The sequence below is a fragment of the Myripristis murdjan genome, chromosome 12 (assembly GCF_902150065.1).
Source record: "Myripristis murdjan chromosome 12, fMyrMur1.1, whole genome shotgun sequence".
NCBI lineage: Eukaryota > Metazoa > Chordata > Actinopteri > Holocentriformes > Holocentridae > Myripristis > Myripristis murdjan.
Window position 1 is genome coordinate 25968815 of NC_043991.1, and position 71871 is coordinate 26040685.

A 71871-nucleotide genomic window follows, 5' to 3' on the forward strand; every position below is an offset into this window, starting at 1 on the left:
AAACAATGAATTTAAAATGTTATAGTAAACAGAGAAGTGGCTTTGAAAGTTGCTAGTTTTTCAAGCGACAACGTCGTTATTTTGAGTCTCATAATCCCTGCGGTCCTCCCCGACGTGTTTGTTTTGACCAATCGTTTTGTCACAATAACCGCCCAGCTCCATGGTGCCTTCCTGTGCTCCTCGGACTCCACCTTTTTCAAACCCAAAAGTCGCCAGTAAGGCAACCGCATATTAAAACACGTTTGCTTGTAAATAGTATCACGCTGAAACTTGAAACAACTGTGTTTTCTAAGTGGATGTTGTTATATATGATGATGCTTACTTCTTTATGTGATGAGTCAATACATATGTGCAATGTCCAACGAGTACCTGAAGGCAGCGGCAGTTTCCAACGTGCACAGTGGTGACGTTTACCATACCACAATGGCGGTAGCCTGGATTATTTTGAATTGCGTCCCGCTTTTTGAAGTTCACAGTAAGATTAGCTCGTAAAATGGGATATTAACTTCTTTGGGTTGAACGAAAAAATAAATAACTCGCATCATGGATTCCGTCGTCGGGGCCGACCAGACGCTCCCCGTTGACATCAATGGAAGGTAAAATTACCCAACGTTAGCTAGCATGCTAAGGTTAGCTAGCATGGAACTGCATATAATAAGTCAAGAAACCCAAATGCTAAACCGAGCTCAGACTGGCACAGCGCAGCGTTAAGATGTATTTTACTTTCAGTATAATAGTTGAATTCGGTGTAAAGTTGTTGGGTTGGGTTAGGTTTAAATACATCCATATGTTTAAACAACACTGAACATGAACTTGCTTTCTCTTTTCTTTTTTGTTGAGGAATGACTGTGCGAGTGATTGTCTTAACTAACGTTTATCTAATCTAATAGCTATCATATTGGGTGTATTTTCAGATTTTTAAACGCTCTTTGTGTTTATTCTCGCATGTATAATTGTAAGAGGCAAATTAGTAAATATCCAGACGTTAAATAACATTAGTTCGTGAAGTTCGTGTCAAATTCATCCCTGCTCGGTGTTTTATTTTTTGTGTGCTGATGATATGTGATGCTCTGGCGGAGCTATTTTTGAACAGCGCGGACAGCCTGTCACACATAGGCGACCTCTCTTTATTGCTATTGTAAATTATACTCAGCTCATTGGCTGCTAATGTTACTGCTATAACCGGGACTGGTAGGTCGACCTGCGGAACACTGTCATACTCGTCAGAGAGATATCTCAGCCAAAGCAAGAGAGCGGAAATCATCGGAGGCAGTCTTGCAGTGTGGTTCACGTTGCAACAGCAGCGTCTCCCTTAGGTTGGCACAAAATGTGGAGTTAACATGAATGTTTGCCTTTCTTCCTATGTGCTCGCCGCGACAAGGGTGTGATTTTGGTAAGGTGATGGTCCATTTGCCGCTGTGCATTTTATATTGCGTTAGCTGAATGTAGTCTGTAGTTTGTGCTCCGCTTAGAAGCCTGATTACAGCATCTCAGTGTGTATGCGTTTGTGTGGCATCCGCTGCTTCACTCTGCTTTTAGTTTATAGTCGTAAAATTAATGAGTAGTCCCATAGCTTGGCTGTGTTCCGCATATGGCGAGAAAGGGTCACCCAGGTGCTAAGCGTGCTACAGTAATCCAAGATGTAAGTGATACGTGTGGTGTGAATTACTTATTCGGTAATTCTGAAACCTGATTCACTTTGCTCTACCAAATTCACAATATGGCTTTACATCCTTTTCAGTGAATGTTCTTCCTCATTATGTAATAACATTGGGCTCTGCAGCTGCACAGGCTATGAAAAGAGGAAGTCAGTGTTTACCATCTCACAGTTTTTTCCACCAAGTGCTCAAGGAGTTTGAGGTCTTACAACTTTGGCGCAGTCTTACTTTATGCTCTGTGTCTTCTTTGGGTTTTGTTTTTGTTTCAGTTTCGCCTGCTGCGGATGTTCATGTAGAGGTTTGGTGTTTCATGTCGGTGCTCAGTGGCTTTACCCCTGTTATCACAGCCAGACTAATTATGCCTTCTCTGTTTGCACAGGAAGGGGTTGAGTCCTGTATCAAACCCCAGTGTTGCAGTGATTGCCAAAGCACATTTGTACTGACCATCAGGTTTTCTGGGGCAGTGCTGTGTTTCTGCTTTTCATGTTATTGGTCAGTAGGACCATGTGATTTATTCAGTAGGTAATTTCTGTTTGCCACTGTGATGTATTATGACTTTGCTGCTTCACTGGACACTGTACAACATCGATATCGGCAGATATTGGCTTCAAAATGAAATATTGTATTGGTCCAAAATGAACATTTCTGCCGATATGACATGCCAATATGTGAAATAAGTCAAATTTGCCCTGATTGTGGCTATCGTCAGGGAGAACATCATCCAAGCCTATTTGGAAAAATAGATAAATATATATATATATATATATATATATATATATATATATATATATATATATATATATATATTTTTTTTTTTTTTTTTTTTTTTTTAAAGAAAATGTTAAATAAAAATACATATGGCCTCTTTTACGTGACCTAAGTTGAAGTCGTTGTCTTATTTAGCATAGTTAATGTTTACATTTTGAAAAGCATTATATTTCATGTCTGCATCTGCCAGTGGGCCATCACAATAAGAGTAGGCATAATAATATGTTCATTCCACTAGACGAGAGACTTGATATTCTGTGCAATGAGGTGGAAAAGATGTGTGCTTATATTGTTAGTGGCAATCGGCCGAAAGAGTTGAGAAAAAATTAGCATACTGGCAAAAAATTCCATTCATAGCGATGCTTGGTTTACCTGACCCTCCACAGGTCTTTAAGCAAAATAAAGATGGTGCATACCAGTGTCAATGTAGTTATTGTTGCTATATGGTATCAGCCAATATTCTAAGATGTTGTTGTTTTTCAGCCAGGCATTTATTTGTCATGCCTTTGTGCTGGTTCATGTAGTTTTCATATAACACATGCACAACACTTCAAACAGTTATGTTTCAATAAGTCCTAAGCCATAATTACAACTAGACAAAAACAAGACATGGGACCTGTTTTACAAAAAATGTCAAATTTTAATATACACCAACATTATTTTATTGTATGACGACAGAATCTTTATTTTTATGGCAGTTACCTGATACAGAAATTATAAAGTGTTTTACAAAAAGGCATACAATATTGCAATATTTATGTGAATTGAACAAATCGCTAGCCTATAACCTAGGACACTGGCAGCGAAATACACCAGAGAAGCAGCACAGCAGCTTTTCTCCCAGTGTCACTGGATGTTTTGGCGGAAGTTCTTCAGAGCTGGACATTATATTATTGGAACCAAGGGTCAGGGGTTCAAGGTCATAAGCATGGACACAAATGGTTTATTTTCACATTCAAGTCAACAGAGATTTGTCCTGGCTCAGTGGTTCCTCATGCACTACTTACACGACAACAAAACAAAGTTGTTGCAGCTGCAAGTTGTTTCCTCTTACAAAAAACAGGTACATTAGTCAGGCGGATCAAACCACATTGCTAGCTTTGATAGTGTTAGCTGTTATGCCCGCTTTTTTGCAGCCAAGCAGCCTTGTTTTCCCACCCCTGGTCTCACTGAGGTCCAGATGTGTGTTGCTGATGTTTGGTGCATTGTAGCGGCTCTGTGAGTGACGCCACTGTTCCCAACATTGTGTGATGCTTGGCTGATCAGAACCACAGTAGTCTACTTGTATATCAGTGAAAGCCTTCTCCATCCACTGATTGCACTGTTCACCCCATGCCCCCACCCCCCATCTGTCTGAACATGGGAGCTAGGCTGCCACTGACACATGGTCGTACACACACACACACATGCACACACAAACAGGCAGCGTCAGAGTGAATGTAAATGAAGCAGAGAGTCATTCTTTAGCTATTTATGGAGCGTCCTTAGGGCTAAGAGGAACTGGCCAATGCGAGCAATGGATAAACATCAGACATTTGTGTTTTTGTTTTTGTTTGTTTTTACCCAACAAAACAGCATAACCAATGTATGTGAGTCCAGTGACTCGTGGCTCAGCCGGGTTAGAGGGCAGATCATGCTTTGGGTTTTGTGATTTTTAAACCTGAATCTAACAGTGTTGAATGTGGTTCACATGGTTGACTTGGCTGTCCTCTAACGGAATAATTTTGTCCCTAGCTGCAGACTGCCAGACTCCATAGATGCTGGAGATTATTCCACCGACAGCATGACAGGTACAGTACAGGCTCTCCTTTGTTCTCTCTCTCTCTTTTTTTTTTTGTTCAAGGTCTTTCTCCCCTGTGTGTTAATTAATACTGCTGTTGGATCGTTGCTGTGATCCCCTTCACTTGTTTCTCCCAAGCTGTGATGAGAGACTACCTGAATGACATGAATTAGCTAAGCTTATTACTCCTTCATTCACTGTTAAGGGCTTAGTGTGTGCCATCATCATACATAGGCCTAGATCAACACAATAAGTAATCTAAATGACTAACATGTTGACAGTAGGTGAGCATCTGGGTCTTGGTCAAACAAACACGGAGACACCCAGGCCACATGTTGGTAATGCCCATTATAAATGTGATGACGAATCAGTCACATTAACCTTTTTCATAGGAGATAGACAATAATGCACAGTTTTCTGTAGCTTCTTACCTGAGTACTAGAGACACCAAAAAAAAACAAGTCAGCCATGATAGGTGCCTGTCGCCCTGGGTGTAATTTTTTGTTTGTTTGTTTGTGTTATGTGTGATGTCTGAGACATTGCCGGTTGAAGCTTGGGAACTGTGCGGATACTTGATATACATGTACTGCGTCAATGCAATTACACCCAGTGCGACTTACACCAATCATGAGGGATGCTTGGTCACTGCTGGCATATTTTCTCCTGCTACATTTTCTCCAGAGTTGCACAATCAGTGGTAAATCATTTTGCTAAAGCCATAACACACTCAAGGATGTTCTTAATGGGACTGTGTGTAGGTTGCCTCTGCTAATGGCTGCTGAGCCACTGTTGTGGCCACAACCACCCTTTCATAATAAAATAGCCACGAGCATGAAAGTGAAGTGAAGTGCACAGACAAGAGAGAGTGTACAGTTTTGTATTGTATAACTGCCATACTGCATGGTTGAGGAAGTTCAGAAGTAGTGGTTGCTTTATCAAAAATAAATTCTTTTATATTGGTATTTGTCTTCCCCTAATTGCTTCTAAATGTAACCATAAAAAATCTAAATGCTGACATGAATCTAACATTTGAGAGGCTAGTAGACTTTGGCTGAGGGACAATAAGGTGCCCATTGATGTCAAGCTGTTTCACTGCCAATTCTCCAAAATATGTATTTTCAAAACAAAGTAGCTCCTGAGCAGCTTTAATAGTCAGCAAAACAGTGCAGCCACAAGGCATCATACATGTTGAATAAGAGACACGACCCAGGTTTTTTTCTTGACTGAAAAAACTCACTCACTTTTTGTTCCCTCTGCTATCATTACTGCTTTTTCCACCTACATGTAAAACCAACAGGGGGATATAACAAATTAGGGTGAGTTCACTGAGTTATGACCAAAGGCATTATGGGAAATGTAGGAAATCACTAAGTGAAGCAGAAGTAGAGGAGGCAGGTTGTGTCAAAGTGTCAAAAACGTAAAGTACAACATAAAATACTATAATACTATACTGAGGTCCAAACGGCTGAGTCTACAAACAAGAACCCCTTTGATTTCATCATTTATCATCTTTTTTTCACTAATATAAGTCCAAAAAGCTTTAGTATGAACTCAGTCAAAATTTTTCAATATTGGGCATGTCTACTCTTAACCTTTGCAAAATTTGAAAATCCACATAATTCCAGCTCTGTTTTAGAGCAGAGTTTGTCTTGTGTTGTTGCAGTATGTTCCACATTTTCAAGTGTCTTATTTAGGGACAAAATTATTCCAGATTTCAAGGAAAATCTGGAGTATAATGCTACTGTTCTGCAAATTATTTGTTTTTTAAGATCTCATCTAGCACACATATGTTAAAGATTGCTGTCCAAGGTACAAATCAGAATAAAGACTCATTTTCAGGGACTTAAGCTAAGACTCTTGAGGTGAAAAGGCTGCTCAAATACCCTCCCATTACACTTAAAAAAAAAAAAATATATATATATATATATATAACCCTTTAAATATGCATGCAAAATAACATCAAAATTGTCTGTTGCCTGTAGGTTTTGATTACCTAACCTTGCTATGTGTTTTCTGTTGTGAAATCCTCCGCGGATGTCCCATCAGTAGCATCTGGATTTGACATTTGTGGTTCTTTGTATTGTTGTTTCTCAGCATCTTTTAAGTGGCTCTCAGTCACCTAGTTGAAACCCCAAAGTGGGCTGTTAGATAATCATAATGATAGTGATAAAAAAAAAAAAAAAAAAAAAAAAAACTGTATGGACCAAAAAAACAAAAACATCAAAAAATAGTCATAGCTGATCTCCTTTATAATTTTAGTGTCCTATCAAATGATAACATAAACTGTTGCCAAACTGATAAACTGTTACCTTAAAGTCCCAATGAAATGTCTGATTCTTATACCATTTTTTTTTTCAGGTATGTTTATATCAAAATCTCTTTTTGATATACACTTTTAGTTCCTGGAAAACAATATGCTTTTAGTGCTTAACCTTATTGTTTACCTTTATGCATACATATATGGATCCAAGCAATTAATTAGCAACTAGCAATTAATAAGCAGTCCCACCAAAAATGGTTGCTGACATCATAACCTGACTTTGTTGCTACTCATGCCCAACATGTTCCTCATGACATGGTAGTTTCAGAGAGCCATGATGAGTCTGTTTCGGAAAATAGACTTTACAAAATAACAAATAAAACAGAATGAAAGCAGTAAGTTCTCAAGCAGCATTTGCAGTGATTTTGCAGTGAACTGTAACATGAATCTACAAAGAATGACCAAGGGAAATTCATATTTACAAGCAACTCTTGCTGTAAGAGGCTGATGGGGCTCCTCCTGTTTGGCAGCTGAGCTATGAATGACGAGGTAGTGTTGTGAAATATGCTGTTGACTAATTTAGCGTGTTACTTGAGCAACGGTGGGTTGGTTTACTGAACTCAGCTGGTCTAAACAGGGCAACTCTCACCTCTGGTCTCTGCAGAGACAAACATGCTTGCTTTCTCTCTGTCTCACTAACATAAAGAGATTGAGAGTAATTCCTGAAAGCAGTGAAAGTGAATTTTTGCTGTTAGCAGGGACGATTCTACACAATATGATAATAACCACCCATGTGTTTCCCTTTCCTTTTTTCTTTTACAGCTCCATCCTTTCCAGATAAGATGTCCCCCATCAAAGCTCTCACAATGAAGGACTATGAGAATGTGAGTGATTCATATCAACTGACATGAAATGGCCAGAGGTCTTTAAATACATGAATAGAAATGGGGACATTATTTATCCAAAAGGGAAACACATGTACACTCAGTGCATTTTTTTCTCTGTATATTGAGAAGTCATTGGCTTGACAGTGGCTATGAATATTGTTTTTTTTAATGTCAGAATACAGTGTCTTTCAGGCTCCATTGCAAAGATCAATAAATTAATATTGTAATTTAAGGCTGGCCTGAACGATACTGTCCAGGCCTTGAACGCTTGCCATGACATTTGAACAAACACTCGAGAACTTTTTGGTAGTAGGCCCAATTATACAAAATAGTAGGCTAATATATGAAAAATGTTGAACTAGCCCTTGCAATTGAATCCCCCAAGCCTGACATGCAGGTTAATACAGTTCAGAGCACATCTTGAGTGTCAGGACTTAGCATTAATAATGTAAGTGGATTTTTCTTCATCAGTACTTTCAGATTATTAATGAAACTTGTTCTGTCCTCATGGCATGCCATTATCTCTCAGCTGTATACTTGGCACTGGTCCTCCTTCTTCATCCATTATTTTTTAATTTTTTCCACATGACACAACAGATTTGTTTGGCATTGGTATCTTTAGCTGTGCTGCTGCGTGTTAAACAAACCACCGTAGTCGACCAGTTATCCAGCATAGGATGCCTGAAGCACAATTAGTGTAAACGGAATTGGAATGAAGTTAAACAAAAGATGTAGAGTGGTGAATCTAAGGTCAGCCTGTGTTTTTTAGGTATTTTGTGGGGGTGCAGTGCATTTATGATGGACATTTGATCTACTTCTGCATTTTAACAACTGGCTGCTACATCCTTCAAAATTGCACATGCTGTGCTGATAAAGAGTATTGTTTATGTTCAAATTAAGTGAATGTCTATTATTTGTGGCCAGTCCTATTGTTTAACATTGCTATGCGTGACTAATAAATTAAGTCAAGTCACGTTAAGCATGCCAGTGTGAGTTCATGCAGTCAAGTGTACCCTAACATGAGTGAAAGGATATGATTTTATTGAACCCTTTCCTTGGTCTGGCCAAAACCAAGCTGCAATAACCATGTATGGAGATTTAGTGTAAAAGTGTGGGGGAAGAGAAAGGTGGCCTGAAGCCTGCATTTCAGCATTTCAGTGGAATGCATGCTCAGATTTCTTCCTAGCACTGCTTGGCTGGCTGCATGATTAGAGGTTTATAGAGTGGTCCAGACTCATACCTCCTCCCTTTGACAAGCTACCCAACCCCCCATTACCAGATGTGTGCTGTTAGGAGCCTGCAGCACAATGATGCACAGTCTGCTTCACACACAGGCACATGCACATAGACACACTTGAACACACATTCATGCACACATACAAGCATGCCTGCCTCCCCTCTTCTAACCATAGCAGTACTGCAACCATGGTCCTTTTACACTGTCATGTAAATACTCAGTCCTGCTTTTTCTCCAGGGATGAAATGCTCAACTGTTTCTTGTCTTTTTTTTTTTTTTTTTTTTTTTTTTTTTTTTAACCTCAGTTACTTGTCTTGGCCTTGCTTTGTTATCAGTTAACATAAGGACAGGACAGGAAACATGGATCAATAATCTGGTGCTTCACAACAATAAAATACTTTCATTGTAATTGTAATTTCTTGTTCAATGATTTTTTTCTGCATATTAAAAGATATATGTATTTTTTTATGTTGACACAGCAAATCACAGCTCTGAAGAAAGAGAACTTTAACCTGAAGTTGCGCATTTACTTCATGGAGGAGCGCATGCAGGAGAAATGTGATGACTCCACTGAGGACATATTCAAAACGGTGTGTATACACTTTAGTATGCAAAAATTTGAATAGAGCTCTATCTACGGCTTTGTCATGCATTCATGTGGCATCTCATTGCCATGCAGTCCAAAAAAACGTATATGACTCAGTATTTCCAGAAGTAATGAAATGAGATCACAGCTCCAGCCGTGACTACAACTGGGCTTTGTTCAGCCCACGGCCTACAGCATTGATCTTCAGACAGTCTGCTTGCCTCACTGGTGCTGGGCACTGATGCTCCCAGTAGCCAGTTTCATTGCCTTCATTGTGCATTTGTCTCTTTTGGGGTGACTTATATTTATAAGAGCCTTGGAATCTCCTTTTTAATCCGATTCGTTTGGGTCGAGATTTGTGTCCTATCTTCTGTTTTGGTTTGGTTTGCCCTCCCCCCACTGAATGCAAGATGTGCAAGAATTTTATCTTCAAGATAAATATGAGTAATTCCTGAAAAAAAAAAATGCATGATCATATAAAAACAGCCCTCAGACTTCCTCGGATCAAAATCACTAGGATATTTTTTGTACCTTCCACCAGTGTTTTTGCTGTAGATCTATCTGTGTTTGTCCTATAATGGGTTCAAACTTGTCACTCCCCAGAATATTGAGCTGAAGGTAGAACTGGAGTCCATGAAGAGAGATCTAGCAGAAAAACAGGAACTACTGGTGTCTGCATCGTAAGTATCAGTCGCAGTTTACAGTCTCACCATACAGATGAAACTAATACAGTCAGCATCACAGTGGTCAGTACTCAACAAATAATGTGTTTAACAGTAAGCATTGTTTCTTGTATATTCCTGACTGTGTATCCTACACTGACAAGTACTTAAAATGTATTGGAGGGACCTAACCTTGGCTTTGATTTAAAAAAAAAAAAAAAAAAAAAAAAGAAGAAAGAAAAGAAAGCAAATTAAAATAATTAAATTAAATTTGGAAAGAAAATAGAAATATTTTCTTATAGCATGGGGGATGTAAAGTTAAATACATTTTTATAGTTGTTATTATTAGAGTAGTTTTGCATTAATATAAAACTAGACAAGAAAACGTTTCGAATAATTCAGACCAAAAAATCTAGTTCATGTCTTCAGAAACATGATGTCATGGAAAATATGTATGAACCCTAACTTAATGTTTCCTGTGTATGTTGTCAGGAAAGCACTGGAGAGTCTGGCTGGTCGAGAGTCAGGAGAACCGCGGCGTTTAAGAGAGCAAGCTCAGAGAGAGATGGATGCACTTCGAGATACATTCAACAAGAAGATAGCTGACCTAGAACAGGTAAATACTCACAGCTCAATGAAACTAATTAGCCTTTCAAGCCCTGGTCCTCAAAATAAAGATGTTGAGTTAAATTCAGCAGAATCCTGCTTTGCATTAAAAAAGAGCTAATCCAGCAGTATGGTGTAGACTACTGTGCTAACATTTTGCTTGAATTAATGCCACTCCCTGTCCTGTCTTGCTTCCAAATTATGGGCAGACACAAATGTACTTTGTTTATCTGCAGAGGCACCAGATATCCAAGTTGTTCCCAAAGCAGTCCCTGGTCAGCCAGGCTGCTGTAAGACTAAGAGTTCATCCAAGATTGGCCAACCACAATTGATACTGTAGATCAGTATATTATTGCTGTAGTATGTGTGTCACTCAGTCTTTGGGCCTCTCTGTCAGAGTCTGCAAGCAGCAGAAGAGGAGGTTGAAAAGATTGCAGCTATAGCTGAGCAGGAGAAGCTGAAGAATATTGACATGGAGAAGCAGATCCAAGCTCTGGGTCTGTCCAGCAACCCTGCCCTTGCCCCCAATGTAGCCAATGACCTGCAGCAGGCTCTGCAGGAGAAAGACCGGTAGGTACACAGCAAATATGGAAAGATATTATTTGGATACTCTTCATTCAGTCTGTTTTTTCTGCTTGTGAATATTCTTTTGGGCCACTTTTTGGCAATACATTAAAACATATCAACAATACACTTCCTTTGTCCCTCTGCTCACTCCAGTATCATTGAGCAGCTCAAGATCTCTCTAATGAACCAGGAAGTGGTGATCCAACAGAGGAGAAGCACAGACCAGGAGACAGACGCACCGTCAGCTGACCATGTTAGACAGCTCTCGTCTATTATTGCCAAGAAAGATCAAGCACTTGAGGTATAACTGCAATTTATTATTTAGAGTTGAACAGTTTTTTCCTCTGTGTAATGCTGCGTAGCAATCTCTGGATTTTGGATTCCAGTCAAATTATGTCAAGACTGCAGAATGATAAAAATGTTGTCACTTAGTGCTAGGTTTTAACAGTAGATGTCATCAGAGAAATCTAATGTATTACCACTCTTTTCACTTCTTGCTGCTGCATAACTAATGTTTGTGCCTTTTCAGCTGTATTTTGTAATGCACAAAGCAGCATTTGCCATGATATTATTTAAGACTGTTCTACATACAGTTGTATGTTGGAATTTTATTATTTAATCTTGACATGTTGGTTTACACAGTGTGCCTATGTTAGTTGAAATTAGCATCGTTTCAGTTGCCTTGGATCAGTGGTTCTCCCATCACAGTTAAAAAAAAAAAATAGTTGCCCAAAAAGAAAATTTAGTTTTGTGCTTTATAGAACCTGGTAAAACAAAGTGCAACTGCTGTGATGCTGCTGTGTCCTTAATTTTTAAGTGTGATAACCTTTACAAATGGCAGATACTTTTTACATGACAAAAACACCTTTGACCTAGTTGTATGTAATGTAAATGTATCAACACTTTGGTACATCTAATGGGTTATGTGTGTATCAACAATCAACAGACTGGGGAGTTTATCCTCAGACTTTATTGGTGTCTTGTCTTGTTTATGGCAGAGATTAAGGGTCACATCCTCCAAGAATTTCATTTTTTTTTTTTAAGTAGCCTCCCTTTTCTTTTTGAAGTCAGGTGAGATACCTTATGATGAACTTTTTCTTTTTTCTTTTCTTTTTTCTTTTCTCTTTTTTTTTTCTTTTTTTCTTTTTTTTTTTTTTTTACCGTGATGGAGGCATCAGCAAAACAGACCACACTTAGATTCTTTGATAAAAGCCCAGACTGAGGAGTGATGAACTCTTGATTCTATATTCTTATATGATAATGTCTGTTTTTCCTCCAGGCACTGAAAGATGAGCTTGGCAGAGAGAAGGAGAAGGACAAGACACAAAGGGAACATCAGGTTAGTTTTGTCTTGATGTTTTCTTACTTCATTTCTGTGTGTTATAAGATGATTAATGCATATTGTTTTTTTTGTCTTGCTCATTGGGAGACTATTTGCTGTCATTCCTGCATTGATGTGTCAGGTCATTCAGGCATAAACACACGACAGACACACGCAGGCTATGTTCTTTGTTGTGTCACACAAAGCAGGCGCTGTTTGTCTCTCTGAGGATGGTGTATGTCTGTCTGTTGACCCTCAGGACATGTGCTTTGACATGTTTTATGACTTGCCCTGGTGCAACTCCTGGTGCAATTTTCTTTTTTTCACTCTGCTTCAAGTCTCAGTGTGGGTGGTCTTTGAAGTTTGTGTGATGTTTCTTTCACTGTTTGTTTCACTCATTATTTTTGAGTGGAGTTCAGATAGTTAAAAATGTCTCAGTCTTGACTGGCTACCGTGACTAATTGTAATAACTGAGGTTGTACTTGATCATCTCATCGCTGGATTGATGTTTCCAGCTGTGTGTTTTCTTATTCTGTTTTTGACTTTAAAAATGTCACAAAAGTGATGACTGTTAACAGTGAAGGAAAAGAGTAGTGATTGGATTGATATATTTAGGGTTTTTGATGTGTAGTTGGTGGTAGTAAAATAATGTGCTTTAATTGGGAATATATTTAGTGGTTTGTCATTATAGCTGTAAAACTGTTCTGCTGAGGCCCTGTTCAACAGAGAGAATTTGTTTCAAAGTGGTCATTGAGGCAGTGTCCAAGTCTAGTTAACTTATGTATAGACAAAAGCTGTTAGCTGGGCACTGTCCATGGTTCCTCATCAGGTCCTGGCATCTGAGGTCAGGTCACAGTCTTAAGACTGGATTATCAAGCTGTCTGGACTGGAGGCCGTTCCTCCGAGGGTTATTTATGGACCTCATTCTATATTGAGGAGAACAAAAAACATATTTTCTTAACCTTTGGTACAGATTGTTGTCTTAAATGTTATCTTAATAATAAGAAATATACAGAAGTATGAATATGTGTTGTGTTTATGTCATATGAGTGAGACTGAAAGAAAAAGTAAAGTGCTTCCAGCAGAGACGTCTTAGGGCCCAGACAGGACTTTCCAGCGGCCTCTCCAAGACAAAGTTGTAATGGAATGGGCACTTATGACCAGAAAGTACCTACTCTAATCAGAAAGCTGCCTGCCAGACAGGATAGACTCTACTGCACAAGACTGACTGGCTGCTGCCATCACAACCAGCAGCATCCAAGCAGAGGCACCTGCAAGGGGCCTACCTGGCATCCTTATTGGGGCATCCAGGCGAATACTAGAGAAGGGAGGGACTGCAGAGATTGGGGACTGGCATCAGCCATAACACAGATCACTTTAGCAGTCACAGGGGATTTGATCTGATTGAATGCGTGGGGGAGAGTAGAATAGAGGCGGGAGCAGGGATTATTAAAGGCTTAGGGCTTACAGCGCTCTGCCCTTACCAGGAAGAGCTCTGTTAGTCTCCTCTGTATTCCCTCTCTGACGCAGTGAGAGAAAATGATAGATGGCTATGCTATGGCTGGCTCACGGACGAACATGGAGCACTGGACAGTTTGTGTGTGTGTTGAGGGGGGTGCATGATTGAGGGAAGCTTTTTGGAATCTTTTTAAGTGGGTGAATCTGCCATTTCAAGATCTAAGGTGCCATGAAGGACCCATGTCGTGTGTGTGGCGCTCGTCTGTTTGGAAGCCAATGCCGCTGGATCTTCAGCCCATCAGCAAACAGGAAGCTACAAGTCATCCTGTCCCATGTGCTTGGCTGGGAGGTGACTCGTGATGGTCGTGGGGAGTTCCTCTGTGGGAAATGTGTGTTCCAGCTGGAGAAGGTGGTGCACTGTGATGTTGCCATCAGTCGGCTGTTGGATGAACACAATGTTCAGCTCCAGAAGCTCCAGGCAGAGAAAGAACACCTGATCCAGTGCCTTGTCCACATCTATGACAAAAACAACCGAACCCTGGAAAAGGGTGATGGGGAGAGCCACACTTTGAAGACTCTGTCTTGGTGCTCTGGAGTGGGCAGTCCTGACGAGGGGGCTCTGGGTCCGCTGGCTTTAGAGGGAGGGCAGCTGAGGGAGTATGGTGGTGGTCATGAGGAAAATCGTATGAAAAGGTGGGTGAGTCTGGATAGACTTGGAGGTAAAGGGGCACTTCCTGGGCGTTCAGGCCTCAGATGGCCCAGGCTCGGATCAGGAGTAGGCTTTGAAGGACCTGTGAAGTATGCTGGACTCCGGGGCACACGCCACCGCTCCCAGAGCATGTACCTTGACCTTGTCCACCGTAAGGGCACATTGCCCAGCCCTGGGTTCAAAGGTCGTTCCACATCTCTGCAGTCCCTCAATCGAGACTTTACCTCTGATGCTCCTCCAGACACTAAAGCCAAAAGAGCATTCAGGCAGTCGAAAGTGTTTGCTGTCAGAGACAGTATCACTTATGGACCAGCAGGAAACCTTCAGGCTAGAGCACTGCTTCACCGATCCCCAGGCCAGCCCTCTGTGATCTCTGATCTGATCCAGCTTCTGCGCTCCATCTCCAAACGTCATGTCCCTGCCCATCCAGAGAGTCGCATCCCTGTCCTGAGGATATCTATTGGTGGCCACTTCAACCTGCAGGCCAAGCACAGGCACAGAGAGACAGAGTCAAAGTCTCTGCATGACCTCACTGAGGATTTTGACGATCACTACATTCCTGTCAGATTGGAGGTAGTCCTATTCAGTGTCCCCAGCTGGACAGACCTCTGTAACTCTAATGAGCTATGGCAGATGACGGCTGTGTCACTAAACATACATTTACTGATAAGTATTGATAAGATGCTAATATATAATTTTGTCTGTGTGTGTTTGTGTATTCTGTTGATTCCTGAGAAGCAGAGTGAGGTGAGTCGACTGGAGTCCAGCAATAAGCTGCTGAATGAAGAGCTCAACCAGGCAAAATGCACAAATGAGGACCTAAAAAAAACACTGGAGGATTCCCAGAACCAGAACAAGGTAAATGGAGACACAAATTTTCACTGTTTTAATATAACGTTTATAAACTATGTTTGGTTGGATCCGGGACATACTACTGTAGGTTTGATTTCACTAATTTATTGAAACAGACCCTGTCTGGGACGTTGGAGGAGAAGGAGAAGGAGATCGACTCTGAGAGGAAAAATGCACTGAAGCGAGACAAAACCATCCAGGGGCTCACTCAGGTCCTCAGAGAAAAGGAAAAAGAGGTGAGTTTAACACAGCATCCATTTACTTCCTGATTGCATTAAATGTTTTCATTAGAATAAATTAAACTACAATAACTTAACTGTCATTTAATTTGCCACTGCAGTCAATTGTGACTGCAACAAATAATGTTTATTGTGGTAAGACCTCACCCTACTGGGCACTCACTGTTCTGTGTTACATAATACTCTCACACTAACCCCTCTGTCTGTCTCGGTGTGTTACACAGATTTCAGAGCTGTGTCGCGAGATTGAGGACAGAGATGAGGCTTTGGCCAAGGCTAGAGAGGCAGCACACAAAGCTCAACTGCAGAAATACCAGGCAAGACACCTATACATTCTGTATACTAATGTAACTATGTGCTAATGCTAAGCCTAACTCTTTGCTTTGTGTATGCCCACACATCCAAATATTGTTTTACTTGCAGAGGGTTAGAATCATCCATTAAAGAAAATAAAGTCATCTAATTTCCATATGGTCAAAAAATATGCATTGCTGTCACTTGTATAGATACAGATATGTTGACATATCTCTCCCAGGGGGCAGAGGAGCACCAGACTCTGTTGATGGACAAGCAAGCAGAGCTGGCCCAGCTCCAGGGGGAACACCACACCAAGGTACTGGAAGCCCAGAAGCTACATCGTTCCCTGGCCAGGAAGGAACAAGAGCTGGCCGACATGCAGCAGGCAAAGGACCAGCTGGAGGTGGAACTTGAGGATTTACACCAGCAAAAGAAGAAAGGAGACAAAGCCCTTAATGTGAGGGATCTGCAAGCTATCAGTAATAGTAGTCAATAATGGTTGTCTACATACTTGATGCTTGACAAAATAAATATATGCAGTAAAATTTTCCATTCAGAACAAGTCATACCACTTGTTTTGCTATTGTCTAAAGCCATTAAAATACAAACTTCTACAAACTGCTCAAGGATATTATCATTTTTCCTTCAGGATTTGCAAAATCAGCTGAAGAAGCTGACTGGGGAGATTGGGGACAGAGAGAGTGCTCTAGAGGAGCAGTACCAGGAGCAGCTGGACCAAGCCAAAAGAAAACTGCAGGTCCATGAGATCACTATCCAGCGCCTCATGTCCAGCCTGGCTGACAAAGAGCAGCAGCTGCAGGTAACATAGTTACATTTGTAAATTATTATTATTTTTTATTTATCCATTTGGTTATAAAGCTGAGACAAAGACACATCAGAGAAAATTTGGCTGAATACAATCAAAGCTAGCTGGGGGACACCTAGCCCTACAAATATTTATTTCAAATAATTTTTCTCTCTCTTCCTTAGGAGTACATGAATATGGTCAGAGACATTGAGCAAAGCAGAAGCCCAGGAGGAAGTGATAGCGTGCTTTCCAAGTTGCGGGAACGACTTAAGGAGAAAGAGAAGGCTCTGGAGGTGGGCTTTTTTCCAGCTGCTGTGCCACTTTCTCTCATGCTTGTAATTTAGTCCTACTGTGACAGTCTCTTGATAGTGACGTTCCTCTTTTTTTCTAACACAGCAAGCTTTGGATGAGAAGTTTGCTGCCATTGAGGAGAAGGACAATGAAATACACCAACTGCAGCTATCTTTAAGGGAAAGGGAGAGGGATCTGGAGAGACTGAATAACCTGCTCTCTCACAATGAGGAAACCATTAATGTGAGAAGCTATCACCATGTTTGATCAGTAAAAATACGACTATGATTACATGAAACCCAATCTGAGTAAAGCATAGACACTAAGACTATACATTTGTCTTTTCTAGTAATACACTTGTTCTCAGGAGGATAAATTTCTGTCATATTTGTATGCATATTACATGGCTATTTATCTTGCTTTCTCTTTTTCTCTCATTTCAGAGTTTTGACAGTTTGATCAAGGAGAAGAATGTGGAGCTGCAACATCTTGCCAACACTTTAAAGAATCTGCAGAGAGCTAAGCAGGATGTGGAGGATAACCTGAACAGATCCTTGAGGGAGAAGGACTCCATCATTAGCCAGCTGCAGCTCTCTCTGCAGGGCAAGACAAAGGATATGGAGGTTAGATGAGAAGATTTGGCCTACACACACAGACTTTATTATTAGATATATTTATTTTAGCACTGAAGTAGCCGGACTGAATTATTCCTTGGTCCCTGCATTTGTAGGAAATGGCTGCAGCAATGCTGAGTCAGTCACAAACCCAGGCCCGTGACCTGGCTGAGCAAATGGGCCAGAGGTTAAAGGTTACTGAAGCTATGTTGGCTGAGGCTGTGAAGGCCAGGGAGAGGCTGGTCTCTGACAACGAGAGTGCAGTGGAGGGACTGCTGGCCACCATTAACAGCAAGGACCAGCTGCTCAAGGTTAGTGCTTTGTTATAAAATCACTTCTCAGCCATTCCACATTCATCATTCAGTCACTTATTGGCTCACTTGGTGCAGTTAATTGTAGCAGGAAAAAAAATCATAAGATATAAACTGGGAATTAGAACTGACAATTACAACCTTGTATTCACTAGGGTTGAGTTGAGGCCGTGAGCAAATATATTCACTTTACAGATATAGAAAACAGAACTGCCACTCAATTCACTTTACCTGATTTGTTTCTCACTAATTGCTAAATGGAATCATGCAGCCTCATTACATTTATCTCTCTAGGAGTCGGCCGAGCACTACAACCGCTTGCTGTCTGAGCGTGCCCAGGAGATCCAGGAACTGAGGAAACAGCTGTGTGACAGACAGCAGCAGCTTAACAGTGCCGAGAAACACAGCTCCGCGGCAGCCCAGGAGGGTTATCTAGAGACTGCTGAACTCAGAGCACTGCTGGCAGAAAAGGATAGTCTAATCAGCGTAAGTTCCTTTGGGATACAATGCAGTCGCTCAGATGAGGAAAACCTAAAGTTTAACTGACAAGCATAACAAGATGAGGGGACCAAATCTCAAAAGGGTTGTATCAAAAGTCTGTTCCTCCATGCAAAGGGACATTAAAAAGTCAGACTTAAATGACTTTGATGCCTATCTGAAATATATTTTGACTTTTGCAGTGTAGTTTACAAAGTTTATGGTGTCAACTGAATATGCTGGTTATGCTCCAACTTGTTTCCTTCATTGTCATTTTGCAGAAGCTTCTGGAGCGTGGTCAGGAGAGAGACCAGTTCCTGGCTGAGATGAGACAAAAGGACGGGCCAGATCGTGTGCTGGAGCTCAGACAGACCATCCAGATCATGCAGGAGAAGCTGGATGAAAAAGAAGGTGAGGCAACTAGGCCTTAAGCCCTCTAAGTTGGATATTTATAAGTGAAAGTCGAGTACCTGTTGGACTTACATTTGATTGTGTTTTGGGGAAACTGAAGCTGAACTGTCCAGGAGGAACAGTGAAGATAGCACAGAGAATGCCCCACTTAGCAAGAAAACAGTCGTCATTCTGAAGAAGGAACTAGCACAGAAAACCGAGGCACTGAACAAAGCACTTAAAAGGGAGAATGAACTGAAGGTTAGCAAACAGTGAACATTTTCTTCTCATCTTCATAATTTTGACACTGTTGTTGGCATGCTGTGGATATTTTTGTGTAATCCATCTTCTTTATTTTCTTAATATCTAGATTTCACTGGCAGAGGTACAGTCACTGTTATCTGAGCTGGAGGGATGCTATAAAGGTCAGGCTGCTAATATAGAGTCCCTGACCTCCACTCTGGAGACCAAAGATGAGATAATTAATGTAAGGACTGACACATTCACATAGTTACACTCTGGTCACATGTTGAAACACACGAGCTTTCCCTTCCATCACATTTGACCTTGATGATTTGTAAGGACTCCTTTTATGTGTGTCTGTGAGCAGGTCCTCCACCTCCGTCTCGGTCAGAGAGGGGAAAGTCAGACTGGTCATACCCAGGATCAGGCCTCTGGGGCTGGTGTGGAGAGATCACTTCCTGCCCTGCCTCAGAGAGAGAGGACCATCATTGGTGGAGACAGCCAACAAGAAGTACACAAAAAACTCTTCTAACTTTTCTGTTCAACGCAATAACAGGAAACAAAATTTATTACTTTATTAATACTGTGATATTCGGGTCAATGCGCTGTTCTTTCTTGTTTTTCCCCAGGGTTTGCCCAACCTTACAGCCTTGCATGAGGAGCATGAGGCCCTGAACAGAGCCCTGAGGGCTGAGCAGCAGCTCTACTCCAGCCTGGTCAGGACTGTCAAGGAGCAGGACAGGTAGGAAGGTGATAGAATTGAGTATCGTAATGGATTATTATAAATGCAAATATTATTTTGCTAGGTACATGAAAAATATAACCCAGGAAAACTTCAATAAATGGACTAGCTCTTTGGGAACTGAGTTGTTAACGTCACAGGATGTGTTTCTCAGAATTACCTGAACCATAGCAAAGAGCCTCTTACTTATAGAGTGTATCCTAACAGCCAGTTAACGCAAAACAAAGGCAGACAGAATGCTACATATAGCCATAACAGCAACAATACAACAATGAGAAAAGCAACAATCAAAAATTACAAAATTGTAAGAATAACAATAAAAAGTTAGAAAACTTGTGACCTTAAGGCTCTTGTGACAGAGCACCTTTTTGAGTGATATCACAGCAATGTTAGCTGTTGAGCACTCCTCCTACACCATTGTTTGCTGTTGCACAAAGGCACACTTGAACTATTAATTTGATTAATCTAATTTATTTGTTGTCACCGATAAGAAATTTTTCTGGTTGTAAAGAATTGTAAACATGAGTGCGTGTGTGTGTTTCAGTGCCCAGCGTCTCCATGCCCTGCAGCTTGAGCTAACAGCGGTGCAGCTCCTTAGGGAGCAACTAGAGGAGGGCATCAAAACCAATGAGGAGTTAAGGGACGACTTGGAGAGAGAGATACACAGAGCCCAACTCAAAGAAGGTGCAGTGAATACACACTGGGATATAGAGGAGGATGGGGCGTGAAGGGGGTATTTATCACCTTAAACTGGTAGACGAGCCAGTAAACTATAGTTCAGGAGGAAGTGTGTTCATAGAGCATAGGACCAGGACCAAAAGGAAACATGCAGACACACTCCCTTTCTCTCTCTCTCTCTCTCTCTCTCTCTCTCTCTCTCTCTCTCTCTCTCTCTCTCTCTCACAAACACACACACAAAACTGTCTTCTTTGTCCAGTGTGTCTGCTCCAATAATAGTCCCTGCTGACAAACCCATGCCTTGTCTCTAACAGTCCCTTTGTTGAGCATGCACACTTGCCCTTCCCTCTTTGTTTCTGCTCTTTTCTGTTCCCTGCTCTTTACATCATCACCTCTTCATCTGCATGTATTAGTCCATACTGCTTTCATTGCCATTCTGTAAATAGCATTCAGTTTCACATCCACCCCTTCCTAATTTATCTGTCCCTCATATAAACCGAATAAAAGCTGCTGTTTGCCTGTCTTTCTGTCTGTCACTTTTAACATGCTGTCTGCTTGTTCTGACTGTCCATTAAAAGATTTGGTTGTCTGTCAATTTCATCACCTCTCTAACACCCTTGCCGTTTTTAATGCACCCCATCCAACCATCTGTCACATGAATTAGTTTTAATCTCATAAATATATCAGTATATAACAACCATAGAAAAGTATTAAAGCCTCTTATCCTCAGAAGAAAGTACATACAGAAATGATAGATGCAGAGAAACCCCATTGAAATAGATCAACATGCATACAATTTAGATTCACACATACGTCTTGACTTAAAATAGAAAATAGTCCTATTTCCTCCGCCCTTTCAATTTCAACAAGGGTTAGGGTTCATAATCATGATTTCATTGAGTTTCATATAGTTCATATATATGCTCATATAGAGTGCATACCAGTGGTCCGATATCAGAGCATAGCACCATCAAGACTGAGTGTCAGGGTGTGCACACCAAAAACTTTTAAGTTTATGTGCTATGAAAATAAAGTAAAACTAAATAAAACTATCACTATATAACAAAATATGTGTAATAACAAATGAGGGGGGAAAATGAGGCCGTGAGGAAGTATATTCACTTTGCAGATATAGAAAACAGAACTGCCACTCAGTTCACTTTACCTGATTTATTTCTCACTAACTACAAAATGGAATCAATCTGGCTCAGTACTTTTATCTCTCTAGGACTTGGCAGAGCACTACAGCTGCTTGCTGTCTGAGTAAGCGGTTATAAACATGGATCACTGTTGTGTTTGTGCAGAAACCCCAACATCATTTATCAGTTTACACTATTTTACTCCATTCTATTGCCCTCCGCACTTGGCAGCCACATTTGTGTTGGGTTACTTCATGTCCTAAGCACCACTGGCATGTTCACCAACATGTTGTTGTTAAATGTAATGGAAACCATGTCCACTCTTGGGCGAGAGGCTTTTTTTATGTACCGATAGTGTGCATCCAAAGCGTGTGTGTGTGTGTGTGTGTGTGTGTGTGTGTGTGTGTGTGTGTGTGTCTAAGCCTACACCTGGCTATCCGCCGTCATGCGTGTGTGTGTGCACGCCTCTCTATACTGTATGTGACATGCATCATCATCTCCTGCCCTAGTCTAAAGTGAGCCAGGTGTGTAAATAGGTCATCTGTAAGTAAGACGCACTCACTAGCCTTCACAGTTGCTCAGATGACAGGATGGATATAGCTAATTACAAAGACAGAGAGTTATTTTTCTCCCCGGCCTTCACAGCCTCATACAGATGAGAGCATCGTGTCCTAGAAAACTGATGGTTGGAAAGAAAACCGACATACTCTTAGTCCATTGCACATGTTTTGAGACCCTTGTCCCTAAAGGGGCCTTACCCACCAGGAAGCAGCAAACTATTGCTTCCATTACAGCAGGCTCTAATGGCAACTTAACCTCCCATCCAAGCACCAGTGGCACTGAATGGGGTTGAAGCTTGACCATGTCAGATGTTTGTGACTGGCCCCTGGTCATTGGCCAGTCAGATAGAAGACAGCAGAGATCAGTGTTACAGCTATGATATAGGCCAGTAGCTCCCAACCCAGTCCTCAAGGAACTGCCTGTCCTGCATTTTTTTTATTCAAGCTCTACTCTTGCTCACCTCATCCAATTAAGAGCTTAATGCTGATTGGTTGATCAGTGGAGACGGATCTACCTGAACAGGGCATCCGTGAAAGTGTGTAATTGGATCAGGTATGAAAGGCTAGAGCTGAAAAAAACACTTGTAGGACAGTCAGAGGTCCTTAAGCACTGATTTGGAAACAACTATTATTGGCTGTCTATTGAACATCAGATGTAATATTTGATATCTTTGTTCTCTGTATTACTTTCATTGGTGAACATGCTATATGCATTGAAAATAAGCAGCTGGTTTTAGTAAATGGATAGAATACTTATTTAATTACTCAGTAATTTACAGTTCTAATTGGATTTTGCTGATATTTACACAGACTGCAAATGTAAGATGCATATCCTTCTTCCTGTTGTCATTCTGTGCCTGGCCCTATTAGATATAACATTCACAAAAACTGTACCAAGTGAATCACAGTTTGACCAACATGCTGAGAGTGGGCCTGTGTACCCATACACATTTCCATCTAGGTTGTTCTGTCTGTGTGTGTGATCCATATGAAACATTAAGAAATATTTTAGTTATAAGTTATATATGACATCAGGCTTAATATTACTGTGAAGCTTCAATGAGATGAACATAATATTTCATATTTAACATGTGATTTTACATACATAAGATATCAATATCAAGGAAAATTCTTATTATTGTGATGTTGACTTCAGATGTATTGCTCATGCCCAGCCCAGGGTGTAAGTGTTTGCATATCTGTTCAGGTATGGATTTGGTTGATCCTAAAGAGTTAGAGAGCATGAGGCATCAACTTGAAGATGCTCAGCGCTGGAATGCCTCTCTGCAAGCCCGCCTGGGAGCCATCCAGAACCGCGGAGGAGGGGTTGGAGGAGCCAACGACAGTGGTAAGACAGTTCACTGGATCTTAACATTGTAGTACAGTCCTGCAGGGTCTCTCAAATGATGCATTTTTATTTTTCAAATACTAAGAGGTTTGCCAAATGATAATGTTTTTTTAAGGCTTGCTACTAGGTGTTGCTCTAACTCTGTTTCTGTGCTTCAGGTGACACTTTGAGTTTCATTGGCGATCAGACTTCCTACATGAGTATCTGTGTGGGAGAGGGACTCGAGGAAGGCTTGTCTCAACTCTCTGCACAAGAGCTCAGACAGAAGGTGAGTTCCTTTCCGCACTAGTGAATCTTATGGAAATCAGATGATAAGTTAAGTAATGTATCTTACTGTATCTTAGGATGCAGTATTAGTTGTAGCACCAAGGAACCAATTCCAGTTCTCACTGTTTATTAGTCTTGGTCAAGAGCATTTGCTAAAATGTATGTTTTTGATGGTGGGGGAATCTGGAGCACCTGCAGAAACCCCATGCAAACACAGGGAAAATTCCACACAGAAAACACACAAATGCCCCGGCGGGGATTTGAACCTCAGATCTGCTGCTGTGACGCAACAGTGCAAACCATTGTGCTGTTTCTGATCATTATTGTCTGATCAATATACTGTAGATACAACCTGTAGCCTGAACAGTAGGTTGAATGTTTATTAGTTGGTAGAAGGTATCATCAATTTTCTGTGCTCTAGGTGATGGAGCTACAGGCTCTGAATGGGGAGCTGCAGAGAAGGCTGTTGACGTTGGAGGGGTCTGATCATGACCCTTCCAGCAAGGATGATCAAAGCCTGGCCAGCACTAACTCTTGGAAACAGGTAGAGATTACAGAAGACCTATGTAGATGGAAGGGATTGTACTCACAGTTGCACCATCAAACTTTCCTTTCTAAATCTTACAAGAAAAGTTACCTGTCTTTGAGTTACCTTTGGTATTTTTGTATTGCCATATGTAGTAAATACATCATTTTCAGTCATTGTCCAACATTCCTTCTTTATTTCGTCCTTTCTAACCTCTGAACCTATAAACCCAAGCCTTTACCTCTACTCTGGTTAGCTTCTGTCTCCTACTAATATCTTTACTCTGTGGTACTATATGTGTTATTTCTCTAACCAGCGCATTTTTGTCTGTAGCAGAAAATATCCTCTCTTCTTTCCTTCACTTTTCCTAACCAGTCCTTGTTCTCTTATCTCTTTGTCCCATGAAATGGTCTTTCTTTCTCATGCCACATTAGACACGTCATGCCATTCTGCTGTTGCTGTGCAGTGCCTTTTATGGATTCTGTTCCCTCATTAAATTTTCTTTTACAAAGCCATGTGTGTCACACTCGCCTCCCATCCCATTACTCTAGCAGCTAGAGAAGAAGGAGGTGGAGCAGGTCTCTGCACACAGTAACAGGATGCACCGCCTTGGTCAGGATAAAGAGACCCAGACAGACATCAAACTGGGACAGGTATGAAATAGATGAAATGGGATGACTGCTACTTAAAAGACTAACAAGTTTTCTAAATCTTTTTAAGTCAGGTCCCCCTCTCTGAAAATGAATTAGTGGATTCCCATGCTACCTGATACTATAGCCATTTGATTCCTTTCTTTTAACATTCCCATCTCAGGTGGTATCTGGAAATGAGTTGGGTGATGTCAGTTTACACAGTGGTCATGGCCACACTGGAGAACATGCTCAGTCTGACAGTGACACCTTTGACAATGGAAAGAGAGATTTTGGGGAGAGGAGCACAGATCAGATGGTGCTGAAGTCCCTTCTAGCTGACTGTGGGGTCCCATCGGCCCCCCACCTCAGGTGAGTCAGTTTCATTCAACAGCATTCAGTCTGTACCACTATTTTCAGTATAATCCAAAAGTCAGCTGCATGAGCAGTGAACAAAATCTGTCTTGCTGCAGAGAGGAGCTGCTCAGACTTAGGTCAGAGAATGGAGAGCTGCGGGGTCTCCTGAAGGAAGAAAAATCTGCTGAGTCTAAAGAGAAAGAGAGTGCAGACACTTCTGGGGACAGTAGTGACGGACAGATTGAATTGAGAAGGACTGAGGAGAGACTGAGGGCAGAAGCAAAAGGTCACTTCAAGGTCACCATGCTGTCGAAGGAACAGGTGAGGACAAACTCTGGGGAGCTGTCAGACGGAGAAAACCATGTCACCTCAGAGCTAATTGTCAGCATGGACAAGGAGATGGAGAGTCAAGAAACTAAAGGCCAGTCACACAGCAAGAATACAAAGCAGCAGATCACAGGACATGGGGTAAGCTTTGCATCATGATTTGAATATACTCTGCATTGCTCTTTGTATGAATTGCAATAGTCAGTGTTAAATATCTGTCCCTCTCTTTCTTTCTATTGTAGACTGTACTCAAATCTCGGCTTCCTGTTCCCGTGAGGCTGAGAACAATGTCTAGCAGTAGCAGACAGTCTGTGAGCCAGCAGTTTGGGCAGGGCTCTGACCACCTGAGCACTGATTTGCTTCAGCACCCACATTCAGACCATGTTTATGGGCCTGGCCTGCACTCACCTGCTGACTCTGAATCCCCCAGGTCATCCCAACACAGCACCTCCCCTTATTCTACCCTCAAATATGCCCACCACAGTGACAGTCCACCAGGAACTGACAAAGGCTTCGAAGCCAGGCGAACGCTGGACCAAACCCAGGTGGACTCTCCTCTTTTTACCCAGCTGGAGCTTCTACACCAGGAGTGCCAGGAGAAGGAGGCACTGATCAACAAGCTAGAGGGGCAACTTGCTGATTGGGAGGAGCTTCATGAACAGCTCCAGGAGAAGGACAGACTTAATCACAAATACATAGAGGCCTTACAGGCAGCAGAATCCACCATTGCTTACCTGACTGCCTGCAACCTGGACAGACAGGGTGAACTTGGGTTATACTCTAGTTTGTGTACAGGTTCTAGCTCTGTGGGTTCCGATGCTGCCCTCCAGAGTAGATGCATGGAACTTGAGAAGGCTCTACAGGAGAAGGAGATGCTCAACAGCCATCTTATTGAGTTTTTGAACATGGCTGAGAAAGCTGTTTCTTCCCTCAGTGCCTCTTCATCTTCCTCAGGCACCCCAGAGAAGAATGCAGATATCAGTGAGTTGTGTTTGAAGTTGGAGACTGCCATACAGAAGATGAAAGTATTTTCAGATAGAGAGAACCCAGGTTTAGTTTTAGGAGCTCCTATACCCGAACTGCAGCAGCATGCAGACTCCTTGCAGGAAGCACTGTGGGAGCAGAATAGGCTCAATGCAGAGCTACAGGAAAAACTAAGGGCTTCAGAGGCCGCTGCTGCCCAACTTGGCCACAAGAATGCAAGCACTAGCCAGGATGGTAACTGCAATCAGCCGACAGCAGAAGAGTCACTGAAAAAAGACGAGTCGCATGACCATGGGAAAAAGGGAAGCTCTGGTAATAGCAGCTTAAGTCAGAAGGAGATGACCATGTGTCTGAATGACTGTCTTAGTGCAGCAGAGTCTGCTGTTGCCTGTCTGACAACACACTTTACCAGCACTAGGTCTTCTACCTCGGGTAGATCAACTCATGCCAGCCTGGACCTGCAGCAGCATTTAGACAGACTTCAGAGAGCTTTACAAGACAGGGCAGAACTGGAAGGCCAGACAGAGCCAACCAGCAGAGTCACCAGCAATCAGTCCACTGCTCGGACTAAGGGACAACTTCACAGAGGACTCCATCACAACCTCTGTCTCCTCCAAAAGGCCTTAACTGATCACTGCCAAAGGATTTCTGAACTTCAGGCTTCCCTACAAGAAGACAGGAGCCACAGAGTGGAGAGCGAGGCCGAAAGGAGAGAGCAAGATGCCAAGGGAGTACCACAGAGTGTTCATGTCCAGCTGGAGACTCTCCAGAAGGCTTTGAGGGAGAAGAACAGAGCCTGTAAAAGCCTAGAGGAGAAACTAGCTCATGCTCAATCCATCATTAGCCTGAAGAACCCATCCAAGAAATCCTCCCATGAATCTGCATTGAAAGGTAAGGTAGCACTCACTTGGGTGTGCATCTATGCATTAGCATGTATGAATGTGTTTTGCATGTTATCTAGTCATTGTTGATTTAATCATTTTGTATTTAAAGTTGAAGTAATTAGGCTTCGTGCAGTTGATGGCTTGAGAGTAAATCCCTAACGCCTTTGTGTGTAATGTGAAATCCCTGTGTCATAATTTATCCATTTGGGGCACAAGTCAAAATGACCAACAACATCATGAAAGAGAGAAAGGGAGAACATACTTTGTGTTACAAGTATCTCTTTTTAACCTGACATATTGCCTCCAGTGCCTTTGGAGCAGGATGACAAGTGCGTGCAGGTGGATTTTCAGGACCTGGGTTACGAAACCAGTGGCAAGAGTGAAAACGATAGGGAAGAGAGCAGTAGCACAGGTAGTGGCTTCTGGACAGACTTTGCATGTCTGCTGAGTGGACACTAATCTTGACTATGGATGGATTTTCTCTGTGTCTGCATGAGGAATGAACAAAGGCCACTCTGCCACTGTCTCTTATATTGAGCATTGTTTGGGTCTCATAACCACACAGTCTCTCTTCTAGTTATAACCTACACTGCAGTTCTGCAGACACGTTTGAACCGAATGTCTATACCTTGCATTAACAGTTTCTTGCATGTTTCTACTCTGATGTTTGGGAATGGCTTTCCAACACTCCTTAACTTTTCAGTCATATTTCTTGTCCTATTCCACACCTGAACTATATTTGAATTTATTTTATCCCCATATATGGCACTATTGCCAGTAGTTTGTCACAAGATGTCATTTCTGTTTCCAGATCTGGAGGTTGGTGTGCGGCCTGGTGGTAGTGCATGTAGCCTGCCTTCGCTCTTAAAACATGAGCAGGCCACTTTCTCCTCTACTGAGAACTTGGACTCAACTTCGACCACTTCCTACCCCAGCTCTCCTGCTCTCAGCTCGCCGAAGGTGAACACAACTATCCAACCTAATTTTCAACCAAATGACGACTTAGTATGCGTTCAGTTCAGTTCCATCCAACATGGATTTGCTGTGGAAATTGTGCATTCCAAAATAGTAGTGGACCCTGATATTAGCATTTTGCTAACCTTCTCCTGTTTATTGTTAGGTGAGTCTGAAAAGCCTCCAGGCGTATGAGGACTACGGTGTGTCTGAGGATCCACTTCAGCTACAGGCCCAAGTCAGAGAGCTGAAGGTCCAGCTGGAGAGCCAGGCTAGACTCATCCTTCAGATGCAAAGCCTCCTTCGTAGGAACTCCCTTTCCAGTGACCTAGTTACCACTACTTCTGACCCCTCAATGGTCAGGGACAAACAAGGACTACAGAGGGACGGAAGCACCCAAGACAGGAGCAACACAAGTGTGGAGCTAAGAGAGAAGAAGGAGGGGAAAAACCAGGCCACGAAGGATAAGACCAGCCAGGTGGAGCTGGACAGAGAGAGGACTTTGAACAGGAGCCTGACTGAACAGCTGCAGCAAAGCCACCAGCGCAGCCGGTCTGCGTCTCCTGCAAGGTCAGCACTCAATTTTATTTCATTGTCAATATTACACTACGAGCAAAATCAGCTCTATCAATTCATTTTTAGGGGTTTGCCCCAGTGGCTCATCTTGTAGAGTGCATGCCACATTACCAAGGCTAAGTCCTTAAGTGCAATGGCCCAAGCTCAATGCAGAGCTGAGCCCTTGGCTACATGTCATCCTTCCTCTAATACCTGCAGTTCTTTCCTCTCTCTCTCTACTGTCGCTATCAAATAAAGCAGGAATGCCAAAAACTCTTTCCTCTTTACATGATTGACCTTCTTGTTTTTTGTTTTTTTGTTTTGTTTTGTTTTCCTGATCCTCACTCTGTCTTCTCCCTAGACTTGACTCCTTGGTACAATCCCAGGCCAGGGAGCTGTCACAGCTGAGGCAGCAGATCAAGGAGAGCCGCGGGCTGGGAGCCCTGCAGCGCCGGCAGCTGGAGGAGCTAAGCAGGGCCTTCAAGGAGCTGCTGCAGGCCAGTGATGTGGACTTCTACATGGGGGAGGTCCTCAAAGAGCAGCTGGACAAGAGCCTGAGCATCCTCGACAGACTGGAGGGACGGCTTGACAAAAGTAGCTGTCTTGGTGGTACTTTTGTCTCTTTGTCTTTTGAGAAATGCTACTCGTTAGAACCGCATTACATACAGTAGACATGCAAATGATCATTTGATTGATATCACTTATATCAAATCTCAGATAATGTAAAGTCAGCAATTAGCTGATACACAGTACTCTGTAGAGTTCTCATCACTCAACACATTGTCCATAGTGAAGCTTAAGGCATGTAATGGCTTTTAAAAATCAGCTTTGTTTGAGTAATTAAAACAAAGCTACAATGATTCATCTCATGTAGAGATTCAGTACTTCCTTGTGCTTTAAGGCATACACAGTAAAAGAGCAACTAGTAGAGAGAGATGCACACAAAAGAGCACTGAGTTGAAACTGATGGTGAGAGACATTTCCTTCACATCTATTTTCTTCTGTCTGCCAGGAGAAGTTCATCTAGATAATGACGATGCTGCAGCTTTGGAACTGGCTCAAAGGTAAATCTCAACTTCTTATACTATAGTGTTGCTTATTGTTGATGGCTTCATTCATTTTACAGTGCTTCCACTATGTTTATTACAGATGTAGCAGTAGTGTCTGTAGCACTGGGACTGAGAACCAATCCTGAATCAAATTCTCTAATCTGGATTGTCAAATAAGATGTTTTGGTATTAGTTATGTAATGATTGCTGATGTGTTTTGGTGTGATTTTAAACTCTTTATGGGACAGAAGTGGTGGAAGGGCCTGATATAGGTGTGTGTGTGTGTGTGTCTGTGTCTGTGTGCAAATGTCACTACAAGTTGTTTTTACCCTTTTTTGCCTTAATACCCTGGGCTACACATGTATTGTTTGTTTTGTGTAGTGCCTTGCTCTTGACCCACTTACTCAGTCCTGGCTTAGATGAACTGACCTGTTTTTTATTTTTTTTATTTTTGTCATGTCAACCAACCCAAACATTCAGGCTTCATTGACTTTAAGTAGGTCACTGTTGTCATACTCACTCAGTCCTGTGAGTGGCTGTTGTGTCTGGATGAACGCAGTGTCAGTGGAGGAGAATTCACACAGATTTGCATAAAATAATCTAAACTACTATATGTGGTTTTATGCTGTGAGTTTTTTTTTTTTTTTTTTTTTTTTTCAGGAATGGAACTCCTGGAAAAAAAACAATTGGCTATGGTAGCCTTTGTTTAGTTCTGGCATTGCCAGGAAATGGGTTTTCAAAGAGCTGCCATTGTAATTTTCTGACATGCCTGATAAAATGAGTGTTTATGGTCCTTGTAAAATAGCTATTTCACTGTATGATTTGATATACATGTGACCTGTGAACGGTTTATATTGCTATCATAGTACTATACATCTCGACCTTAAAAATATACAGTAGATGTACTTGATAATTGCGGAAAACATCAAAACAACCAAATCACACGATTTTTTTCATCCAAAGATGAAAAATATATATTTTTATTACTATAATAAAATCCCAAAACTCATTTTTTCAATCACATTGGGCAACTTTTTTGTACTGATCACACTGAAGAGCCAGAGTTTTTTTATAGTGACATGTTATTGCATATTGTTACCGCTGCGGACAGTGTTGTGGAGCTCCACCAGGGATTGCAGCAGCTTCAGTCCTGTAAGGAAAACCTCAGTGACCCTCCAGACAGTTCAGCTAGAATCCAGCAGGAATTAGATAACCTGCGTCTGGAGCTAGAGGGCGACAGAGAGCTGCTGCAGCAGCACCTCAGCTTCCTGGTCCAACAAAACTTGAACCTGGCTGAATGCACCAGGGAGCATCTGGACCTGTGAGTGGCGTCCTGGTTTGATACACAAGACCGGCGTGATGTTTGCTGTGAACTCTCCTCATAGTTTTCAAATCAGGTGTTTCTGCTTTGAAGTTGCAGATCTATGGGACATATTCTTCTTTAACCCCTTAATGTTTCGTTTTTCTTTTTCTCTTTTCATGAACTGTGCTTTTCTTCCCTTTTCGATGTTGGCTTTTGCTCTTAAAGACTCTTAGAGGGCTTCGTCTCCTACATCACCCAGCAAGTAGATTTTTTCATGTGAAATTCACCCTCTTTGCTAGGTTGTCTAAGGAGCTTCAGGAGAAGAACCGTCTCATCCAAAGCCTGCAGAGCCAGTTGAGAGGCCAGAGTCCCAGCAGCCACCACAGCTCCCACTCTGATTTGTACCACTTGGACAGGGCCACCCCTTCCTGCCGTAGCAGCCCAACCACACATGGTAATGCAGCTGTGCATGGTGAGCACCTAGATGGGGCTAGTGTTAATAATTTCTCTAATTAATCTAGTCCTCCAAATAAAACAAAAATAGTTCAGCATGTCTTAGTAATGATATTTACCAAAATTATTTGTGAACAGGTTTGATAGCAAGTTCTAATTATAGTCTTAGGTGTCACAGAACATAGGCTCAGACAGGTATACAGTGTACTTAACTGAAATTAACTCAGTTCGCTCCATTTTAAAAAAAAAAAAAAAATGTTGTTTTTTCTTTTCTTTTCTTTTTTTTTTTTCATTTTCCTGATGTTCCTGATGTTCAAGATTGCCTGACTTTCTGTCCTCCAGCCTAGCTAGTCTAGTACTAGCTAGTAATGGCACTTATTTTCCACTCAGGTCTATTCTGTTGCACTCAGGCGTCCCACAGACAAAACGAGCTGCCGAAGGGCAGAACAGGTGTCCAGTTTCAGTCCACCTCCACTTAAAGTTGCATTATTCAGTGGCACCTATCCGGTTTAATCTTCAAATTGTGTTTCCCTCAGAGAGGAGACTATTACATGAGCGGATTATGCGCATTGTCATGTGGGAGCTTCTGCAGAAAGGGTTTCAGACCTAAACTCTCATTTTCTTTAGTGCTATGAGAGTGTATAGAGGTTAACATGTTTCTCTTCTTTGTGAAACTCCTTAACAAAGGTTAAGTTGGTTCTGCAACTAGTTGTGTTAGCATGGAGGCTAGGCTGTAACAATGAATAGGACCTCTAAAGATAACATGTGGGTATGTTGACTACTGCTGACTCGTTATGGCATTTTGTCTGTTAGTTTCTTACAACTGCTGTTGTCTTCCTATATATCTGTAGGCCAGAGACACACCGCTGATGGGACAGGAATAGGTCCTGAGGCTGAGGTCCAGCAGCAAGTGCCTCCTGTAGGAGGAGCCGAGGCTCAAAGTGTTTCTGGTTATAAGGACAATGCCAGAAGACTGCAGGGTCTGAAGAGGGAGAATGGGCGACTTCAGGAGCAGCTGAGGAGTAGTGAGGAGCTCAACGCTTCCCTGCGTAGTGAGCTGGACCTGCATCGTTCTATTATGGCCCAGACCAGCTCCCACCAACACGGACAGGATGAAGGCCAGGACTGGGATGGGTTAGGGCCTCAGAAAGATGGCCATAATGGAGAGGGACACCCAGCGTCACATCAGGATACTACTGGACAGCCTAGCACCATGAATCCAGGTAAATATGGGGCTTATGTATTTGATTTCCAAGTTAATTTTTACAGTGGGTTCCAAAACTCTTGAGTCCACTACCAAGAACTCAATAATTTTGTTTCATCATTTATCAAAGGAGTTTTAACAAAATATTTGATATTCACTGTTTGCATTCACTGTTTGTCACAGCTTTCACACTGTCTGGCATAAGTTTTACAAGTGTTTGCAGAATGTGAGAATCCACATTTATTCAGTACCCCTTAGAGCATCCCACACAATGTTACCATGTTTTACCTCCTTCCTTTTCAAATGTTCAAGCTGTTCAGTGGGGTCAAGGTCTGATGACTGTCGAGTAAAAGCCATGCAAGTCAACACTACTTGCTCCTCTTGTAGCTTTTGATGCATGTTGAGTGTCATTGTCCCACCAGAAAATGAATGCTTTTGCATGCAGCTTTAAGCCAGAAGTGATGGCATGTTTATGCAGAATAGAGAGCTATTTTCTCTGTGGTCAGTGTGTATTTGATCCTGTACAAATCACCAAATCTGGAACAGATGAAACATCCCCACACCTTAATATTTTCACCACCATGCTTGACTGTAGTTGTTATATTGTTTTGTATTAACCTCTTATGCAGGTGGCTCCTCACATTAGTAGTCTTCCAGTCTTAGGCAGTGAAATTAATGTTTAGACTGATATTGACACTGAAGAAGTGGTTTGGAAACTTCTGTTATCCCATTAAGGTTGCAGTTTGTCAATCATTTTTCTACTGTACTTTTACTAACTGGAGTAAGTTGTTCTTTATTTATTTGGTTTTGTATCTTTAAATGTAGGTGCTGCTTCAGTCTCATAAAGGCGTTAGCTTGATGTTAGATCTGCTAGACTTTAGATCTGCCTCGTCTTACTTTGGATAAAAATGTAAATATTTGAGAGTTTCCAGTGTTTTAACTGTTTGATTAAACTCTCTTGACATTAATAACTACAAATTGTTTCAACAAGTTGAGCACTAGCAGTGGCGACACTAACTCATAGGGGACTATATTAATTCAGGTAGTTTCTGGGATTAGTTGTTAAAAGACCTAAACAATCATACTGGAGCATACATGACTTGATATATGATTTTGTTGTTTGAACATGTGCAGCATAAGGTAGATAGCCAAAATTTGATATCACAATTTTGTCTTGTCAGAGTATCTCAGTATTTTACAATATCCCAATACCAACATCAACCCAGCATTTCAAAAAATGCCCTTACTGTGTTTTCTTTCTGTCTACTCTCTAATCTATAGTCTATTCAATGTTGTAGAAAATGTCATATATGGCCACAAATATCATGATATTCCAAATGATCAGATCTTGCCCCACTGTGTGTATTTCTATCAGACCTGCTGGCAGAGCATTTACAGGAGATTCGAGCTTTGCGGAGGCGCCTGGAAGAGAGCATTCGCACCAACGACCGTCTCAGGGAACAGCTGGAGCGGAGGCTGGCCGAGGTGGAGAAAGACCCGGGTATGCACACAAAATTGTTCTTTGTCTTGCTGTGTTTTATTCGCAAGTGTTACATGTGCAGACACCTCGTGTTTTTTTTATTTCTGTGTGCTTACTTGGTGACTGATAGTGTGTGTATGTGCCTGTGTTCAGCAGCGACCAACATCTTCATCCACGGTTCAGAGGAGCAGGGTCAGCTGGCCCATGAGGTGCGCTTCCTGTGGGGACAGAACCAGGCCCTGAAGGACCAGCTCAGCCTGGGATCTAGAGGTAACACCAGCTCACCTCATACAGAACTAACTAACTAACTAAATAAATAAATAAAAAGAACCACACAATTTATAATCTGTGATATGGGTGCATGATATTGGATTTTTTTTTGTTTGTTTGTTTGTTTTTTTGTTTTGTTTTTTTTGTTTTGCTGATATCTAATGTACCAGTATTTTGCTTTTTAAAATGCATACACTCACTGTGCAAAATACAAAAACTACTTCAACTTAGGTTATGTAAAACATGCCATATTCGTTTTTTACATACTTCCTTTCAAACAAAACCAGAAGATTCATCCTGCTTACACAGGCTTAGATGATGTTCTCCCTGAGATAATCCTGACAACAGCCACAACACGGACAAATTTGACCTATTTCACATTTTGACATGTCATATTGGCAGAAATTCTCATTTCAGGTCGATACAAATGTTTTTATTTACAAGCCGATATTGGCTGATCCCTAAGACATGCCAATATTATTGTGCATCCTTAATCTGCAACACATACACACCTATCCAGAGGCAATACTTTGAGGTAATCAAGGTGAGCAATTTTGGAACTTTTAGAACAAACGGCATATATCCATGGGATGCTGTTCTTCAGCTAAACCATTAACATTCACTTTGTCCATTCGCCAGGTGGCTCCATCACTTACTGCCCAGTGCCTTGAAAGTTTGCCCACACCTTTATTGAAAACTTAACATACCCTGATCTCAGAAACAGCTGTGCCAAACACTTGTGCTCAAACATGCTCATTCCCCCCAGACAAGCAGAAAGAGAATGAGAAGTTACGGGAGACGCTTGCCAGGCGCACGGCCAAGCTGGAGCAGAGCAGGAAGGAATGTGAAGCTCTGAGGCAAGACAACAGCCGCCTGCAGGAGAGGCTGGAGCGAAGCAGCCAGGAAAACACACAGCTGCAGGACTCACTGCATTACAGCCGGGAGGAGCTGCACAGGTACACACACACACACACACGCTCAGGTCCGATCATTGCATCACTACCAGAACACACTGTTGTCTACCACCCTTCACAGTGTACACATACTATCATTACAACAGTCTCCCCATGTAACTTTATACTACACAAAGCAACCAATTAGCATTCAAAAGTCATTACAATTACCATCATTCTATACTATTACTACTCAGTAACATGAGAGTATATCATTTAAAGACTCATCCCCACACGCATGCACACACCATAATGCTGCTGAGCTCCTCACAGGTGACCCTGAGCCCTCAGGTCCTGGTGACACAGTTGAGTGAGGCTGACACATGACACCCAGAGTTCACTGCTAGATCACTTCTCCTCTCCCTTTCCTACCCTTTTTGGTGTGTGTGTGTGTGTGTGTGTGTGTGTGTGTGTGTGTGTGTATCCAGGTTGCAGTCTGAGGTTAACCTCCAGAGGCAGCAACTTTCTGACTCCCAACATCTTCTCCAGTCCTTGCGTGTGGAGCTGCAAGTCTACGAAAAGATCAAGACTGGAGCTCACAAACACACAGGTACTACAAGGCACACATCTTGTCTTTTAAAAGAGCATGTTGAAGTTTTAATTAGGTTATTTGTTAATAGTTGATGTTGATTGTGCATGTATTTCCTTACTTACAGTAAATACTGACTTGGAGACAAAAGTGTGTGTAACATAAATAACATAAAAATAATACTTTGGGTTATCTGGCTGCTGAGCAAACTAATTCAGCAACTTTAAAACCTCACTTTGGGCTTTGGTGACTTGCAAATTTTTTTGATAGATGATTTTGATAGATGAAAAGATTTACTGATTAATCAAAAAAATCAGAAATGAAAATAATAGTTGGTTGCAGACTTACTGTGTACTGCATTTAATTTCCCTGCATTCAGTGAGGTCTACTGGACTTTCTTATGTAAACTCCATGATGTTTATATTTCACTTGCATCCTGAACCAGGCCTTAAAAATTGAGAGGAATTGTTTGTGCATTGGTGATAAGGCAACTTTGGCCTCTCCTTCATTGTTCCTCTGAGCAGAATCCGGTGAGGCGTCCCAGGAGCCTGTCTCTGCCCCGTCCTCAGGCTCAGTGGACCTTGGGGAGCTGCTGTCAGAGATCAGACACCTGAGGCTGCAGCTGGAGAGGAGCATCCAAACCAACACGGCGCTCAGGCAGAGACTGGAGGAGCAGCTGCTCAGACGGCCCAACCGCTCTGACACCATCAATATCAACTATCTGCTCTCCACTTCAGGTAAAGCCTCAGTCACAGACCCAGGTGATCTATACTGCTTACCTGGAACATACAAACAGACCCAGCTTTTGAAGCACTAGAGTTTGCCTGGTTTTCATTGTTGGTTCTACATTTTGTCCTAGATGAGGGAGGCAGGTCGCCTGGTCGTGAGGGTTGTGATCCTGTCCGCCGCTCCTCTCAGTCCCACAATGAATTCACCAATGTCCTGCGTGGTAAGGATAATCCTTCCTTGTCAGAGCTGGCATGACATATGATTGTGGGATTAGATAAAAACCCGTATTTGGTTGGGCAGTGATACGGTATCCCGTGGTAATTAAAAATAGCAACAGTATCATCTCATTACTGTGACGTGGAGCCTAGTCAGCAGGCTAACCTCCTGCAATCACGCTAGCTGCTAGTCTCCTGTGTAATCTGTGTGCCGGGCTAAGACGTCTGTTCACTCCAGAGACGGAGAATTAAGGACACAGGAGAAGGAAGGGAGACATAACATTTGCTACTCTGTCTTAGATACTGTTTAGGCAGAGAATGGAATCATATTTTTCATAGAGCATGTTTGACCTATGTGCTTTATCTCTTAACACATCAATGCTCTGAAAACCCTGAAGTCACAGTAAAGCGCAGCATGACCACCACCTTGTGGTGGGAGACAGTATAGCAGTTAATATATAAATTCAGCATTTACATGCTACCTCATATCCGGTGTGACATTATTCTTTTAAAATTTGAGGAAGTCCTAACAGTGTCACAATTTGGATACTGCCCAACCTTAAGGACATACATTTCTGCCATTAGGAGAAATTAAACAGGCACGACAAAACTGCACCTGAGCTTTTAGCATTTCAGAGACTGAATTTAAAGTGACTGAGCATTTATGTTACCCTTACAGAAGTGACACATCATGCTCAGCTGGAGTCACATGACGGGTCCCACTACAGTGGCAGCTCTGGTGAGAGTCTCTCCGGCACGCCCTCCCGACTAGTGCCAGGTCACCGGCTGTGGGCCAGTCGCAATGGCCGCCATGTTTTGGGTCTGATTGAGGATTACAATGCTCTACGCAAACAAATCTCTGAGGGCCGTAAGCTCACACACAGCATGGAAACACACCTGCAGGAGTGTCTGCATACACTCAAGCAACAGGGCCCCGACAACAGGGTAAGTGGTAACTATGTCAAACATCTACTTTTGTATTTTTTTTTTTCCAGGTTTTCTAATTTATTTTAAGTAACACAACTTTTTAAATTTCAACCTTGTAATAAGGTTTTAATTGTATTTAATCAAAAAGTTGTTCTTATTTTATTATTCCAGTAGCAGTTAAGCAACATTTTGTAGAACAAGGCTGTGTTGTCATTCTAGTTGAAGTGTATCTGTTGTATGTTTCTAATTAGGTGTTGGAACAGCCACATGTAAAGAATCTGTCCAGCAGCTTGAACACCATGCAGCAGGTCCTGGAGGAAGCAGGTCGACTGCTCAAACTTGTGTGGCGAGTCTCACTGCCGTCTGCCAGCACAGCCGGGGACGGCAGCAACAACCAGCAGGTAGACATACACACACATGTACTGTACACGTAGTACACAGTGAAGCTTCTATGTATTGTCCACACCTAATCCTTTCTTATGCTCATTACCAGGATGAACTGTTGAAAAATGAGATAGCCAGGCTGAAGAGCAGGCTGTGCCAGCAGGAGAGGATGCTAAGTGGAGCAGTTAAACGCCTACGCACCACCAACCAGCTCAAAGAGGGAATGGAAAGAGTCATCATTGATCAATGTATGACGATCACCTTGTATCAACTTTTTTTTACCTGTGGTGGAAAAAATCTGAAAATGAAGTTCTTAAGACTGAGATTGTATTTGTGAGTTTTATTATAAGCTTTTGCAAAAGCGTCAGTACGATGTCTGATCAAACGTCTAGCTGACTGACCCACACTGACAACCAACACCAAGTGTTCAGTCTATTTATAGAAAACGGATCATACAAAGGTCAGAGATGCTGAAACATATCAGACAGTAACCACACGGTTTCTGTTTTTAACCAAGATTAGATACGAAAACTAGACAGGAACTGAAACGTAGATATAGCACCTCTGCTTGAAGGTAGCACTTCTGATGAGTTTGTACTTTGTACAAGGGTACAAAGTCAAAGGTTAAGAGAATACAATGGAATTTTCCATTGCATGCTTCATGTGCCAATATGTTAACAGTTAAAGATATGTGAGCTGATATTATTGCATGTTTTTCTTCCTCTTCAACATAGTGTCACTGACCCATGGAGTGCTGAAGAAAGCCCGAGGGAATTTAGAGGTAACAGCAATCCTCCCATTTAGATGCCAAACAAATGTTCTACTCACAGTGGCAAATTCTTGTTAAATGAATTGCTCTCTTTCTCTCTCATCCTCTGTTCATGTGTTATAATGGTAGACAAATTACTATACCCTCTTTGGCCTGAAAGGCCTGTCTGGAGGACCAGACGAAGGTTAGTGTGGTTTAGCCACAGGGTTTGATCTGATGCATGAGATTGTTCATCAGGTTTTGTTGGCCAAATCTTGTTTGTTGCATGGAGCAGATGCCAGAACATCACGAGGGAGGGGCTGTCCAGATATACCTGTGCACTGATAATGCATGATAAGCCATCTCTTTCTTGACCAAGGCATCTTTTCTTAACAAGATGTCAGATGCATGTTTTTGCAGGCAGTGTGAAACTTTGGACATTTTCAGCATATTTTGATTTATATTTTCCCCCAGAATTCACAAACTACGCTGCATGCTTGAGACCAAAGATGTGACATGATTAGCGCTAGCCTGGTCTGCTAATGGTACAGCGTGCTGTAACTTGTCTTTTCTTCCACAGGAGGTTCCAGTCAATGGCCAATAGGTGACACTGCAAACCGTCCGCCCGAGCAAATAAGCAGTCCCGTCCCGGTTTCCAGAGGAATAGCTGGAAGGCACTCTGAATCTTCTGAGGATCACAGCAGTGACGCCTCTCTCCACTGCAGCTACTAAAGCTCCTGGTTCAGTTCCCTTCACTGCCTGCATAATGTAGCCAGCTAAATGACCTGTCGTTTGGTTCCTTCATACCTGCCTCTCTGCCCTGCTGTTCAACTGTCTGCCTGCTTACTCTCCACGTATTCACTTTGACTTTGTACTGTATTTGCACATGACCTGCTTATAATATAGAGAATTATTTTGGGTACTGAAGTTGTATTGTTTTTTTTTTCTTTTGTATAAAGTTAAAAACTTTTGTAAATATTAACTCCTTTTATTTGAATATTTTTCCTTTGTCTTTTTTCATATGAAATAATTCTTTTATGTGAAAATGTATTTTATTACCGGGTCTTATCTTTCCCCGTAGGGTTTGCCTGTCACCTTAGTACATTGTAAAATGTTTCAGGGTTCCTTTTATGTACTGAAAATTATGTGCAAATGCAGTAAACATGAACAAACTATACTGTGTGTACCTCGTGTCTGAAGATATTTCTTACTCCACTTCAGTAAGCACAGTACACTGACAGATAGGGCTGATACAGTGATATTGTAGTGCCAGTTCAGCACAACACCCCAATACTGAAAATAGTGCAATTCAATATTACAATTTTTTAAGGCTCCATGCCTACAGTAAAATATGAATCCTGCAGTAATCTAAAGAAAATCAAAATGCATTTATTTTAAACCCCATTTTACAAAAGCTTAAAATGTAAGTAATTTCTAAGAGTATGTATTTCATGTACTTAAAAAGCTCTGTCAAACCATGGAAAAATGGATGGTCATATCTTTTGAACTCAAGTAGTAAAGGAAAACAAAATGCTGTCAGCACGAAGCCGGCACCCCTGTGGTGTTTGATTTATCGGGTATGAGTTTCCCACCAGGAAGCAACAGCAATTTTCCAACTTATTTTTTATTATTTATTTTATTTACCTGTTGAAACATCTTCGTATCCAACTAGCTTTTTGTACACGAACTACCAACACAGAGAATTCCCAGCCGACCCTAAAGTAAACACAAGTCCCGTTTGCGGGCGGTTGCTGCGGGAGGTCAAAGGTAACTTCCTGAGCCGTGAGCAGCGAGCCGTCCGCCAGCTCGCTCTGGTCCAAACGGAGCATGTTGCGGGAATAATGTCCATCTGATTTGAAGCCGAGCATCGTAACTTTACAGCCTAAGCTTTCAGAGGGCGTCCACTTAATCGCCTGTCACTGATATTTTGCGCTGGAATCTTGAAAAATAAAACATGATAGTGCACAAACAACGACGATTTGTACTGTATCTTTATCTAAAGACCAGGAGAACAGCAACATTTGCTTTGTGTTTACACTTCGGATGGATTTTGGAATTGATAATGTGTCATATTTTTTTTTATATTACGACAAACAGACCTGCAGCGCCACCAGCACCACCTGGGGGCTATTCCATGAAAGCAGCTAAAGAAAGCTGCGCTTACGTGATATAGCCTGGCTTGAATTAGCGTCAACTTTCACTAAAGCCTCAACCCGTTCCACTAACGCGATTCAGCCGCGTCAGGTCAGCGCTAATTCTAGCCACGTTTGAACAAGCCTCAAGTGCGCGCGTTCACGGGGCACATAAGCAGCCCAGAACAGTCGATTGTCGAAACGAACATACAACTGTCTCTAAAGGAGGGGAAAAGGAGAGCCTCGACATTTTCAGCGGCGGAGCTGACACTGCTGATGGAACTATATGAAGAATATAGAGAAATCACCACAAACAGGGCCGGATTTTGGCATAGGCGGTATAGGCAATTGCCTAGGGCGCCATCTGCTGGAGGGGCGCCGCTAGTGGCCAGAGGGGCGCCGGAAGCAGAACTGTTGACCGGCGCAACACCGTCGGGATATGGAAATCAAAAAACTGGAGAAGGAAGTAGGCTAAGTAGCCTATAAATTTAAACACAACAGAAAGCCATGGTTTGGACTGTATTTAATGCTTTCATTCTTTGTCTTCACAGCTTGAACAAAATGATGATTATTGAGTTTGTTTTGTTGTTGTTTTTTTAATGGTTAATAGGCTAAATGATTTCAAAACTTAGGAATTTATATTATATATGAAATTATAGGTAGGCTACATGTAAAAGTCCAAATATAAAGGGATCATTCAAAAAGTGGGATGACCATGAATCCAATTGGGATTAACTGAAATATGTGTTCTTGTAAACGTCCCTCACCTATGTCAACTAATCTATTGGCTTCGGGCAGAATAGAGGCGGGTCATTGCAAATTGCGGGTGGGAAATAAAATAAGACGTCTTTTTTTTTTATTTAACCTCATGTTCTTTTCAACCCTTTTATGTTCAACGCTTGTTGCATTTGATGTATGACTTGTGCTATATGAATAAAATTTGATTGAGTAATTGATTGTTTATTCGGTTAATTTCGGAGACTGACAGTGATAACACATGATTTTCATTACGTTTATTTTTATTAAGTAAACACGTACATTCATGCTTGGTCACATTGTGGGAAATAGGCTAAGTCTGAATTTATATTTCCGAACACGGACATGGTGCTACATAATTAAATTTGAACTTAATTAAATTGAATATGTGATGCTGGGGCAACAATATAGACATGACGGAGGCGTCATTTGGGGTCTGTCGGACATTCTCTGACACGCAGCTGAGCTAAGCTTGGCTGTAAGCCTGCCACGGAGCAGGCTAGTTCTGCTGGCTAAGTTGCCATGGTTATTGAGCTGCAACTCATATAAGCCACTTTGATGGAACGGAACTCTCACTTAAATTAGCGAGGCTTATCGAAATAAGCCAGGCTATCCCGTTAGCCAGCTTGATGGAATAGGCCCCTGGTCTGACTCAAACAGCCAGGTTTAGTGTAATGCTGCAATGACCTTTTTTTGTTTGTTAAATCAGAATAATTGAATTACTATTGATACAATTGAAGAATTCATTTGCAAAAACAGATAAAAACCATCCTTAAAATGAATACACCTTTTTCACTGATACTGCTTGGAGTACACACACACACACACAAAAAGCATGATTTAGGATCATAAACATTATGCCAGGCTAAATATGGGGTGCCGAATGTAAAAATTCGGTCACCATTTTATAGACAACATATTTCGAACATTTAGCTGACTTTCCTCACATTTAGCTCATTTTTCTTTCATTTTTCTTTCATTTGAGACAAAAATTCATGTAAAACAGCATGTTCTCTAATTGTTAAAAAAATGTGTACGCATGAAAAATAAATCTAAATCTAAATGCTAAATCTAAATCTAAATGTTAAATGTAAATCTAAATGTTAAATCTAAATGTAAATGTTAAATGTAAATCTAAATGTTAAATCTAAATGTAAATGTTAAATCTAAATCTAAATGTTAAATGTAAATCTAAATGTTAAATCTAAATCTAAATGTTAAATGTAAATCTAAATGTTAAATCTAAATGTAAATGTTAAATGTAAATCTAAATGTTAAATCTAAATGTAAATGTTAAATGTAAATCTAAATGTTAAATGTAAATCTAAATGTTAAATCTAAATGTAAATGTTAAATCGGTCGCCAAGTGTAAAGCTAAATATTTAGAAATTATGCAAATTGGGCAGGTCAGCGCCCGTCGTCCACGCCCCTGGCAGTAGCCTCAGATCATGTGGCCCCGCCCACACCACCGACTGCGGCTCAGTGGGTGAGGCGAGGTGAAGAGGCAGAGACATGGCCGGTTCGCTCCTGACAGAGGAGCTCGAGAGGGCCGTTGTGGCCGGTGTGCGGGCTGCACTATAGGGGATGATTCCAGGGGTGCACTCCACACCACAAACGGTAAGTGAAGCAGTTGAATTTTAACTTATTAACTAATTCTGTTCGGAGTTCCTGTTAACTTAGTTAGCCGGCCGACAAGCTAACGTCACCGTTTGTCAGTGTGACTTGGATGCTAGCAAAGGTTATGTGATCCACAGTAAAGATTAGCTATAGCTATGTTTGAAAAACGTAACCCCAGTTAACCACAACTCAGTGGTTACCAGTAGCAACAGTGACCATGTTTCATGTCTCTCTTTTTCAAGACCCTTTTTTGGAAAAATACTTTTTATATGGACATTCTGCAACATCAGCCCATGCTAGCTTTAAACTCAGTGCTGGGTATAGCTCTGTGGCAACCTCAAGCGTTTTTTTGCTGCATCACAGCCCTCGTAACGTTTCTCATTCACAAAATCGCACACCCTCCTAACCCTCCAGCTGGAGCGGCATGTCCGCTGGCTGCTACATTCAACCGGGTGGCGGCGCACACTGGCCGGCCCACCTGATGCCGGCCGGTGCCTCGGCCGGCACCACGCCCACCCGGTCAGGTCTGCCGGATCTGACAGGTGCGCTGCGCACACAGACTGCCATATATACCTTTCATCATAAATCAACTTTTGTTTATACGCAGTTGCAGCAGCACAATGGACAGCAACACAGACAACATGGTTGATTATTGATTGTGTGACTCCGCCATTCGCAGGTAATCGCGCTGCGCATTAAACGAGTTTGCTTAGGGCAGGAGGAGCTACGTTAACAGGAACAGCTAACTAAGCTAACAGGAACTCCGTCCAGAATTAGTTAATAAGTTAAAATTCAACTGCTTCACTTACCGTTTGTGGTGTGGAGTGCACCCCTGGAATCATCCCCTATAGTGCAGCCCGCACACCGGCCACAACGGCCCTCTCGAGCTCCTCTGTCAGGAGCGAACCGGCCATGTCTCTGCCTCTTCACCTCGCCTCACCCACTGAGCCGCAGTCGGTGGTGTGGGCGGGGCCACATGATCTGAGGCTACTGCCAGGGGCGTGGACGACGGGCGCTGACCTGCCCAATTTGCATAATTTCTAAATATTTAGCTTTACACTTGGCGACCGATTTAACATTTACATTTAGATTTAACATTTAGATTTACATTTAACATTTAGATTTACATTTAACATTTACATTTAGATTTAACATTTAGATTTACATTTAACATTTACATTTAGATTTAACATTTAGATTTACATTTAACATTTACATTTAGATTTAACATTTACATTTAGATTTAACATTTAGATTTACATTTAACATTTAGATTTAGATTTAACATTTACATTTAGATTTAACATTTACATTTACATTTAACATTTACATTTAGATTTAACATTTAGATTTACATTTAACATTTAGATTTAGATTTAGCATTTATATTTAGATTTATTTTTCATGTGTACACATTTTTTTAACAATTAGAGAACATGCTGTTTTACATGAATTTTTGTCTCAAATGAAAGAAAAATGAGCTAAATGTGAGGAAAGTCCGCTAAATGTTCGAAATATGTTGTATGTAAAATGGTGACCGAATTTTTACATTCGGCACCCCATAGCTAAATAAACATATAAAAAATAGAAATAAATATAAAGTAAATTGTAATAAAATTCAAAAAAGTTTGAAAAGGTTTAATGAATTCAAATGGAGATATCTGTTTTTGCAAATGAACTCTTCAATTATTAATCTCCTTCTAATCATTTCCTCCCTGTCAAATTGGTTATCCTCCGGAACACGGCCTGTTCCGTTTCGGCCTCACCGCCATCATCCTCTTTCTTACTTGACTAGCCTCCATATAAACCAACTTGCAGCAAGTTGGTTTAATAGGCTTCTTGCATTTCAGCTGGTGTCCATTGGCTGTTTAAAGTCCATGAGTGCTCTTCTGCTTCTCTAAAGTTTGGCTAAAATATGACAGTTAAAGGGATGTTTGATGACACTTGTCCACCAGGTCAGAGGAGCTAGAGAGTGAGACGCACAGTCTTTGATAAAGTTATGTTTAACTTGCAGCTGTTTGGTTTCAGGTGAGTGGCCTGTAGCACGCTCGTGCATCACAGCAGGACACACACACACACACACATTCAGTTGTTCGCAATTCTGTTGTTAGTTTCTGCTGTCAGGCCACAGCCTCAGCACAGCATCGTCGACACAGTGCTCGAGCAAGTGCACCACATTTAACAGCCCTGATGACTTGATTTGTCACCATAGCAACCAACCACAATCGCCATTTTAGGCTGTGCTTGCCAAATGGCCATGGCAAACACTGTGCTGACCGTTCCACTCAGCTGAAGTTGCATCGTGACTCTTTGCAACATGTACTGTTGTCCTGATGCCTGCCATATGTACTGTTGCACTGTTGGTCCTCATGTCTGGTGAGGTTGATTTGGGTGTGGTGTATGAGCAAATGAGTAGGTGGAGGTGTGAGCGGGTGGCACATGCGGATGTCTGTGTGTGTGTGAAGGTGCTTCAAAGTGATACTTCAGATTTTTTTTCCCGTCCAGTGGTATTTGTGTGTAAGAGATCCTCCAAGTTTGACCTGTCAGCTCCTTCCCTGTTGAGAGCTCTTCTCCAAAATGAAGTGTGCCCAGCCCAGAGAAGAACACCATTGCCAACCAAAATCACCAGCTGGTTGGCAGTTTTTGGTTCACAAGTGATTTTTGTGAGCACAGCAGTGGTGCTGCCTTCATTTTCCTACCACATTACCAATGTGAACACTTTCAAATGGCCAGCTGACAACTATCAAATAGAAGAAAAGGGAACTGGGTGTAAATATGTTTTGTCCAAAAGGTAAGGCCTCAGTGTGCACTGTGCAAGCAGGCTTTCTATCTCCAACCTGACAAAATGCAGATCTTCTTATAAGCTCACTCATTAGGTGTAACATCTTTTGTTATCAAGCTGGAAATGAGTGGGAAGCAATCAGGTAATAAAATTCAGGGTACGCAACACTATTTTTATTATGCATTTGTAAATCTTTTCAAGTCATCAAATCCCAAGTGAAATTCCAATCTCGAGTCACTGGAAGATAAGTCAAAGGCCATTTTCTCTATGTGGCAAGAATCAAATTTGCATCACTAAAGGTATGATGTGAGTCAGACTTCTGTCACCATGTTTACATGCTCACAGCGTCGGGGACTTGCACTCACATCCCAGCCATGGTTTTATCCAGGATCCAGTTGTTCACATGTTTCTTTAATGCCCTGCTTTCATGTAGCTATCCTGCAGCTGAGTGTGTCCCTCAAAAACAGGATTTGCCCAGGCCAGCTATCTCTGCCTCAGTCAGGACGGTTTACGTTACTGTCTTGGCCCTAGTGGACGAAGCTGCATCTTCTCAGGCGCTGCTGTATTATGATGTTCTGGTTGAATTCTTCCCATAATAATTTGAACGATACACGGGAGAAACATCTGGGATAAGCTGTTTACAGGCTTCAATATCCTGGCTGATATGAAGTCCAGGTTCTTAACTCTTATCCAGTGTGTGGATAAGTGTTTATGGAGCATACACAACATATGTGCCAACTCAAAAAGGATATGTATATATTTTTTTCCCAGATTATGAGGAGATTTCAGTGTGTATGTAAACACAGTAAGTATACCACTGTGAATCCCTCTCTCTGCAGTATTACCCTCTAATCTTGTAATCACTTTACATATTCACAGTTAAGTAAGCCAGTCCTCATAAATTTGGTCTATTGTTGTTTATCACTCATTTGCTATTATTGTTATTATTATTATTATTATTATTATTATTATTATTATTATTACCATTTTAAATCTTCTCTCGCTTTGGCTTTGGCCAAAAAACTGAAAATGAAATTTTTTTTTTTTTTTTTTAGGTTTTAGTTATTAAAAAGTAAAAGAATAAGAGTTTTTTTTTTCCTTCTACCGTGGAATTTATTGCGAGGGGGGAAAAAAATCATTGCACTTCCTTTTCTCTCCACATTGTCTTCCCACCTCTCATTTTCCATGCATTACATTATGTGGATGCTGTGCGTCGGGCCTATATATTTACTATGGAAAAAAAAAATCTAAATCTATTTGATCAGTTCGTGTGTGTGTGTGTGTGTGTGTGTGTGTGTGTGTGTGTGTGTGTGTGTGTGTGTGTGTGTGTGCGTGTGTGCGCGCGCGCGCGCGAGTCTTTTCTTCCGTTTGCTCATCAGCCCCCTCCAGCTCCTGCATCCCCAACCAATGATTTGCACGCCCCAACATTTTGCCTGCCTATCAACCTGCGTTCAAACCCATTGCATGACGTAACATTCAGTCTGAAAGTGCAATGGCGATACTGGACAATAACAGCCATCGCTTTTGGGTCCCACATCTATATTATGTGGCTAACGTCGGAGAAAACACACACAGCCGGCTGCGAACACAGATCTAATCTCGGGAGCGTCAATCCGCGGCGGGAGCAAAGCTTTCTCAGCCCTTCCGAGCGATGACAGCGTAGACAAACCGCAGGTGAGTCTCAGCTCAGGTAATTGCAACAGCGATCGCAGCCCTTTGCAATAAAATCGCCCCTCGCCGCTCGCAGGCTTGTGCGTCTCGGTTGAAAGGGGCGTGGCGGCGTGCCGGGTACCACTTCTGACTAAAGGATGCTGATAGCTTAGCAACAGCGGAGCGAAGAAAAGGAAGAGGGAGGGAGAGAGAGAGAGAGAGAAAAAAAAAAGACAATGGATGTGCGATTTGACAGCGTCGTTCGTGCAACTGGGTAGGCTGTGCACGCTTTGTTTGCAGAGACACGGAGCCAGTCGGCGATCGTCACTTTGTGCCAAGTCAACGACGGGGAACCGTGAATGTAGAGGCGAAATGTAAACAAAGGGATGTGGGCCTTGCTGCTGGCCTCTGAGGCATCGCCGCTGAAACGTGGGTGACCACTGCCAGGTTTTGACAGGATCATAAGAAGATGATAAGATTGTTCACTCATGCCACATCAGTATTTTAAGCCCTTGCAGCGTGGAGATGACCGTGTGGCCAGCTCACTGTTTGCTTAATGCAGTTTCTTTGTATGTGTTGCATCAAAAAGGGTAAATGCTGGCAATTTCCTGAATGTTTTTTTTTTTTTTTTTTTTTTTTTTTATCTGTGCTCAAAACCTGCAAATGCACGCCTTGACATGCATATATCGCCTCTTGTCCAGGTCTGACATATGAACAGACACCATGGCCACACAGGAACCCTCCCCTCCCTCATCGATGGAGAGCAACAAGCCCGGCTTCCCCAAGAAAATTTTGGCCAACAAGCTGGAGGACAAGCACCTGTGCAACTGCTGTAATAATATCCTCCGAAGACCATTTCAAGCCCAGTGTGGACATCGCTTCTGTTCCTACTGCTTCAACAGGACTGTGAGGTGACAGCCTAACTCTACCACATAGAAGCTGCATATTTCAAGCTATGTATTGTTTGCATGTGTTGGATTTCATTATGATCTTTCCATTGCTGTCACATTGCAGTAATGGACCTCAGAAATGCAATGCCTGTATTAAAGAGGATCTTTTTGAGGAGCCTACGTCAATTTTGAAACAAGGATGTGTGAGTATCAGTGAATTTTCTTTATTTGTCATTATGGTTTGCGCCATGTGTGCAAATACTGGGATGAGATGAAATGGGTAGTATTTCCACAAGAGGCATTTAAAATATGCAGAGAGCGGCCTTTATGTGTTTATTTGCTTGTTTGTTGGTAACATAGCCATTCACCTCTGTGGACAGCATTTCTGTATTATGGATTGCCTCTAGGATGCCTTTTAGACTTTTAAATCTCAAAGTATTTCCCAGATTTATTTCCCTGTGTGGCATTTTGGCTGCTCAGTGATGTTAAATTCAAGTGCTGAGACTTTGTGATGAGCTGAGGCTACAGTAGACCTGCATTAGAAGTCTTCACCAAGGACTAGCACCTGTCAAAAAGCATGCGGATAAGTAATTGGAATATTTACAATATATTTACACACATGGAGTATTGAAACAAGGCAGCTGACAGCTAACAGAAGACCATGTGACAATATACTCATGCATGCTCACAACTCCCGCAAGTCGAGCAAACTGACTTAGCCTATGTCGCAAATGAACAGGACAAATCTGATGTAAACAAATGGCGTAAACTGAAAACATATGGCCGAAAGAAGGACACATGGGACAAAAGGTCAGTAGAGAGCACACCAAGCGTAAATTTTGCTTCTTGGAGAGGCCACCTTTTTTTTTTTTTTTTACAGCTACTCACTCTAAAAACAAAATGAAATGCCTGTCAAATTTATCCCAAAAGCTTGTGCAGCATAATTCAAGTGTTTCACATCCAACAGACCAAAAGTTCAATATTGTTCTGGCAAAAAAAAAATGAAGCATTTTGGTGGAAGACCCTGCAACATTAGGGTGCGCACATGCTCTGAAAAAAGAATTGTTAATGAGGAAAATATAAGACATAATTAGGCAAGTGTTGCATTTTGGAATGCCCAGTGTATTCGTTTGGCTGCAAAACATTTCAATCAAGCAGCTCTAGCTAGGTCTGTTTGTCGTAATATAAAAAATTATGACACATTATCAGTTCCAAAATCCATCCAAAGTGTAAACACAAGCCAAATGTTGTTGTTCTCCTGGTCTTTAGATAAAGATACAGTACATATCGCTGTGAAAAATTTAAGCTGGAACACGGAGATTGCTAACTTTCTGGGTGTTTAGTAGTCCAGAGGAAATAATGACAAATTGATATTTTGAGGTAGACTGTTCCTTTAATCGCCTGACGTTAAGACTGTTTCCCCTTCATTCCCCTTTGTTTTCTTTTTCTTTTTGGATATTAGCAATAATGTCTTTGTCTGATTATTTTGTTTGCCAGTTTATTGAAATAGTTGACAGGCTTTTGTGTTTAGCCAGGTGTATGTGGATATTGTTAACCGACTGAGTGATGATTTCCCAGCTGGGGGAGGTTTTGCTGCTGGCAAACTTGTTACTCAGCTCAAGGACATGACGAGCAGTGAGAAGTGAGCCCTCCTCGGTCGCCACTGACAACAAAGACAAGGATTTCATCTGTCAGGCGTCACCGTGTCCACTGATTGTTCAGCTGCATGGTGAAATCCTGCATCATGCTATCAAAAATTCAGGATGAGTCAACTGTGATTGAGGAGGCCGGCGTGTGCGCGGCACCGGCACGACTGTGACATTATTATGAGGACGAGCCCACCTCCCACTCCACCCGCCCACGTTGCTCTCCCTGCATTGTTTCCTCACTTGCCTGCCATTGAAAATGAATTCAGCCCCGATCTCAAAAGCCCCTAAAGCTAACTACATTAGCCTCTGATATTTGCTGGCCTCATCACGCTGCCGTGGCATTAAAATACCATGTGCTTCATTTTATTTAACCTTGATGTAGCATTAACAATAACATTAAGCCAATCAAGCTATTATAATGTAGATATGTGCCATATTGAAGCCATTTTGGCAAATCCATGATATCTAATGTCTCAAGCTGAGCCACTAGATACTAATCTATTTGGCCGAAGAGGGCAATGCAACCAGCTTTCACCCACTTTCTCATCACCAGGATGTAGTGTTGATTATAGTAGCATTTCAATATTAATTGAAATCACTGACTTATTATTGAACAGAGTTATTATATTTGTTTTGGACGAAGTTGATGAACTTGTAGTTGCTGCCACTCGATAAGCCCAGAAGTGACCAGAGTGAGGGACAATCCATCACTCACAATGGGGCTTTGCTGTTAATGCATGGATGTGAATAGGATCCAAACCTGCAGTGTGGACATTCAGCCTTTTGTTCATCCCATTGTGCATGTCTTTCACAGAAATACATGGTATCAATACTATGTAGATGGCCTTGTTGTTTTTCAGTAGATCACCTCAGTAGCATATGTATTTGATGATCATCTAATAAAGTCTTATGGTTTTGAGATATGCCAAATGAACATCTGAGTTCTCAGTAAAATTTTAGATATTATGCATTTGGGCTACTTAGACTGAGGACAGACAGAGAGAATTGTATGGGACTGCTGGCCCAAAGATTGTCCGATCACAAGTGCTACTATCACTACTGCTGCTACAAAACACTGTCATAGATTTCTAATAGATTTGTGAAAGAGTGTTTGTATTTTATAGCAAGATGCATTTTCATGTACTCTTGCCCATCACTGATGAATGCATGACCTTCCCCCTTTCATTCTTTCTTTCTTTCTTTTTGCAGGCATTTCCTGATAATGCAGCTCGCCGGGAAGTTGAAAACTTAGCGGCTGTTTGTGTCAATGAAAGTTGCACTTGGAAAGGCACTATAAAAGAGTATGAGGTGAAGTATTTTTTTTAATAATTTGCTTTAATGATTCTTGAAATTATAAATGAAAACAATGAAATCCTTTAACCCTTTATAGGGCAAGTGACTATTTTTGGTAATTTCAGAAATTTTACATATCAGGCCCATCCCCTGTCTCAGTTAGTTCAATAATCATTTGGTCTTCACCCAGCCAATCAGCAAAGATCGCTCTACATCCCAGGTCACATGATTGTGGCATTTGACCAATCTCAATGGCTTTGATTTTCTATTACAAAATGAAAATTTTAGAAAAATTTTATAGAAGTAATAAAGTCCTGTCATGTTCTCTAATAACAGTCTAGGGTTGTTTTTTTGAATTTCAAAGTATTTCAATGAGTGCCCTAAAAATGGTTAAAGATCGATATAGAATCAAGTTGTGATTGTTTATTCATCTAATATCTATCTATCTATATCCATCCATCTGGTAATTTATTTGTACTGGCCTGCGTCCATCTTTGGTAACACATAATATTGAGTGCCAGCGATGTAAAATGTGCTATATTGCCATATTCTAGGAACACATTTCCTGCACATTTCTAGCTCAGCCCCACCTTGCTGATCTTCTTAGACACTAAAGAGTCCCCCCACTGAGGTAGCCATGCTGTAAAGGCTGCCACAACCACTCAACTTAAGCTTCATTTTCTGCAGCTGAACCATGAGGGGAAATGTGAGTTTATGATCATCCCCTGTCCTTCCTGTAAAGAACGAATCCGCTTCAATGAACAAGAACGCCATAACGAGCGAGAGTGCCCAGAGAGAACACTCAACTGCAAGTACTGCAAGGAGCCATTTCACTTCAAAAACATCAAGGTTAGAAATAATTTATTAAAACTCAAGATGCTAGGCTTTTGGTTTGTGCTGAAGGTTGCAGCAGTGCTTGTGTGTCATAGCAGCAGAGCAAAGGAACATTTACAATTCTTTTAGGCACATGACGAGATATGTCCCAAGTACCCAATGATCTGTGAAGGCTGTGCCAAGAAGAAAATACCAAGAGAAAAGGTAAATCCATATCGACTAAACAAAAGGCAGAAAAAACATTTTTACTGGGAACATTTTTCTAACAAGCAGAAACATGAATTATAGAGTGTAGTTCTGCATAGCTAATGTATACCAGTGCAATAATGTCAGGGGATAGTGGTGAGAATATTTGATAATGTGTCTTGTATTTTTCCTAGTATGTGGACCATATTAAGTTCTGCAGCAAATTCAGAACTCCATGTCGATTTCATGTTGTGGGATGCGATATGTCTGTAAGTAGATCTCAAATATTTGGATATCCTGGTTCACAAATCTATAAAAGTCAGTCAGCCCTGTGCTCATTTTCACTGCTGCTCCCATCTCATTCTCTACCCCATGTCTCATGTTTTTCTGAAGGTGGAGAAGGAAAAGATCCATGACCATGAGCGTGCCTGTGCCTACGAGCACCTCAACCTGTTGCTGCATTACATCATGGGCATGAAAGTGAGCATGGAGGGCCTGCAGCCCCAGGGACTGGAAGTAGCTGGACACAAACTGGTGGAACTCCACCAGTCCCTCAGGGAGCTCGAGGCCAGAGTCTCCCAGCTCAGCACCACCTCCTCTGGGCCTCCCGTGCAGGGGGCCGCCTCCTCCTCATCCTCCAGCTCTGGTCCCCCTGGTCCACCTGTTTCAGCTCCATTGCCCCCTCCTCCCACCCTGGCTCCTACTCTCTCTGTGTCTACCTCCTTCACACCCCTCCCCAGCTCAGTCGGTGCCGCTTTGGAGCTCCAGCTGCACAGCGAGAAAGCCAAAGTGGCTGAGTTGGGCCGTAGGTGTGCAGACCTCGAAGTGAAGGCTGGCACATTTGAGAATGTGGTGTGTGTCCTCAATAGAGAGGTGGAGAGGTTTGCCACCACCATGGAAGCCAGCAACCGCCAACACAGACTGGACCAGGATAAGATTGAGGCACTAAGTAATAAGGTAGAACCTGAACAGCTGGACTCTCGTTGTAAAGTGTTAAATGGGCATGTTCCTGAATCCCAGAACCACATTTGACAAATCACAAATTTGATGCACTTTGAAGTATTTTTCAGTACTCACAACCATACTCAGAGAAATTTGCCTAGGTAATTCCTGCCAAGGAAGCAATACATTTTTTTTGGTTCTTCTTTTACCACAATATGCAGATTAAACAAAAACAAGTGGTTAAATGAAACACATTTTTCTAAATGGACTGACACAAAGACACACTATGAGCAGTGAAATGAAAGTGAAAAAAATATATTTTTACTTCATAGCCCAAGATAGCAGATGTTATGAGTGTTTTTAATGGACTAGTCAGTTCAAGATGGTTCATAGTGAAGATGATTATAATTGGTGGTTCAAAGCGGGGGAGTAGTTCAGAGTGAGCATTTTGACTTGTAAAGGCAGATTTTCAGTTTACAAAAGAATGTCACTTGTCTCTTAGGGTCCATACATTTGAATAGCACACAGACAAGTGATTTTTTTTTTTTTTTATTATTTTTAAGCTGCAATTGTTGATGGCAATGGTTATTTATAGCTGTGTTAATAAGAAATTATATTTAAGGAGAAAAAAACAATTTGAGGATTTTTTTTTTTTTTTTTTTTTTTTTTACAGTTGCAGTCTAAACTGTACCACACTTCCAGTTCACACCTGTCCAATTCCAAATTTGTCTGAAATAATTTGGCTGTGAACAGACACAAATGAAAATAGTAGCCTGTCTAAACACCCTACTGTAAAACCAAACTATAGTCAACTTGAAAGTGGAGTTATTTTACAATTATTCATTTATTGTGTGCTCTATTATTAAATGAACATGGCAAATGTGTGAGGTTGCGCAAACTAAATGTTTAATTACCAGGTGCGACAGCTGGAGAGGACGGTGGGGCTGAAGGACCTGACGGTTGCTGAGATGGAGGGGCGGCTGAGGGAAATGTCTGCCACAACCTTTGATGGTGTATTTGTGTGGAGGATCTCAGATTTTACTAAGAAAAGACAGGACGCCATCGCAGGTCGAGCACCTGCCATGTTCTCACCAGGTGACCTCTCTCATCCAGACATTTTTCAGGTTATTATAGAAGGTTTATCGTCTGCAAAAGAGTCTAGCTGAGTAAGAGATGCTTTCTCCTCTCCCTCAGCTTTCTACACCAGTAAATATGGTTATAAGATGTGTCTGCGGATCTATCTGAATGGAGATGGGACAGGGCGTGGCAGCCACTTGTCCTTGTTCTTTGTGGTAATGAGGGGACTGAGTGATGCTCTGCTCAAATGGCCTTTCAACCAGAAGGTAAAGGAGCTAGAAAAAAAATGGTTCCAAGAAGTAGTCCCCATACTGGACAAACAATATTCCAACATAAGTCATCGCCCTGCTTACCATCCTCCCCGCTCTCTTTTCACCAGGTGACTCTGATGCTGCTGGATCAGAGTAACCGGGAGCACATCATCGACGCCTTCCGGCCTGATGTCACCTCCTCCTCCTTCCAGAGACCGGTTAGTGAGATGAACATCGCGAGCGGGTGTCCCCTCTTCTGCCCGCTTTCCAAGCTCGACGCCAAGAACTCCTACATCCGCGATGACACCATCTTCATCAAGGCAATCGTAGATCTCACGGGCCTCTAGATGGTTACACAGCGTGGCAGGGTTAGGCAGCAGGGCAGCACTCTGGCCATTAAGGCTCCACTTTGGCTAAATTTTGGACCCTTTAGGGCTCTGTTCAGGCATCTTACCGCCACCCTACAGCTGTAGGGAGGCAAGCGTGCTTGCGACTGTGTGCTGCATGCGGCTGCGGTTTGCTCAATCCAGGAGGCTCGGGCTTTGTCCAAACCGGTGGTCTCTGAGGGAGAATCTCTGTCATTGCTGTACATTTTGGGTGCAACAGTAATTTCTTTCCTTCTTTTTTGGTCCTTTTTTGACATCACAGCAGCGATGTTACTTTAGCTCTGCACAGTTTACAGTAGAGACACCTGAACAGGCACCAGTGCAGCATGGTCAGAGCGACGTCGAGCAGAACCAGAGATGTCAAACTGAACAGTACGGGAAGGAGTGAAACGAGTGACCGGCATCTTTTTACCTCGTGCTGTAGAAGACTTGAGGTCTTGGATTGTAGTTGTTAGAACATGAGTGTAGATTGCGCTTAGTTAACGATGTGGTCATTTTCATGTCAGTGCAGAGAGCTGGCAAAATGCTTATACTAGAGTTAGAGTGTGGCTTGATGCAAAGTATTTGCTTTTTCTCGCCAGTTTGATTGTGGATATTGTGAGCTTCTCAATGCCATTGTTGAGTAAATTTGCATAGACAAACGTGGAGTTATGTTATGAATAAGATTACAGGCCTTTTTGCGCTAAGTGCATGCAGCTAGAATTAATTGGCCTTTTAAGTGTAAAATTGCTCCTTTTTTCCATTGAGCTTTATGAAGGTTCCCTGTTTGTTGTTGAACTTGTTAGTGAATTAGCCCTCCGTGATGGTGGACATTGCCTGCATGTCTTTGGATTCAGGCATTTTACATGTAAAGTCAGTGTTGCATATGTGTCACTATTAGGGGTTGGCGGTTTTGATTGGTGGTTCGGTACATCTGTGGAAGATACAGTGGAGTTATCAGAGAGTCAGGGCAGCTTGCCAATCAAGCCTGAAGCATAAGACATACATGTGGTTTTGTCTCTGACAAACACACAAAGCTGGAGTTTTCCCCAGGATATGCTCAGTAGCTCACATCTCAACACATAGTACTGTGCCCCACCACAGATGGAGGTTAATACAGATTCCATGAAATGAAGGAATTGTTTGTTCCTTGTTTTCTGTCCATATACAGTGTATATGTGTTTCTGCTGCTCTAAGATAGAATACTGATGTGAATCAAATAAATGTCGATGCAAATATTTATGAGTTGAACATGTAGTTGAGGGGGTTGAGAGGCCGAGAGACGACGGAACGGAAACAAGAGATTGTAAAACTTGGTTGTTGGTCACAGGTCATTGTTGACATTGCAGATTGATTTTTAACGCAGCGCTGGAGAAATCTCTTTAAACCTCAGTGTTTTCTATTGTCATGATGTCACTGATTTTTCAATGAGGCACCACAAGTCATACTGACACAAAGGCGACCGTTTTGCCAAATCTGAGTATACCTGAATAACTGAGATGCTTTTTTTTTTTTTTTTTTTTTTTTTTTTTTTTTTGTATTTTTTCTATGTGTCCACCAGAGATTGCTCTTCTACCTACTTAGCATGCATGCTCAGGTTGTAAAGTTCACACTGGCCTGTTTTAAAACCAGTCTTGACCTGTATTGAAACCTCTCTGTGCATGGGAGGCTTCAATTCATATTCACTATGGAGTTTCATGTTGGTTTACTCTGTAGGCCAATTCTGAATGCATTTATTTGTATTTGTTTGGATAAAAATAAGTAATCATAGGATAGTTATTATATTGTATCTGGCTCTGCGTCCATTCAAAAGAACAGAAGCCGATACCTATATATACATAGATATATACATATACATATATATAGATAGATATTTATAGCAATTTATAACTACGTATCTTTCATATCATAATGTTGAAATATTCTATATATTCTTAGTATACACAACATGTTATATTAAACATAGTATTACTGAATACCTTATTAATTCTATATCTATATACCAACTTTTTGTTTGTCAAGATGGTTTGAACAGGCCAGGACAGCCCCTTTGTAAAATACGGACTCATTCTGTTTCTTCGAGAGTGTAAGATATGCTTTCTATCCGTCTGATTTTGATGACCACGACATTTTGGCTTGAAAGATTTCCAGAGTATCAACTGCTTTGTCACAACATCGTTTACACATGACGACTCTCGCTATCTGTAACAGAGGAGAACTGTAAAACCATTTTGAACTCTCTTGAAACATGGTGCTTTTTTCTCATTATCAAGAGCAACCCATGCATTCATCACTGCGTATCACAACCATGAGACTGATTGAACCAACGCTGGCAAGTTCATGCTACACAAACAAGTTTCTATCCCTCAATTCAAAACCTTTAGATGAATTGCAGTGTGCATGTAATAAGTACGGTTACTTCATGAACTCTTTTTTTTTTTTTTTTTTTTGCTTTGTTTGTTTTTTAAACTTGAGTCTCTATTCTTGTATTGTGCCAAAATCAATTGTTACCTCCATATACTGAAAAATGTTGTATTGCAAGCTGTAATTTGTATTCTATGCTAAAACATGGTGCCAAATATGCTTATATTTAAGCTTGTGTGGGTGTGGGTGTGTGAGTGTGCGTGTGTGTGTGGGTGTGTGTGTGGGTGTGTGTGATTCCAGTATGATGCATGGGTCACTTGTGTAACCACCAGTGGAGTTAGGTGTTACTACTTAGTATGTTCCATGAAGCTCTCCTCAGATAACAGAGCATCTTTAGGTTCTTGAATGTAAGCTTTAATTCAGTTGTTCTCTGCTTCTCTCTGAAAACAACAATAGCAGCTCTGTCATGTGATGCAGTCGAATTGAACGAATTTAATTTGTGCACTTTGCATTAGCTCTTTGTCTAAACAGGGTATTTTGTTTAGTGATTTATATACCTTGAAATCAGAGCCATATAAATGCTGATGTTGATCATTGATGTACTATTTTAAAAGGACATGCAGTATGTAATAAAAGTTGTTGATTTCAGCCTGTTGGTTGTTTTTGACTGTCCCACAATGGAGCAAATAAAATCAGTGAATCCGCAATTCAGCTTATCCTCTGTAGAGGGCAGTACCGATCCCCTGTACAGTCCTCACAGTCCCAGATCTAGATCCTTTCTCACTGCAGCCACTGAAACTGTTGGATAAGTGTGCGCTCATGGGCAGATTTTGCAATGCAACCCAGCCCTCTAACTAATACTGTGCATTATATGTGGCGCTTTGCTGTGAAGATGCAAATGTAAAAATGGCCCTGTTAACATAGCTGCACAAAGATTTGATGAAAAAAAAATCTTCCAGCTGCTCCAACCGAGGGGCTTGCACTTTTTACAAGCTTTTTAATATGTATAATACATGCACAGAATTTCGGATACGGGAGAGTAATGCTAAATAATTTAATGAGAAATTGTTAAAATTCAAACGTCTCATATATAAATAAAAAGGATATGGTGTTATGAATCTCTTGTGCCGTAACCCAACATGAGCATTCATGCAGAGGCCCAAAGTGGAGTTAGAGAAAATGCCGTGTTAACATGCAAATGAGCCCCGCAGAAAGCATGAGGTTTCATAAATCTACAGGACTACTGAACTTTATTTCTCTACATAAACATTTAGATTTTCGTGTTTGCTTTTTATCTGAAGATTCTGCATGATAAACTTATATTTTGTCTTGTTAAATATGAATGCCTTGTGACCCCTCAACCACAACTTTTGTCCTACTTCAACAAAGCAATAAATGGACCTAGTTATTCTCAATAACTGGAGGGAGGCTCACTAACAAGGAGTAGGAATGCCTTTTTTATTGTTGTGAAAGCCACGAGGTCAGTCATGAAGAACAAGGCAAGTTTAAAGTACCACAAACTCGAACATTTAATGTAATGTACTGCACACTGCGTGCTGCAGCCAGCAAATAATCTGTCTCCCTTCAACGTGATGCCCAGGGCACACATAAAACCTTTCTTGCATGATAAGTTAAATGTTCCTTTACTGTTCTAGGATAAACTAAACATCAGAGCCCTGCAAAAAAATGTACAGCAGAAGCCATATAAACTTCAACCAGTTGGACGCTGTTGCACCGTATCCATCCACATACCAGGAATAAGCTTGGGGTTGTTTTTTACTATAGTGGATAAATCAATGCATACATTTAAAATTTTGTTCACTGACTTTCCTAAACGCATTTTATACTTTAAATAAAATAGCATCTTCTTCGTGTAAATGGATGCAAATTGATGTGAGATTATGTGTTGAAAAGGGTCTTTGCATAGGTGTTGTGTAGCTACCTGCTAAAAAATCTCCTTGGGGTCACACACAGGGATCCACTTGGGAAGCAGGGGCGTTACCAAGGGGGGGCAGAGGGTGGGCAGAGTGAGAAGAGCTTTGCCCACCCAATGAAAACTCAAGATAAAAAACTGATTTACTACTATTTGACAGCAAACACGCGATATCCCACGTGATTCACAGCCGGAGGCAGACAGCCATTAAGAGAGAGCTTTACTTATGCTTCATCTATCTATCGCTGTGTGTGATTGGTGGATTCCTTTGCCAGTCTATTCTGATGTGAAACTAACCAATGGGCACTCTCGAATTACTAGGGAGCCTCCCATTCTCTTAGTTAGACTGCCATCTTCACTCAGTCTGAGTTCACACGTTTAGGCTGCTCATATAGGACCTGTGCTTCTTTCAGGGAATTAAAACTTCGCCCATATCATCTTTTGTCGCTACTTTTTTGTTACTAATAGGAGACTCCTATTGTTATCATATGTTCTATGTTCTACGTTATTGATGTTTACCTTAGTTTGTTAGCTATCACCTGCAGTCTGTATGCTCTACATTTAGTCAAAGGAGGGAAAAAACATATACATATAAAAAAAAATGTTTCAAGATGTTGTGCATGCTGTATTTTATGCTGATTTAGAGGTTCTTTTTTTGCCCCGCCCCCAAATAGGACAAATGCCCACCAAAGCTTGGCATCCTGGCAACGCCTGAATGGGAAGGTGTGTACACAGTCATTAACACAGAGACACTCAGCATTAAAAAAAAGGGAGAGAGCAACAGGAGTATGCAGTGGTGGGTGGGCAGGCATGGCTGGGACGGGTGCAGATAAAACACAGTCAGGCTGGATCACCTGAGAGTTCAGACAAGCCTATTGGAGCCTAATTACTCACTCTCAGCACTAACTTGGCCAGTGCAAGACGGAGGAGGATGACAAAGCAGTATTAAGTCCGTGAGTCAGACGCGTGAACTCATCACCACATTTGGGTTGTGCTCTTTACATCAGACAGTGAGCCCTGATGCCAGCAGTATCCCTCAGACTAAACAAGCTGAATAATGAATGTCTTACTTTGTCTAATGTATCACAGCTTTGACCCCATGACCGAAGTGTAGTCCTTTGTGGCTGTGATCCAGAGTTAAGACTGGGAAGAGTGATTTAATAACAAAACTGTATGTGTTGACATTTACCACAAACTTATGAATATTTTATATTCATAATGCTCCATGACAAGCCATTATGCACCATGTTTTTTTTTTTTTTTTTTCTTTTTTACCAAAGCAATCTTGTCCAGAATTTCCTTGACATAAATTTTCAGCGTAAGCCCTTGTTGGATGTGGAATATCTGCTCTGTAAAGGAACTGAAATGAGTTTGGCAGCGGAGAACGTATCAAACTTCACCAAACCTTTTAACACATCAACGTAAAATTTCACTCGAGGATTTATTACCGATTGAAGTTATTACGAGTTGTGAGTTACTGAATTATTGCGGTGATCCTCTTTGCTCTGGCTTTGAATGTGTTGGAGCAGAGGCCAAGGCAAAAAGATGACATATGATCAGATGAGGTGAAACTTTCCTGAAGAGAAACTGTGTCATTGTTATAGCAAATAGCAGGATACAGCAAAGACAATAAAGTTTAAGTTCAAAATGTTAGTATTTCACCATGTTTCCACCGACTATTATGACAGTAGAATATATCAGACTATAGAAATGTTATAATCAGAGATTTCAGAGGTATTTCTGTATCATGCATCAACATCCCTAAAGGTACCACACAGATATTTAGCAAAATATTCAGAAATAATTTCATATTCTTCAGTTAATATTATGTTAGCAATATTTGCTATTACAAATAGATATATTAATGCACCAAGCTGTCCTCGACATGGCAGTGGTTGCAGGACTCTGGATGTGCCACTTGGTGAGGCATTCAGCTGCAGATTGTAGTTTGGATGGTTGTTACTTGTTTTGCATATTGGTGTAATTTATCTTTTAATTTCTCCCAAGCAATATTACAAATGATCTTGAATAAAAATTCTCTCGTGCTTGGCAAATTATTTTCCTTGCAAATAACACAAACACAAACAACTCTGAAGAACTCTATAGACTTAAGGGGGAATGCCCCACCCTTCTTGCCTATTTGTGATTCCTGGCTGATTCCCTCCTCCGCCAAGGTGATTCAAGGGCCCGTTCAGACCTGGTGCCTAAACTCAAACCAGTTCTTCACATTTTGAGAAACAAAGCAATGGCTCTCAGGCAGGAAAACAGATTCCAGGACGGCACCAACACTTTGTTAGTCGAGAACCAAGACCAGCTTACGTCATGGGCTGGAGGTGGGATTATCGTGACCAACAACACCAATTTCGCTGCCATTCTTCAAAAAACTTAGCTTCGGTATGGACATAACACTAAAGCTGCAATTTTCAGTGATCTGTCATTGTTGTTGGTGCTTGCACTGCTGTGAAAGCGCAGACGTATACAGTGACATAATGACATGGCTCTGCTCTGTAGCCCACAGAAAAGCAAAGCGGTTCTTTGAGGGTTTGCAAGCTGAACCAACTGCGTGCTGCATTTGCACCAGCCCAGCACTAAAACTAGGTTTGTGTTGGTGGAAAGAGGGTACAGTGTCCCTGAATGCACTTATCAATATGAAACAATGACTTGACCTTTTAAAACATAAAGGTTTGTGGCCTGAAAATCCACCATACAACTAGGATTGTGGTCCAAACGTTCTGCCTGATTCAGAAACAGGAAACTGGTTGAGCTACAAGCTCTACTGCAGATTTATATCACTGATGTGGACATGAGGTAAGATGTCAGTCATGCACCAACACTGCACACTGCTACTTGTTCTGTGCCCCCCCTCTGAGAAGCTTTTTTAATATGTTTGGTTCGGCTCTTAATTATTTCCCTCCACAGCTTGGCTGCTTGTAACCTGTGATCTTTCCATCCTCACACCTCCCTCACACTAATTTGCTACAGCTTGTCTTCAGTCCTTTCTCTGTAGTTCTTTCCATCCTATATTTTCCCCATCATTTCCCTCTAGACAAAACTTTCCTCTAGCAAAAAAAAGACCCCATACAGTGTTTGCACAGGAGCATATTACAACTTACAGTTATGTTTTAAGCTTAAGCAACTTCTAGTGGTCCTGTACACAACAAAACTGTAGAATAGTATTAAGGGAGCGACAAAAGTCCACATATGGACACTAGTGGGTTGGCAGATGTATAGTGGCGGAAACGGAACGGAAACGGAAATGGTCCTTTGGGTTGTATTAGAGACAATCCTGTGAGCCTCCATAAATAAAAAGACAGTGACAACTAAATCAATGCCACATGTTGAATTGGCAGAGGAGCAGGTCGGGCAATGTGAGGTGATGCAACAGGGAGCCTTTGTCGCCACTACTTCCTTGATGTGTGGTGCGTCTGGGCCTTTACTTCTTCTCTGGTGGCATTTTGATTTTATCCATCATGGAGATGCGTCTGATGTCTGGGCAAGACCTTTGACTGCACCTGACAAAATGTACATTCATGTGATTAGATAGATAGATAGATAGATAGATACTTTATTCATCCCGCAGGAAATTCACATTAGCCAGGAATAATGAGTTATGGACAAACTGGTGCTACAAAGGTCATTACTTCCATGACATCCTGATGCTGTTACTGCTACTGAAGTTCCCGTTTTGCGAGGTTTGAGGCTGAAGATCAGCCACACACTCCCCAGGTGACTGAGCCCACAGCAAATGCTGAGCAGCAATACTTTACATTGGAACAGCAGAATGACCTGAATTAGCAGCCTGAACCAGGAGTTTATCTAGTAGCCAAGCGCACGGTACCAGCAGCTGAGGATTTGGGATGAGGTCACCATTTTCAAGATTCCTTGGCTCTGCATAATGCAGCTTTAACCAGACGAGAAGTTGGAACACCCTGCTCATTTCCCAGACATGCAAGTGTTTGAAAGATTGTGGTTAGGGAGCTCTGTTAAAATTAATTGTTAAGTGCAGTCAGTAAAAATAAAGCGGTGATCTGCCAGAATGAACATTTGCTGGTCTATTAGGTGAGGAATGTTGATGTGGGTGATGTGTTAGGGGAAATGATCTGTCTTAAGTGACTTAACCAAGCTAGGCCTTAAACTACTGTAGCTGTGAACCTTAATAAATCAATTAAAAAAAGGTTTTGCATTGGTTCAATTTATTTAAACCTGTTAATAATATCATCTATTCCTCTGTTTCTATAATCTCTCCACTATAAGGTGTTTGTGGTTACAGGATATTGTAAAAAGCAAGAGAGGTTTCTAATGTATGGAGAATATCGGTGTTTATACAGAGTTAATAATAATTTAATCAAATATTTACTTGTGTTGCCATGACAAGAAGATGCACTGCCTTCTTTACCAGTGAAATGAAGGTGCACGTATTGCATAACAGCAGTCGTCATGGCATGCCTGGTCTCCAAGGTTTGTTGGCAGTCAGTCAGGGGGATTAAAATGAACAACTCTAGGGTCCTGAGTTGATTTAGACCTCAGACTTTCAGAGCAGTCCTTAGTCCAGATCAGGAATTGTATGTGGAAAGAGATACAAGACACGAGGGACGCCATAGTTACCTGGAAGCAGCACAATCAAAACATCCTGAAGTCAGCTTGGAATCAGCCAACAGTTATAGTGCCGTTAATGTGCCTCATAAAGCAGCAACAAACAAGAAACAAGAAACGACAACTCTCTGATTTTTGCAGGTCCACCTACATTATAACAATATTATCAGCGATTAGGGGAGCCACATGTTGGTTCTATTAAAACTCCACCTTATGTATTTTCACAGCAGTAATCAGTGGATCAAAATGGATGAAAGCAGACTGCACATATTATGCAAAATGCTCACACAGGATTTCTCTCATCATGTCACTTTCATCGAGTTCCCCTACTCCAGTTTCTATTAAGCATAATCTTACCCATGTCTGTTCTTTTTAAGGGGAAGAGGTTAGTCACATTAAGCAGAGGCACCGAGCACACAGCGGGGTGAAATAGTTATTTGTTGTGAGTTCATGGTAAAAGAACAAGCTGTAAACTATTCCAAATGTAGCAACAACACAGTTATCCCATGGATTTTACAGGAACTGTACTTTCCGTTTCCTTGGCCTGGATGCTGCGTTTTACTGCCTGAGCTTCTGCCAAAAAAAAAAAAAAAAAAAAAAAAAAAAAGCCTGTTGCAAGATGTTTTTTTTAATACTGATAAAGGCAATAAAAAAGCCAGGGCTGATGTTGTTCCATTTGTGTCCGTTTCAAAACCGCCAAGCTAAGATGCTCATCATAATACTAAGAATACATCTGTAGAAAAATCATGCAATATGCATTGTCATAACAGTATTATTAGTATTATAACAGCATTATTGGGATATAGTATTTAATGTATTTACTAAAAATTTAGCAGCAGTCATCATAAAGTGTAATTAAACTTTTATTTATACTTTCTGATGACAGCTCATACAGTCGCAAACAATCTCAATCCAGTTTTGCAGGTTATTGATATTGATTCGGATTGCATGAAAAAAAAATCCTGTTGCATTCATTTTCAGGGATTAATAATATTACAATATTATAAGGAAACACAGTCCATTAAAATATAAACTTGGCTACTTAATATACATTTTGATTTAGGAATCTGATAAAATATTATAATCTGTTCCTGTGTGAGCCACATTAGGATGGCAGCGATTTGACACTTTTTTCAGTGCTCAGTGTTTTAAGATTCCTATTCGACAAGCCACTCCAGTTTGAAGACGGCTTATCTATTGGTGCAGCATTGTCGTATGTGCTGCTCTGTTACCATGTCCTATAGTATACTGCCGCTGACTAATAGCTTGTTGAACAGTTGGCTATGAAATTAGGTCATTCCCTGGGGTCTTGTCAATACATAATTAAAAAGACAGGACACCGACACACTTCTCATTTGCCCAATTTCCCCTGCTGCAGAATTAACTGTTCTTCCCCGATGAAGTTACAGTATCATGGATGGCTGCAGAATAGCACTGGGTTGTTAATAATGTCATTACATGCAAACACATTGTTGAAGGGATTAAACCTAATGTGTTTTAGAAAAAGCATTATTATGAAGTATTATTATGACTATTATATAAATGAATAACCACTGACATACACACATTTCTCTCCACAGCGTCCAAGATAAGCAGTGTGCGGGGTCCCACGGTCAAATACTCCTTACTCATCAGCTGTGAGATGCAGTAGAGTCACAGTTAAGGCCTTGCTGGTGGTTCACAGCCACTCGAGCTCTGATGTCACTGGTTCCACTGTTCAGACGCAGGGAAATTATAGAGCTCCCTCCCACCTGGACAGTGTTAGCTCATTCACTTCAGCTCTCTCTATAGGACTCTGCCCTCCTGTCTGCCTCTTTCTCTCCCTCTTTCCATGAGTTACATGTGAATGAATTGTGTTTTGCTTGTGCTTGACTCCTCTTTTTCACACTGAATTGTGCTTTATTCGTTACATTCACGGCAACAGGGAATACAGGTTGAGCAGGATGAAACGCTCAGAAACACGGGGCTGTCATTTGATCATGTAACTGTAAAGTGGCTATAAATTAAATATTTTACGCAGCAGTTTTCTTGCAAAAATGTGTGGTGACACCACAGCACGTTGATGGAGATTTTAAAGTGAGCACAGCTTCACTCACTCCAGTCACGCATGACAGCCACCAAACCCCTCTCGTTTCCATCCTGAGAGCAGTCATCCGGCAATCAATATGCTGTTCATTATCCTAAATCAGACATGCATCTGGTCAATAGTGTTGCGTCTGCTGGAATCAAATACTGTAACAGTGGATTTACAGCATATTAAGATTTAACAAAAAATAAGACACAAGCTGGAAATATCACAGTGTTTTAGAGCGGCTGTGGATGAACTGTCTCGCACCGCTGCATCTCTGTGGATTTGCCAGCGAAGAGGGATCTGGTCTCATGTTCATTGAACTTAGTACTTCTGGAACATTCTTCATTATTGGCTACATTACTATCAAATCTTTTATTTATTTTTTTAACATTATGTTTCAGGAATTTCTGCTTCATGAGACAGTGACAGTGGGATAGGAATGACAGGGCAGAGAGAGGGCATGACATACAGCAAAGGGTCTGGGTTGGATTTTAATCCTTACTATCATATAAATAAATAAATAAAAGGCAGTTTTTGTAGTCTTTTAGTCTTTTTAATAAATTTGTATAAATCTGATCTGGTAGACTCGTGATAATAGGGTGAAAGCTACAGTAAAAGTGTGTCACCGTTTGTCATATATTTGCCACACTGATAGTGAAGACTTTGTGTTCACATGTAGGCCAACAGATGGAAGGTAAAGGGAGACCATTCATGTGAGTCAGACATGCACCAGGCAATTACTATGAATTATTAAAGCTCAAGTAGCTATTGTGTCAGGAATATTGATCGGAGTGTTTTTTTTTTTTTTTTTTTGACAAACTGAGCATTGCATTAGCTCAGCTCACAATCCCAGCTATCAGCTGATAACTGCTGATCTTGAGCCAGCCCACATCAGCTGATGGCTCAGCTGATTCTCTTCTCTTATTCATTTGGTAAATCTCACAAAGGGCGCCTTCTTTAAGCTGCTGCTTCCTCTGCAAGCCTTTTTACAAGCCACCTCCACCCCGGCTCCTCCTTTACATGCTGTGTCTGACTTCATCAATGTCACTGCTCTTGTCCCTGATGCCTGCTCTCTTCTGTAGGCCACCCTACGGGGTGTGTGTGTGTGTGTGTGTGTAGGGGGTAGATTCCATGTATGGACATGGGAGGGCATTGTGTTAGACTATTCCACAGCACAGCCACACCACCATATACCATACTGCAGACTAAAGCGGTCCTGCTTAAATGTTGTTTTAGACCTACTTGACTTATCTAGGATAAACCTGTCTGTGATGTGCAATCTGTGGCTTGTTTATGGACAATTTCTTGTAATGAGTGGGAGACAGATTGATGTCAGCCCAGGGGATGGTCATTTTTGCAGCAATGTCTTGAGTGTAGCCACTATTTTCATTACCGTCAATCTGCGTTACTGAGTCAAGCAAATTGGACTGACAGATTCACTCTTTTATCTGGATCAAATTGAAATCAGTTCCCTCCCTGAAGAGGAGCTTTACATTACTGATAGATGTGACACAACCTTGGGTGTAAAACAGAGCAAGGTCAATCAGCAATTCTCTTATTTCCCAAACACCAGTCCTTCTCTATGCTCGCAGGAGAGCGGTGGTTTTCACATGATTTTGAATTAGGTGGCCTTTGTTCAACAACTTCCGGACAGAATCTGAGAACATCCAGGGCTTCCTGCAGCCCGCTTTCCTCTGGAAAGTCTCCTGGAACCAGAAAAAAGAGCATGATGTTTATACTTTGTACTTTTATATCCATTACCAAATGAATGAGGTTGCCACATGATATCCTGAGAGAGACAGCCATTGGTGGTCCAGTTATCTTCAATACTGGACTTTTTTAAGCCTCTGGGGATGTTTTAGGATGTTTATGATATTATTTTAGGATGATTACGGTAATCTTGAACAGACTGAAAGACAACATTAATTATAAAAAGTCACCACTGGACCATATCTACATTACACACATACATGCACTATTTAGACTGTGGCACATTTTGGAAGCTAATTTTAATAAATCACTCATATAAGCAGCGGAAACATCTTATGCATTTACTTCTTGTACTTCTTGTACTTTTTGTATTATAAGAAAATCCCACCTTTTCTATATATAGACATTAGTCATTATTAGTATCATCCAGCACGGAAGCCCATATTACATACGATGTACTATAAGAGTTACATCTGGAGATGTAAGCAAGAGGCATCCTGACAGCTCTGCTTCATCTTTATTACCCATCAGTGTGGAAAATACTTGGCCTGGACTGATGTCAGAGGTCTTTCGGCTTCCTGTAGTGATGATCTCACAGCTTCTTGATTCATGAGAGGATTATTACCATGAAGCTGATGTTAACTTTGGTCTGCATTCACAAGATTGTTTACAGATTGGCCCCGTCTGAGTTCGTCTGGTTTCTTTGCAAAGCAGAAGTTTGGTGTTACACACTTGTAAAAAAATACAATCCTTCAGTCTAAGGCCAAAATACACATCTTCAATACAATACCCTGAACACAGTCGCTGGGAAACTCTAGTACCTCTATCTACACTCGTCCACGGCTGGCTGACTGGAGTGCTACTGAGGGCTCAGCATAACCTTTCTCACTATTTTAATCTCACCTAAAGCAGGCAGCACTGTCATTGTAGGACTCTGAAAGTTTTCTGATTTGCCAAAAATGCTGTGTTGGGGGACTCTTTTGTCAGCCAGTGACCTAAAAACTCTTGTAGAGATCCTTCATGAGAGGTTTTCCTGGAATCCAAATATTTAAAGCAGCTGAAAATTGGAATGTCCTGAGGAGCAAACCTTTAAGGATTTTCAGTGGATGAAGTCAGTGAATGAAAATTCACTCGAAACCAGTTGGGGTCTCAGTTATCTAAACACACAGTGAAAAATAGCTTAGTGCTGGGTTCAAGCTAATGACCTGTTTTGTTTGTGAAGTTAAACAGTATGGCCGCTCAAAGAATCAAGTCTGGGTATTTCAAGTGAACTGTGCAAATTTCCCAGTTATTTCTGACATCTAGACTAAGCTGATGACAAGATCACCAAACAACAAAAATCAACAAGATAATCTGCTCAGGAGGGTGAATCATATTCAGAATAGGGGAACTCTCCTGTCACTTACAGTGACGTCAGCTTTTGGTTGACACTGCCTTATAGAAAAGCAGTTAGTGCCTGTTTTGACCACAGTTAAACACGTGGTCAGAAGTAAACATCCAGGCCATCGGAAGCTTTGGAAAGTAACTGCTGTGACATGACTGGATGACTGGAAGTGAAGGAGAATCCAAAATGAATGGAAGACAGAGCATGACGAGCTTAAAAATCCACCTTAAAAACTCCAAATCTTCAAAATCAAAGCTCCTTTTGGAAATATGAGATCCACTGATGAGACTCAAATGAAGCTCTGGAGAATGTTCAGTCAGTCACTAACAGAGGGGAAACCTTGTTTCAGTTTGGAGATTAGGTCACCGTTAACACTGGTGTTTTTTTGTTTTTCATTATCTTTCATGACCAACATAAATCATTGGGTCAGTGGTTGGGTTTCTATGAATACCCCCAGGACATCCTTTTACAGAAGTAGATCAAAGAAGCCAAAGAAATATCAGTGTCAACCTCTGACCTGTAAGTCGACTTGAAAAAAGAATATTTACGATTTAACACAGATTTATCACAGGGCGTTATAAACACATGTTTCTCTCTGGGAGACACAGCAGAGGTATGTCTTTCTTCACTATAGGTGAGCAAAGGCCATATAGAGTTGTAGAGACTTTATTCCCCGGGACCATGAAATATATTCATACTTATTTGGCCATAATTCCTCAATGCTTATTTCTTAGTGTATTTCTACATTTCAGTGTCATTGTGAATAATTCTGTTCATAGTAGCCAATGGGTATCCAAAGGAACAGAGGCCTTCAGCAGAATACTAAAAAGAAAAAGAATATAAATAATAATAATAATCTGATGGTAAGAAAAATGTAAATTAATAGTATCAGACTGTGTGTGTTTGCGTTTGTATTTTGAGGTCTGCATGAATCGATGATGTCAGAATTTTCTTTTTTATATTGATGTTCTGTTGAAATCTTCCTCTGCTTGAAGCCAACACAAAGCCATTAAATTAGCCAGTTAAACAAACACACAAGTCAGACAGCACATCAGTCTTTCATTTTCCCTGCAAGCCTCGAGGAAAATTGGAAAACAGGTGAACCCATGTCAAGGTGAAATTATTAATTCTATTTTTAAATAACACCTCCTTTCACATTATTAATGTTGCAGTCATGCAGTCCAAGCATAATGCCATCCCAAATGAGAAAATGACAAGTCTTCCATTTTCTGAGGCTTGTATTCTTGGCCACATTATTATTATTTAAGTAAATGAGCTAATAGCAGCTTCTTTGAGTTAAAAAAGAGTCTTTTCCTGAAGAGGAAGACGGACTGAAAACCTCATCCCACAAAAACCCTTCTGATGACAAAAACGTACATTTTGATGCATCATTGAGTTCATCGCCTACGCAGCCCAATCTGAATATGAATTGCTTTGGTTTATCTTAGGAATAGAGGAATGTGACTCATGGCCTTAATGAATAAAAAGGATGTTGCTTGCACACTCCAAAATAGACTATATCAAAGATCCTCTGCCTGTGAAAATCATTATTGCATGATACATTTCTTTCATTAAACACACCTTTTAGGACGCAGAGAGACACAGAGAGAAAGTTTAATACCATGTTAATGACCATGTTTTTTTTTTTTTTGTTTTGTTTTGCCACAAACAGAAAAGCATATTTTTTTAATAATCTTTTTTAATCATTTTTCAATCACACCATTTGGCTCAACATCTCATACTCAATGCAACATGTTAATGCACTGGAAACTGCAAATACAGCTACATGTAGAGTGTTTCGTGACTCCCAGGCGGAGTTTTTCAGTCAAAATCTATCGAATTAAATGTCATCATGAATCCACTCTTGCCTGCTATACGATTCTATTAGAAAGAGCACCGAGACTGTCCAGTGTAAACCTCGCTGAGGCATAGGATTTGATGTGGCACCAGCACATACTGGCATGCAAAACTAAAGTTCAGCTGTGAACAAAAGGCGACTGTGGGAGACAGTCCTTTGTGGACAAACACCCAGGGAATGGTTTGCGAAAGCACAGAAATTCCCCATTACTTTTATAAATACTGACATTTTGTTTGGAGCATGGCTATCTAACAGTAATGAAATATGAATGATGGTTTATGTAATGGCATACATTCTCCTGCTATTGTGCATTTGACCA

At 41.3% G+C, this 71871-nt stretch overlaps 2 protein-coding genes across 4 annotated transcripts; both read left to right on the top strand.

Moving 5' to 3' along the window:
- Window positions 1-406: 406 nt before the first annotated feature.
- cdk5rap2 (CDK5 regulatory subunit associated protein 2) lies at window positions 407-40392 on the top strand. Of its 3 annotated transcripts, none has more exons than XM_030064668.1 (51): window positions 407-596; window positions 4161-4216; window positions 7289-7350; window positions 9070-9180; window positions 9780-9856; window positions 10331-10454; window positions 10842-11014; window positions 11165-11312; window positions 12291-12350; window positions 15238-15357; window positions 15468-15587; window positions 15815-15907; window positions 16126-16344; window positions 16537-16707; window positions 16878-16988; window positions 17092-17229; window positions 17430-17609; window positions 17717-17911; window positions 18206-18397; window positions 18670-18799; window positions 18900-19039; window positions 19149-19265; window positions 19389-19532; window positions 19651-19763; window positions 20308-20447; window positions 23348-23488; window positions 23647-23756; window positions 24177-24299; window positions 24833-24934; window positions 25095-25282; window positions 25384-25735; window positions 25837-27469; window positions 27770-27874; window positions 28274-28422; window positions 28583-28986; window positions 29333-29580; window positions 29984-30035; window positions 31623-31795; window positions 32628-32999; window positions 34356-34481; window positions 34614-34730; window positions 35497-35686; window positions 36112-36233; window positions 36737-36949; window positions 37072-37161; window positions 37836-38101; window positions 38335-38484; window positions 38577-38715; window positions 39202-39248; window positions 39366-39420; window positions 39796-40392. In XM_030064668.1, the coding sequence occupies exons 1-51, from the start codon at window positions 544-546 to the stop codon at window positions 39945-39947; spliced, it is 9006 nt and encodes a 3001-aa protein (XP_029920528.1). In that variant the 5' UTR covers window positions 407-543; the 3' UTR covers window positions 39948-40392. The 3 variants fall into 3 exon arrangements, with proteins under 3 accessions (XP_029920528.1, XP_029920529.1, XP_029920527.1); XM_030064669.1 differs by having other exon boundaries at window positions 29333-29565; XM_030064667.1 differs by lacking the exons at window positions 407-596; window positions 4161-4216; window positions 7289-7350; ... (5 more) ...; window positions 12291-12350; window positions 27770-27874 and adding an exon at window positions 13679-15072.
- A 7756-nt stretch (window positions 40393-48148) lies between these two features.
- On the top strand, window positions 48149-57191 carry LOC115368939 (TNF receptor-associated factor 2-like). The gene is made up of 11 exons (XM_030065387.1): window positions 48149-48176; window positions 48854-49063; window positions 49167-49245; window positions 51901-51999; window positions 52672-52833; window positions 52948-53022; window positions 53199-53273; window positions 53398-53961; window positions 54864-55041; window positions 55141-55289; window positions 55403-57191. Exons 2-11 carry the CDS (start codon window positions 48876-48878, stop codon window positions 55619-55621), a joined length of 1788 nt encoding a protein of 595 aa, XP_029921247.1. The 5' UTR covers window positions 48149-48176; window positions 48854-48875; the 3' UTR covers window positions 55622-57191.
- Window positions 57192-71871: the final 14680 nt, after the last annotated feature.

What these genes read in the sequence shown, in the direction of transcription:
- cdk5rap2 (XM_030064667.1), top strand. Translation starts at nt 14,020, where the DNA reads ATGAAGGACCCATGTCGTGTGTGTGGCGCTCGTCTGTTTGGAAGCCAA. An exon ending in TGGTAATGCAGCTGTGCATG is followed by an intron (nt 31,796 to 32,627) that starts GTGAGCACCTAG and finishes ATATATCTGTAG; the next exon opens with GCCAGAGACACACCGCTGAT. An exon ending in GTCTGGAGGACCAGACGAAG is followed by an intron (nt 39,421 to 39,795) that starts GTTAGTGTGGTT and finishes TTTCTTCCACAG; the next exon opens with GAGGTTCCAGTCAATGGCCA.
- LOC115368939 (XM_030065387.1), top strand. Translation starts at nt 48,876, where the DNA reads ATGGCCACACAGGAACCCTCCCCTCCCTCATCGATGGAGAGCAACAAG. An exon ending in CAATTTTGAAACAAGGATGT is followed by an intron (nt 49,246 to 51,900) that starts GTGAGTATCAGT and finishes TTCTTTTTGCAG; the next exon opens with GCATTTCCTGATAATGCAGC. An exon ending in AATGGCCTTTCAACCAGAAG is followed by an intron (nt 55,290 to 55,402) that starts GTAAAGGAGCTA and finishes TCTTTTCACCAG; the next exon opens with GTGACTCTGATGCTGCTGGA.